Source organism: Rhinoraja longicauda, chromosome 8 (assembly GCF_053455715.1).
Source record: "Rhinoraja longicauda isolate Sanriku21f chromosome 8, sRhiLon1.1, whole genome shotgun sequence".
NCBI classification, from domain to species: Eukaryota; Metazoa; Chordata; class Chondrichthyes; order Rajiformes; family Arhynchobatidae; genus Rhinoraja; species Rhinoraja longicauda.
Window position 1 is genome coordinate 53,663,471 of NC_135960.1, and position 62,419 is coordinate 53,725,889.

General features: G+C 38.2%; 7 protein-coding genes across 11 annotated transcripts in view; all 7 read left to right on the forward strand.

The window, feature by feature from the left end:
• The window catches only part of hoxd10a (homeobox D10a), a 2,058-nt gene extending 35 nt beyond the window's left edge, over positions 1-2,023 (forward strand). The window contains exons 1-2 of the mRNA XM_078404547.1: positions 1-704; positions 1,752-2,023. The exon at positions 1-704 is cut by the window's left edge and continues 35 nt beyond it. Coding sequence (XP_078260673.1) covers positions 1-704; positions 1,752-2,023 — 976 coding nt within the window. The remainder of the gene's footprint in view (positions 705-1,751) is intronic.
• Positions 2,024-6,527: 4,504 nt separating this feature from the next.
• Positions 6,528-7,895, forward strand: hoxd9a (homeobox D9a). The gene is made up of 2 exons (XM_078404548.1): positions 6,528-7,104; positions 7,654-7,895. Exons 1-2 carry the CDS (start codon positions 6,528-6,530, stop codon positions 7,893-7,895), a joined length of 819 nt encoding a protein of 272 aa, XP_078260674.1.
• Positions 7,896-14,382: 6,487 nt separating this feature from the next.
• On the forward strand, positions 14,383-15,333 carry LOC144596305 (homeobox protein Hox-D8). 2 transcript variants are annotated; one of them, XM_078404549.1, is made up of 2 exons: positions 14,383-14,809; positions 15,038-15,333. In XM_078404549.1, exons 1-2 carry the CDS (start codon positions 14,383-14,385, stop codon positions 15,331-15,333), a joined length of 723 nt encoding a protein of 240 aa, XP_078260675.1. The 2 variants fall into 2 exon arrangements, with proteins under 2 accessions (XP_078260675.1, XP_078260676.1); XM_078404550.1 differs by having other exon boundaries at positions 15,041-15,333.
• Positions 15,334-24,804: 9,471 nt separating this feature from the next.
• Positions 24,805-25,926, forward strand: LOC144596306 (homeobox protein Hox-D5). Its single transcript, XM_078404551.1, has 2 exons — positions 24,805-25,312; positions 25,685-25,926. The coding sequence occupies exons 1-2, from the start codon at positions 24,805-24,807 to the stop codon at positions 25,924-25,926; spliced, it is 750 nt and encodes a 249-aa protein (XP_078260677.1).
• Positions 25,927-34,271: 8,345 nt separating this feature from the next.
• On the forward strand, positions 34,272-35,498 carry hoxd4a (homeobox D4a). Its single transcript, XM_078404552.1, has 2 exons — positions 34,272-34,737; positions 35,188-35,498. Exons 1-2 carry the CDS (start codon positions 34,326-34,328, stop codon positions 35,496-35,498), a joined length of 723 nt encoding a protein of 240 aa, XP_078260678.1. The 5' UTR covers positions 34,272-34,325.
• A 17,502-nt stretch (positions 35,499-53,000) lies between these two features.
• On the forward strand, positions 53,001-55,999 carry hoxd3a (homeobox D3a). 4 transcript variants are annotated; one of them, XM_078404553.1, is made up of 2 exons: positions 53,001-53,484; positions 55,251-55,999. In XM_078404553.1, exons 1-2 carry the CDS (start codon positions 53,001-53,003, stop codon positions 55,997-55,999), a joined length of 1,233 nt encoding a protein of 410 aa, XP_078260679.1. The 4 variants fall into 4 exon arrangements, with proteins under 4 accessions (XP_078260679.1, XP_078260680.1, XP_078260682.1 ...); XM_078404554.1 differs by having other exon boundaries at positions 53,049-53,484; positions 55,254-55,999; XM_078404556.1 differs by having other exon boundaries at positions 53,049-53,480; positions 55,265-55,999.
• A 3,046-nt stretch (positions 56,000-59,045) lies between these two features.
• On the forward strand, positions 59,046-60,474 carry LOC144596310 (homeobox protein Hox-A2-like). Its single transcript, XM_078404558.1, has 2 exons — positions 59,046-59,391; positions 59,744-60,474. The coding sequence occupies exons 1-2, from the start codon at positions 59,046-59,048 to the stop codon at positions 60,472-60,474; spliced, it is 1,077 nt and encodes a 358-aa protein (XP_078260684.1).
• Positions 60,475-62,419: the final 1,945 nt, after the last annotated feature.

The following is a 62,419-nucleotide window of genomic DNA, read 5'->3' on the forward strand; positions in this document are numbered from 1 at the left end:
GTTTTTAGTAGATTCCCTGATCAGTGCTTGCAGGGGTGACAGCTTCTATTCAAACAGCTCCCTGTACACGCCGTCGAGTATGGACATGGGAACTTACGGAATGCAGACCTGTGGACTGCTCCCGACCATGACTAAACGAGGAGATATCACGCATCAAAATATGAGCATGAGCGTTCATCCGTATTTATCTCAGGTAGATGGTTGGGCTGACCATTCCAGACCATGTCGACTTGAGCAACCTGTTACTCCACAGATGCCCACGTGTTCTTTTCCTACTAGCATAAAGGAAGAAAGCACTTGCTGCATGTATAATTCAGAAAAGCGGGTCAAAGTAAACCCTAACACAATTCCCACCTATTCCAGGCTGGTATCCGAAAGCTGTTCTATTGAGAACCCTGAGATTCCCATCCCGGGATATTTCAGACTCTGTCAGGCTTACCCACTAGAGAAAGGTCTGGCCTATAATCACAGCGGAGAGGTCAGTTCCAATGTAATGCCGCATTCAAACCCTGGGTTTATCAGTAAACTTCAGGTGTCCGATCCATCTCCAGCGGAAACGAAAGGAAACGAGAAACCAAACGCACCGGAATCCATAAAGGGGATATATGTGGAAAGTCCAGAGCCAAAGCCGAGTTTACTGGAGGCCAATTCAACCGCGAAAGACGGCGAGTCTGGCTCGGAACTGTCGGACAAAGAGGCGGAAGGTGAGCGATGGAAAGATTTAATGTGAACATGGCAGTATTGTGAAGCTGATACAAAACCTTACATTGCCATTATAATGCGGGATCTATGGTGCCGATACATTTGGCAAGTTGTATGTACTTTTGTCATTATTTCCCTTTTAATAAAGACAAGGATCACATTGGATATTAAGGTTGGTAATTTTGCTTAATAACGACCACGCAATTGGCAAAGGCACAATAAAGGCCACAACAGATGGGAGATACGGTATTGTACCAACCTTCCAGAACTAAAGACGATCTTTATGAAGAATAAATATTAATGCATTAATTCTATAGACGCTGCTTGCTGTCATGCAATGTAAGTCACTTGCAACATTTCTGACTTGAAAGGTTTGAAGGGGAAGTATTAATTGGCCTGAAATACTTTACATTAAATATGTAACATATTATTATAGCCTGTGAGGGGAAAAAAAGTTCTATTCAAATACTTTGAAATATTGCTAGCCGTTTATAATCATAAATTGGAATCGAGCCGCTTTCTAAGAGCCAGCCGTGATACGTTTAATGTGAAGATTTACCTCTGGAACCACTGTCAGCATATTTGTACTGTCGGTATTATAGAATCACTAAATTTAGTTATGAATTTGAAAAACGAGCTATTAGTGGGGGATAAAACCTGTGATCTGAAAGCAGTAGTTCACAGGTAATAACGCTACCTGCAAACCCATTGTGTTCGTGTGAGTTTGGTATATTTGGGTAGATTGACAAATCTTTGCCAAATTGTTCAAATTATGAAACAAAGTATTTTGTAGCATTATTTGCCAAACTGCAAATATATATTTTCAATAACGTTTTTGAACCGCCTTTCTTTTTCCAATTATGATAATTTGTATCGGATTTTTAAAAATCATTTGTCAATGAGTAACCTATTAAATTGTTGCCGTTGCGTATAACTAACGAGGTCGTATTTTTTTTGTATTTAATCTTAAGTGTTGAGCCTTAAATGCACTGCACTGTGTACGAGGCGTATTTACCAGAATCTCATTTCTTGTTTCTTACTTCTGATAGAAGAGACCAAAACTCCGATAAGCAACTGGCTAACAGCACATAGTGGAAGGAAAAAGAGATGTCCTTATACAAAACATCAAACTCTGGAATTAGAGAAGGAATTTTTATTTAATATGTATCTGACTCGTGAGCGCCGTCTAGAGATAAGTAAGGGCGTGAATCTGACCGACAGACAAGTGAAGATCTGGTTTCAAAATCGCAGAATGAAGCTGAAGAAAATGAGCAGAGAAAACCGAATTCGAGAACTGACCACTAACCTGCCCTTCTCCTGAGCATGAAAAACCGATTCGATAATGTAGTGTCTTATTGGGGATTGTGGAATAGGTTTTGTTTATCCTCTCTGGGATATTATGGTTAATTCCGATTTCAGTGTTTTAGCGTTAAGGTTGTCTGAAAGTACAATAGCACGTTTACCTTAGCAAGAATATGTCAATTTAAGAATGTTCTATTGAATATAAGGCCAATCACCTTACTTTGCTTAGCAGGTAATGTTTAAGTTAGTTAACATGAAACGGTTTTCGTGCAATTTAAGTAAAGTTTACCGTTCCTCACAACACGATTTGAATCACAGTGACACTTAAACCATGGTCCCATAAATACAATATTTAGGCCTGTAGACGAAATTATTTTGGCCATTTTCTAAAGAGTGCGGTGGAGTGGTAATGCACATTTTGTTTATTTATATGCATGTGTCTGTTGCACGATTTATAAATTTAGGACATATATATATATTTAGGATATATTTAGGACACACATATATATCCTGAATTATATTTCAATATCTTTAACTCTTTTACAAGAAGGGTAGTCATCACTAATATCCACCAAGTTACTCGTGGGCAAAATGTGATCAAAATGTTTTAACTACGACAAATACTGATCTGGGTGAATACATTATATGTAATCATGCGATTCTGAAATAAATTTCATTTAATTTCCTAATATATCATAAAAGAATGCGCATTTGTGGGTATCAAGTGGCCAGCATTATATCCGAGGGTAGTTTCCTCTATTTAAATTAATCCAAAGAGCAGAATTAGGCCGAAGAGTGAACGTGGTTTGATTACGGGCACATAATTTGTAAATTTGCGGATTAATTCATCGAAATATTATTTATACTTTTCTCCCGAGGCATAAATGAATTTGAATAAATACGGAATTCATAATATTTATTAGTATGAATCATCTCCCAGAATAGAAATTGGTAAATATCAATGTTTGGGACATGAAGTGCAAAAAAAAGCCATTTGTCACAGAAATATGTACCTATTGAAATAATAATCTGTTTTGTTAACGAAGGAAAAGTTCACGGTTAAGCATTGTTTATTTGAGTTTGACTTTAACTACGGCATGAAAACCATATTTCACTGAGTCCTTGGGATAACCAAGACGAGATATTCCGACGGTTTCCATGTAAATGGCAATTCCGCTGCTCACGTGTTAATATCCCGTCAGAAATAAAGCGAGTATATTTGGTGGCAGTCAGGATCAAATGTTATGAAATATTTTCGTTCTTCTGACGTGTCGAGGTTGCAACCTGTCAATATTCCCCGCTGCAACTAAAACAAAAGGATAGTTTTAGTGGCACGATTATACTTTTTGATATGTCTAATACTCTAATGCACAGTTTTAAGATGCAAATGCATTGGTGAAATAGAAGTTCTCACCAAATTAAAAAATAAATCAAACTGTGATTCAAAAATGAACAAAAAGGAATAAAGGATTAATTCGTTGCATCCCATTTGACAAAAATAGGTTGAATCTAATCAATAAAGGGCTTCCAGAGGCAGTGCCATGTATGTTTACAGATGTGCATCATTTTTAAATAGTAAAATTTCACCCTTAATGGCCGCATCGTTAAAAAAGGGAAATACTTATTTAAATTGAAATCGAAGTGAGAATAACTGTTCGACAAATGGTTAATACAACGAACTTTATAACATTGCTAAATTAAATTAAACAGCATGGCTGCACGTATTGTGTTATACTTGAAACATACCAAGGTTCAGAAACATTTAAAATTGCAGTGTGCACAAGGACACTTTGTAAGAAATTAAACCAGAACAAACGCACCAATCGGATTAATCGTGTCAAAAGGCAGAATAAAATATTGTTTTTACATAATGCGAACCAAAACCTGAACATTTGCAGTGTATGTTTAGTATAATATTTATTTCGACATAAATTCCGACTAATGCTAAAGAAATATTTTCACACAGTTTGTTCCAGATAAGGAACAAGCCTTTGTAATTTGTTATTAATCATTGTCGTCTATATTCAAATGAGAAAATAACTAAAATAGTGCTCTTTTGGTAAGTTTAAACTTATTAACATGCGCATTTAATTAATATTCCTCCATAATAATAAGAATTTCTGTGGTGTTATACCCAGTTGGGTTTTATCGAATCCCGGTCGGCGCTGAAAGATTATAAACTATTTAACAGGCCTGCTTCTCTTCTGTATAATACAACACAACACAAATGCATAATTGTTTATCTATAACATTGGAGTACTTAGGTAGTAAGGCATTGTGGTAACTACATTAACTCTTTAGTATATAGTAAATAATAGTAAATTACTTGGCGAACAACAAAATGGCAGCCAATGAAAAAATTATGCTCTTCGATTGAAGTAATTTTATGAATGACAGTAAATTTTACAAACATGAATGTGGTAAATAATTAATCCAACGTTTATTTTAAATAACTCTAAAGGCACACAAATGCAATCCTCGCTTCAGGCTCTTCTATCGCTGCATCTATCCATGTAAACACTTTATATATAATTCTTTAAGATCACGCGAGAAAGGAACATGTTGCATTTTTATTTTGCAAATGGCACGGGGCAGTAGCATTCAACGTATTAGTATTCACTCAACGCACCAAACAATTGACACTTTGAAAACAAACCATTCAATCAGTTAGCCACCACAATGTACATATCCATCTGTTGTCTCAATTCGGCAAGATGATTATTTGATAATATTAGCTGGCAGCCTGGAGTAGCAAACTAAAAAACAAAGATGGAGTTTCTAGAATGATCATAAATATACTAAAGGGTCTTCTGTGCAAAAGTTGCGCAATGTGAAGTAATGTAACAGAACGGTTCAAACTGGAGAAGATGCTGGTCTTTCGCAACGATCTATTCAACTTTTCTTTTGCTTATACTGAACAAATATTAAGCAATAGCGTTTGTGACTATAAACTCACGCGCACACACAATCATACATACACACACACACACACACACGATCACACACACACACACAATCACACACGCACATACACACCATGACACAATCACACGCACACACACATACACACACACATACGCGAACACACACATACACACACACACACGCGCGCGCGCGCACACACACACACACACACACACACACACACACACACGCACACATCTATTTTCATATTTGAAACCTCCTGAGACTGGCTGTGTTACTTGCTGCAAACGAATCATGGTGAATACCAAAATTGCTGAACGATTCTTGGCTATTCAAAATAAAACAAAGTTCAATGTGAAGCACCAATAACTAAACTGGAAATAGAACTTCTGAAATGTAATTCAAAAGATACTCCTTTTATCATCAACGAAGTTTCGTCAATTTTAATTTTGTCCTGGAGGACGGTGATCGAGTGGCTTTTCTGAAGAAACACGCACTCCCTGTACACCAGTTCAACGTCGGACATGTTTTAAAATTCCGAATTCAATCTTGCCGACCTCTGCTCATCGACTCATTCCGATGTCTCCATCCTATCACTGAGCGGGAGCGGTGAAACATGGTACTGGGGCTGGTGATGAGCGTTTATGTTTAAGTATATATTCCCCTCTGCTGTGTACGATGGTACACTGAACTGCGATTAACAGGCGATGGACCAGAAGCATATTTATAGGCAGGAATATTGTACCTTTGTGGGAATATTTGGGCGTCCACTGTTGATTAAACATACTTTACAATGCCAAAGGAGGCCTGTTTTATTAAGGACGCATTAATGCATAATCAAATACACCTCATAAATTTTTTATTGATGGACATAAAAACATTTATGGTGGCTTCTGAGTATAGACTCCAAGGCAGAGGAAGAGCCGTTTCCTTCAAATGTAGTGATATTTAAAACAAATGAAAGTCTCCGGTGTAGAAATGAAATGGGGGCAACTAAAACAAAGGCAACTAATTAATGTAGCCAAGTTTTTTTTTAAGGGATAGGTTTAAATCCTTCGTTTCACGACATGCATGTTACTTATTTTCTGCGAGACGCAACTCAATGATCTGTGAAAGCTCTCATCTAAACAGAGTATATGTACAACATAGAAACACCAACGTACCTCGAAGGTGTTTTCTTGCCGCTTTATTGCACTAACAAATATTTGCTCTTGACATAGATCATGGACTACGCGCTGCTGATTATGAAATGAGTGACAGACATTAATTAGGAAAATAGTCCCCTGTTTCTCTAGAAGCTGTTTTTTGGGGACAAAAAATGCACTGGAGAGTTAGTCCTTCTGACCCCCAGAAGAAGGTTTCCAACGTTCTTGATCAAGCGCATTTTTTGTTTGCTCCACTGACAATATAATATTTTATTCTCCTAAAGCTGGTCTAGGCCCGTATGTGGCCACACCGATGAGCGGATTGATTTACTCTCTGTATTGGTAAATACAGTCACGTGAATCGCGCAACCAATAGCTGCAGCTGCGGTCGGCAAAATACTATGATTGTTCAGAGTGAAGGTATCAGATACACTTCCCAGAGTAACCTTTTCTATGAAAGCGAGAGAGGCTAAAATGTCGACCGGTGGCACCATACACAATTATTATGTTGATTCTTTGATAGGGCAGGAGACAGAGGACTTGTACGCAGCGAGATATGCACCAGGAGCCCACGGCACAGCTTCAAGGCCATCAGGTGTAACGGACAGCTCAGATTTCTCCTCCTGCAGTTTTACCCCCAAGTCAACCGTGTTTTCCAATCCCTGGTCTGCCGTCCATCCACAATCCTCTGCCGCCGTTACAGGGATCTACCATCCTTTCATGCATCCGTCGCACCTTGGAGCTGCAGATTCCAGATACCCGCGATCATGGTTAGAACCCCTCTCCACTTCTGTCTCTTTCCCCGGATTTCTTCCAACCGGCCGACATTACGGAATGAAGCCAGAAACTCTAGCAGCCAAGAGAACTGAGTGCCCATCCTATGAGCTGCAGACTCTCAGCCTGCCCGAATTCACGTGCACTTCCTACCCAGAGGGCAGGGAGAAGCTTCCTAAGGAGATTGGCTGCACCAGCTCCGAGACTACGAGCAGCAGTGAACACAAGGAAGAGAAACCCCGGCAACTTGACCCAAGTAAGTGTACGAATTGCAGCTTGATTTACAACCCCGAACCTGCAGACCCGAGTGTGCAAAGCTGATGGTTTTACAAACCTATAAAAATGTCTAGACGCCTACCCAAGTCTGAAAAGCCACAGCTAGCAGTAAAAACTTTATATTGTTTACAGAGAATATTTGCACACAAATCTGCGCGAGACTATAAAACCTTATTTTAAAGTTGCTGCATTGCTTCCCACTGAATTTGACAGGAGTTTTCGGAAATTCGAACGTCCGCCCTCATCCAAGTTAAAGCAATTGTGCTTTTTCACCACTCCTACCATGGCGTTTGTGCTCAGTTTTGATAGTCAGCCATGTCTAGGTGTACTCAAATGTACGGAAAGCAATTGCTCACTCAATTTCTCAATATATCCGTTCTGAACTTAACAAATATTCACCGAGAAAAGAGTACTGTAGGTTTCAGTGATACTATTGAGTTCGTGGGAATCCTTGGGAAGGTCTGAAATCTTACGAAAAGCTATTGAGAAGTTAACCCCATTTTAATTCTTCTTTATTCCTTACTTCCAGATCATCCGGCACTCAACTGGATCCACGCTCGCTCTACCAGGAAGAAGCGTTGCCCCTACACCAAATACCAGACGCTTGAATTGGAAAAGGAGTTTTTATTTAATATGTATCTTACCAGAGACCGCCGCTATGAATTTGCTAGAATTTTAAATCTTACCGAGCGGCAAGTAAAAATTTGGTTTCAAAACAGAAGAATGAAAATGAAAAAGATGAACAAGGTGAAAAACAACGAAGAGTCTTGATTTGCCAACCTCTTCCGAGTGAAAGATCTGAAAACCTCTACAGACTGTGTAAAAAGTGTTTTGTTTAACTGGTGGTGCTTGGTCGATCGAAGCACGGTCTATGTTGTACTGTTTCAGAACAATCCTGTGTTTAAACGACTGCCTTGCATCGAGTGACTGTTCCTGATTTGCTGCTATGGGTTACATTAAACTAAATTTAAACTGATGTCAGCACGTTAGTTGTATTACGTTAGAACTTTGACGACATAATACTGATATACTTGTTTTATACAGACAAAACACTCACATTTGAACATCCCGTTTGGATGTATAACGTTTAAAATGTCGATTGTCTGCTGTATTGCTAGAAAAAAAATGTTTAGATATAAATTTAGAGGGAAACGATACAGTGTCATTTTATGCCATTTTTATGCCAGTTCGCCGTGGAATGTAATGCAAACGTTGTACACTATTGTTAATTTCCGATGGAATGAGACGATCACTGTGCTGATAAAGGCAATGTAATATTTATTTATAATATTTCAGGTTAAATTAGCAAAAGCATCACGGTCACTCTGGAAAGAGATCTAGTCCTTGAGTAACTTAAAAGTGTCATTGAGCAAGAGACATTTTGACTATCGAACACAAATAAATTGAAATTGTTTAAATTTTGTTAGCTTCCCAGTGACTGGGGGGCAGGGGCATCTTTTTTGTGCGTTTGGGACAATCTGAAACAAGTTTGGTTTAGCGACAAGAATCTGACCTGCTTTCATGGCGTCAATTTGAACACTCTTATAAAGAGCCAGTTTCTCGGGCCACTACATAAGTCTAATCCATTGTAATGAATTAAGTCTGAGGATGGAAGAAAATATAATTTTACCGTAGTTTCTGATTTACTCAAAATCCTCTACGGTATTTAATGGCTACGACAGATGTGACAATAAAAAATATACTGTCCTGCAAAAGTCGAAATGCTATAAATAAAAGCGGTATGTTCCACTTATGCACGCTCCTCTGTAACTCACTTTTGGTTAATAAGATTACAATAAAATGTTTATGAGCATTTTAGGTTTGGCTGCCAGGGCAAAAAGCCGTTTATAAGCCGATAAACACTCTTCCGATGCAAACAACGGAGCTTTGTAGGAGGACCTACATAGTCTGTTATTTTTACATAATACCTTGCCGCAGTTTTACATTGAAAACACCCAGTAATGTCGATTAGAGGGTGTTATTAAGATGGCACAAATACGGTTTCCTTCCGATTATCTGACTACCACTCATTTTAGCGTCCAAATGGAAATGGACTGTTTGCTGGATTAAATTATACAGGCTGTTCTGAAACCTTGGACATTTTGCACGTGGAATTTAGAAACCACCAACGAACCGCGAGCTGATGCACTATCTATAAATAGTAGATAAAGTTGCTCATCGTTTTTAACCAATTCACTTTATATATTCCTTCGGTATATGAGCTCGTGCCCGCTTTCATGTAGGTGATCGACTCTTGAGTAAACATTTATCTACTGTTGATAGGTGTTCTATAATTTCTCCCTTCATATTTGAGTGGACTATTTAAAATAAAAGCAAATATTAAGCACCTGCAAAACCATGTAGCAGGATGGGATAATTAAAAATAGAATCAGCCGCGAAGTATTATTGGAAAGACGCTGTACAGGGATGGAATAATCAACCACAAAGCACAAACAAATGTACAGCTATGTTTAATTTCACGTCGCTGTCGCAGTTCGATATCTCACTGGAAACAATTGCGTGAATTTCTTCAATTAGAACCGTTCTCTTTTTGCAGAAGTTCCCGGAAAACATGTAGTGTTCTGAAGGTATTGAATTGCAACGCCATCTATTGCCACGATTTTGCATACAGTACTTTAAAACAGGAAGGAACGGGATACGATAAACCCCACGGCTGGCTAGACGTCTTAATGTCTTTATGGTTTTCTTCGTGTAATTACGGTGTTCTTTGAAATCCACCAATTCAATGTTTTTGTCTGTCGGCCACAAATAAAATGCAGACACTATTTAAAGAGACGAAAACAATTAATTCCGCCTTGTCGCTAAATCTGGACAAATTTGTAACTATTCTCAACCATATATGCAAACAAAAATCAGTGCGGTGCATTCGCTGCAACAGAGATTTACATACAAAACGCTCGTCGGTAGTCCAATTAAATAAACATAACGAGGAATCAGCAAGCTTCATTAACGGTAGTGCTTGTGAGAGAAAGGCAGACAGAGATATGTATCTCTACTCGCAACACGTTTTGTTATGCAATATGCAAATACATTAGATTTGAATTTTGATAGCAAATTATTTAAACGGCGAATCAAAACAAAACTGAATAAAACTAAGTTCCATGAGTTTGTTCTAACCTTCCATGATTTTTTTCAAGTTGCAACACCAGTTAAACATTCCTGACTTCACAAACAAATGTTTACAGCAATTCACATATTCAGCGAAGACTCTGATAACAGCAAACGGAACACACCAGATGATACTCCATCTTAGCCTGCAAAATAACATATTTGGACATTTTCAGATTGTAATAGTTCCTAATAGGGCTCCCTTATGCCTCTCTGTTTATTTATTGTCTGTGCAAACATGTGCAGTCACACACGATCTATCTACACCCTCCTTCTTGGGCCTTCTTCGCCCCAACTTTCAATTCTTAGACCGATTTTTTTTTTAAAATCCTTAGAAAATAAGATATCTAGAAAATTGGCAGCGGTAACATATTTATTTTGGACCGCTGTATCAGTCAAATATACATAGCAGACGAAAACGTTCTGAGCAATAGCTACCGATTAAAGTTGCAAACAATCACTTAACTTTTTGAACTTCAATAGTTTCGTTGTTAATTCCTGAAAGTCGACGTTAAATTAGACAGCAGACGAAAACAGCAGTTTCAGTGTCAATTCGGCTTTATTTTACATGGAAGTAATGTAATATCCGTTGGGATTTATATGAACTGTTTTTTTTATGTTTCATTTCTTCGTCAACGTTTTAATTGATTCTTATGTGATTCGACTAAAAAATGAACAAAAGTAGCCCGCGTTCCGATTTAGTTGTGGGTCATACGATTGACCACCGGGGGGCGCCGTCGCTCCATTATACCAAATAGGAGACTTGGGTGACAACGGAAAAAATATATAAAAATAGGCAACTAGTCCATTTTTGCATGGAATTTTCTTTAATTTAGAAGACAGCAAAAGCCGAACCATGACTTTTGAGAGGGTTTTCAAAATTTAAAAAATCTCATCACAATTGTAAACTCTATAAAATAGTTGCGAATTAAACGCATGTAAACATGTGCTCGCTTGAACATTGAAAGGTCCAACTAATTTAATGGAAACGTATTATTAATTAATTACATTGTAGAAGCTTTCTATATAAAAATATTTGTAAGAACAAAATGGACACATTTTTCAGAACTAAGCACACCTGTTGTAAGCCGTAGTGATTTCATTTTTTTTAAACAAAAAAAAAGCACCATATTTGTGCCCGCTCTTGCCTTTGTTCGAATGATGTTCATTTACCGAAATTCTAAAATGTGATCTCTCACCAATGGGTCAAGGCTTATATTATAAACAAGGTCGGCGCGATAGATAAACCGGAGTGGGATTCGAGAGAAAGGATAGATCAGGCTTTTTGTTCTTTCGCATTTTTAATAAAAGACCTTAGCAATAAAGAAAATTGTAACGTTTAAACCAATGCTGCATTATTACAATAAAAATCACATCGTTCGAGCGACCTTGCTAACAATTATAAATAACAATGGTGTCGTTATTTTTACAGTTTTAACTGTTTATTTCAACCGTTAAAGAGTAAAACAAATTGAGCCAATTACACGATATTTGCTACAGGGGAAATTTTACAATCCTCCCAATAAAATACTTCTTTCAAGAAATGCAGTCTTTCCCTGATTTTTCTGAAACAGTTTCAAGCATTCGGAAGCAGATAGAAAATTTGAGAGTAAAATAGAATAAAACGCACCACACTCGCTGGTTGACTGTCGTCGGTTTTGCTGCGAGAATGATTCCCGGAATAAACCAATTTCCATTAAAATAATGCCGAGGCCGCAAAAACAGGGAATAAAATCTTCTGACGGATCTTAAATTACAATCTCCGTTTGGAAGTGACTTTTCAATTAAAAGTAAGTCCTTTTATAAGATTTTCAATAAGACGTTTGCGGTGAATTACCTTTTTAAAATATACTGGGTGCTTTATCTTAAAAATGTATCCAGCAAAATTGTATAATTACAAATAATTATATATATTTTCCCATTTGTTTTCCGCTGATCTTTGAGAGAATTATTCAGTAAATCAGATATGTATTCATTTCTATTTTTCGGATCTTTGACTTATCGTCCTTTGATAAAATGTGGGTTTGCAATTGTTTTCAGAAGGCAAAAAACAGGTATAACAGTTGAAATGAAACTTATTTTACACGTAGGCTTTCCAGTCTGATAGGCCTAGTTTTTAAAATGTTAAAGTGACTTGAATGGTTTGTTAAAAAAAAGAGAATAGAAAAAATAATTTAATTAAATTTACCTTTCCAAATAAATTTGCTTAAACAAACCAAAAATGCGGTCATATAAATATCTTGTCGAAAATCAGTTGCACGCACATATGTATGTGCGGAACAAAAATAATATGCTGAATATTTTTGTATTACAAATTAATGTAAATATTCAATATTCTGGGGTGTTTTCTTGGACACTTGGTCTGTGGCTCTGGCCGATGTCCGCCGTCTAGAAAACATTTAAAATTGGGCAAATGATCCCGTTTATGCCCATTTCAATCTCTAAACGTGGGAGTGTTGCATTAGGATTAGGAGAGACATCGTGTTTTAAATTGTGAATTGTTAGCTGTGTATTTATTTTATGCAAATAATTGGAAAAAAAGTTCAGAAGAATATAGTTGCTGTGATCCATTACATATTGGACTTTAAATTATAGGTTGTGCCCACTTTGAACGAACATACAGTGCATGCATCCAGGAAGAACTTGAATTCTTCTGGTTAGCAGTTACTGAAAACATTGCTGTTTTTATTTCCCCGCAGCAGTTTGTGGATTGAGACAAGCACCGGAGCGTGAGGAACAAAGTTCACTGGTGAATTCAAGTTTCACCAGATCAAGCACTCTTTTTCCATTAAACTTTAAACGCGGTCGCTTGCATTGGGGGAGAGGACGGAGGGGGGGGGGGGGGGGGGAGGAAGGGGGAAGAGAGCAAATTGGGATCCGGGTTTATTTCTGGGTAACTCGGGAACCTGGGAATGGACGCCTCTAACCTTGCCTTGTATTTCTCCCGGATTTTGCTGCTCTTGATGAAATTTCAACCATAGGCTGCAAACTTCGTGCTGCCCTGCAGAACCGAGCTGCTTTTCTCGCCAATGACGTCTGCCATGGGTGAAATGATGGAAATTGTATTCAGAAGCATGATTTTCATTAGCTAGTAATTAACCTCAAAGTTTCAGTCAAGCGAGCATAGTTTGTTAAAAATCTGAGTCAAGGATAACTCTTTCCCCCGTTCTTAGTAGACTATTGTTTCACAAAATATATTAATGCTATTAGGTTAAATAATTTATTTTAAACAGGCATCGGATTCTTGTGCATCTGCTTCCTATTTAGACCTAATAATAGGAATAATATTGCCAACTCACTTCAGTTTATACGTGAACGACAGGTATCCGTGCGCCAAAAGTACCTATATAAATATAATAAGACACACGTTTATATATTTATATATATTGATGGCTATTGATATATATATATATATATATATATAACATGTGTGTGTGTGTATGTGCATGTGCATGTGTGTGAAGCTAAAGAGACAGACAGAGTGACAGACGCAAACAGTTTTTTACAAGCTTTACAGAAACATCCAAAACCAAATAATCCCTAATGTTAATTTTAACTTTAGCCTTTTAGCCCTCGAGCCTCCCCCATCCTCCATTCCCCCTTTTTGACTGTGTCTTGACCTTGAGACCGGTCTCACCTTGTTGTGTTCTGAAATCTAATTGCTGTGCTGTAACCGGGCCAGTTTCATTTCTCTTCAGCTGAGTGGCGCACGTATTTCATGTTTTCTGTGATGCGGCCCGCCTAATTGTAATGAGAGGGTGCTGAATATATTAATCCGCATGTTATCTTTTTTTTCTCCCCCCGATCTGTGTGCCCTCTACTTTCCTAAAAAAATATCATTTCTCAGCACAGACGTGTTGTCCGCGAAGGCAGTAACTGTAAACGGCAGTCAAAAGATCTCTTCAGCCGGCTTACAACTGATCTGCGGTTTCAAAGTGAAGCAGTCACAGCAGTGAGGCAGTGGTGCACCTTCAGTATTAGCGAGTATGTTGCACGGGGCATCAGTGCACACTGGACCTGCATTGCCATCATGAACAGTGTGTAGACCGAGCAAGTCAATAATATCATTCCAGAACTGCTTAAGCATTTATTTTGTTTATATTCATTGGCCACTCTTGAGTCTGCACAGATGAGTTCATATTTTGTAAATCCATTCTACTCCAAGTACAAGCCAGGAGAAGCTCTAAGTCCCACTTACTACGACTGCCGGTTTCCACAGGACGTGAGCAGCAGACACGCTGTGGTATATGGTCCCAGCAGCGGAGCGAGCTTCCAGCACCCTGCTCAAGTTCAAGAATTTTACCATCATGGGACATCAGCGCTTCCTAACACTGGCTTTCAACAGAATCCTTGTGGAATTACGTGTCATGGTGACCCCTCTAAATTTTACGGATACGATAACTTACAAAGACAGCAAATTTTTACGACACAGCAAGAGGCCGATCTGGTACAATATCCTGACTGTAAATCGTCCAGCAGTAATATTGGCGAAGAACCAGAGCACTTAAATCAGGGCTCGTCTCCTACTCAAATGTTTCCCTGGATGAGACCTCAAGGTTGGATATATTAAAATTAGCTTCCATCTCACGTTTTACTGCTCAGTTCTGCCGCCAAGGTGTTTAATGCTATCTGTACTAGTCAGCTTTAATAGGAACATTTTCTTTATGTAGCATTACCGTGCAAAGCGAAAAACGCTGCCCTTTTTGGGCTAGTCTTGTCGTTATTTGACCGTGCGAATTTGACTCAATCTTTTATTGTCTTTTTGTGTTTCTCGTGTCGTTTAGCAGCGCCTGGTAGACGCCGAGGGAGACAGACTTACAGCCGATTCCAAACTCTGGAGCTGGAGAAGGAATTCCTGTTCAATCCGTATCTGACTCGAAAGCGAAGGATCGAGGTTTCTCATGCTCTGGGACTGACCGAGAGACAGGTGAAGATCTGGTTTCAAAACAGGAGAATGAAATGGAAAAAGGAAAACAACAAGGACAAATTCCCAACCTCTCGGAACGACGAGGACGGGGAAGAGGTCAAGAAGGAACAGGAAGAGCCCGAGCAGGACACATCAGAGAAAGAGACCAAGTAACTTTACCCCTTTGGCCTCCGAGAAGAACGTCATTCAGCTTGTGCCAATTCCACTGTTATACGTGTTGATCAGATTGAATCCTCCCGCACATTGATGGTTAGTTTGGTGTGAACAGTCCACCAGTTTTTTGAAGTTCTTTCGAGCCTTAATTCAACATTATTTCCAATGAGGTCTGTGTGCATCATTTTAACCTTTTCGAATACACCCTGACAGATATATATATAGTATCAACCGTCGTATAGAATTTTGCAACTCCCTTTAAAAGTGGAAGGTTGCAATATCCCAGAAGAAATAGCCATTTTGAATAAAGATTTTATTGCTTTTTAATAGGAGGAAATATAAAATGAAATCGTGATTAATTTAGTTTGTTGATTTTATTTAGCATTTGTGATTTCACCCAACAACATGAACTGCCTAATAGAATGGATTATTTGGAATGTATTGCGAACACACTTAATTAATGATAGGTAAAAACAGTGCACTTGCGATGTGTCTTAATTACTGTGCGTGTAAACTAAATGGTGGTGTATTGCGGCTGGAAATTCTCAAAATTTACCTATTCTCCGAAATGCAGTTAATAAACATAAGCAAAAAAAAAAAAAATACAAGGTATTCCGCAGCAATAGTCACTTTTTATGATGGTCGAATGTGATTAAATTAATAAATGTTGATTAAATTTAACTGCGTGTTTGTTTCATTTTACGACCAGTGTCCCAAAGAAAAATAAAAGTAACATGTGTTTTGATAGAGAATCATTATGGGTTGATTGAGAATGAAGTGGCTGCAATTATTATTTAGCCAGCGTTTTGTGGCTGTTTTAAGTTGCTTCTGCAAGATTAAATCGAATATACTTTATTTTTGTTTACCTGTGCAGTCACAGGATGCCCATCTGCCATACAGCACGGCAGATCTGACCGTTGGATGAAAAAGACTGGAGATGGTGTATTTTTACATGCAGTTATTAAAGTTAATGACAGAGTTGACGATTAGAATATTAGTTTATCTATGCCCTAAGTAAAATGGTCTTCGGGTGGCCATTGGCCAGTCAGATCACATGCCTGACTCATGTGTGGCTAAAACGACGCTGTTAAAGTTAGTGTTTTGTGTAAAGCTGCGGTCTACTGTACACGTATATCAGCAAATCTCGTAAAACCGACAATAAAATTCTAATACTACAAATCACTCGGCAAACTGAAGACTTCTAGGTTCCACTTTATTCTTTTCCGCTCTACAGGCTGGAGGCTAAAGCATAGTCTACAGTTGTCGAATAGCCTTCCATTTTGCCGTTAAACTTTACACAACCGGTGATTAAGCCACATTTAAACTTTAGCAGGACCGGCGCGCAAGCCCCATATAAATGCTCAACTCGGGAATAGACGATTTTTGATGTCCACTTCTATGCACAAATTACAATGTCATGGTAAGGTTGAACAAAACAAAACGATAAGAGCAAACAGGAAACGATTCTGAGGAGGGGGAGGAAAAACATGCCTCTACCAATGTTAAGCAAACAACTAAAAACACAATTGCTGGCAGCATAAAATTATTAGTAGCGGAGTCCAGACTCCACTCTGATAAGGCAATGTTGTTAAGATAACTTCAGAAACAGTTTTCAGATATGGAACCGAATTTAGTCATAGGTTGCACAATTAGACTTCATGCTCCTGCAATGTCCAGCTTCTGCCAGGTACAGTTGCCAAATTAAACACCAATTAACTATTTCAAGACGAGAAGGGACAAAATCGCAGACTCCAATTTTGTTGCTATGGTTAACACAGTATGTGCCATGTCCCCATTAAAAAAAAACTGGTTTCACGTTTTACGTTAAAGCAAACATATTTGATCGAATTTATACATTCTCAGAAAGGTCATATTCAACCTAACAGATAAACTTTCAGAAGGTGCGTCAATTTTACGTGAAGTAATATGAAGATTTCATTTTCGCAATTGTCTGCTCAATCTGGAAGAGTATTCTTTGGACGATTTTTTTGCCAGTTTTTTTCAAAACTTATTCTCACAATCTTATCACACCGCGCCAATAGGGTAGACAGTAGTGCTCCCTCCAAGCGTATTTGTAATCTGAGCCTTCTTACAGAAAAAAAAAGCTAACTAAAACAATTAACCATCTTTATAATCATTTTTTGAACCAAATAATCAAGCAGAGGGCTATGTCGCGATTGTTGTTTTTTATGTGTTGGTGGATCAATTATTGGTCTCCGTGGCGTTGGGGTGGACAATGGTACGAGATCTGGATCTGAGCTGTGAGCTTATTAGTAGGGTTTCACTGGCGGATTGAATGGTTCAAATATTTGAGAAGAATTAGCCTATAGAGGCGGGAGTTACCTTTCATAATTTCATTTTTTTATAACACAAATATATCCAAAAAACTCCAATCGTTTGATTCACGCATTAGAACCGCGTTTCGTGAATCCGTGCAACTGGATTATTTGGGTTCTTCAATCCCTTCGTTTCTTTAAAGAAAAACAGTATTTTACAGAAAACTCTCCTCTACATCATGCCTGCACTCGAACCTCTCCATCCCAATCCAGAAATAAATAATTTCCGAAATCAAAGTTAATAGAATTTCAGTTTGAATATTTTATTAACATTGCACCTCATTTTAATTTCCTGTCGCCAGTTAAAGGAAACATGGCGCATTGTATGGGTATTATGAGTTATGTTTGAGAAATCGGTGCTTAGCCATTTAATCTCAAGGGACGGTTTTGCATTTTCTCAGTAAAATACTTCGAGGCTTCAGACCAGAGCCGATTAGATGATCTACCTTCTACATATCTCAATCCGCGGGAAGCATGAGGCAATGGAAAAGGGCGATGCCAAATATCTGCCAGGCAGCTTCTTCTCTCCTGATGAAATTTTTTGAATAACATTGTGACATTAGGTGCCGAGCTCCCTTGCTGGCAACGAGAAGAACAATTACACATCAAATTGATTCAAGAATTTCTGCACTTTCATAAGCGTTAAATGTATTTACAAAAAATAAAGGATTTATTTTGTCCATTTAACCTAATTTCTTGTGGGATGTGGGATTGTGACTGGGATGTATTTCGTTTTATCTTCGCTTCTACATTGGAAGCAGCGGGGACATAATGAAATAATCATGGTAGTTAGAAATGGAGGCTCGATATGTTACCAGATAGCTCCACATACTGATAACCAGCTTCCTCTTTCTCACCTGTGTGGAATACACCACAGAACATTTATTGCGAGTTGTCACGCTTTCTGCATTACTGTTTTTGTTTGAATGCATGCAGCCGCCAAGGTGCAGTTTCTAACTGAGTGACCAAACGTGCTTTAGATTCCCCTGTTTCCTATTCTTAACCCGACCAAATTAAAAAGGGTTCAGGAAATCATGTCAAAGCTAATCCGGAAGCTGTCTGACTCATAATTGCCAACATTGGGAAATGTGCATCATACGTGCTTCAGAATTTGCAGCAGTTGCTTTGGGGGGGAAACAATCCTTATACTAGACGTATTGAGAACACGAACTAAAAGACTTTATATTACCAAATTGCAGGGGTCTGATTGCACTGGTGTGAAGTGCCCACTGTCGAGAGAGTTATTTCCCTTTATGTTTACGCTGTTACTGCACTTCCGCTTGTATAGTTGGTTAGAGTGTGGATTACAATGCATGTTATATAACAAATAGCTCTAGCAAAGAACTCGTTAAGGGAAACATGGCGCTTGCGAGCTGTACTTGCGAAATCCGCAAGGAATTGCTGCGAATTCCTTTTTGTTTGAAGAAAATTTACAACTTTGTAATGGACCTTTTACGAGGGAGCCGGCGCTGCCATTGGCTAGTTTTGGTCATGTGAAGCAAGTAACTGCGTTCATGGCCTTTTCATGATTTCCCTTGTGAATATTTCACTGCATTCCGCTGCTAACTCGTCTCAAACCGTCTTTTCTGTCAGTATCTCCCCTTGCCTGCTTTTGTCGTTGGTATTTGGCGCCAGCTGCTTGGGAAAAAAGGGAGACTTTCCGCTCTTTTCGCGGTGTTCAACCCTTTTCTGTATAACTATGAGGAAGTCATTCGACTCATGCTGGGATTTTAGCAATCTGATCTTTCTCTCAGACCTCTGACGTCTGCTAACAACCTCTAACTTACCCTCCAACTCGCTTTACCTATTTTAAAGTTATTTTGATAATCGAAACTGTACAAATGGAATACAAAATCCACCTGGTTCCCGATCGGGGGAAACGCCATGAAACCGGTAAGTGTTTTTGCTCTCGCTTGCTCGGCTGTTGCAGAAAGCAGTGTTGTAATGGGTGGCAACGCCGTTGCCTTCGCTGGTTCAGTTCTAGGCAGCTGTTCTACCAGATCTAGAAATGCTCGATAAATGAACAAACAGCACGATTGGTTTTCAAACGGCGCATTCTAACCAGGTCCAGGTGACCGATTGAGTATAAACGGTGGCTGTGCGGCAGATTAATTATATATTTATTTCCCGCAATGAAACAGAGAGTTGCAATTCAGTCCTATCATTGAGATGATAGTGTTGCTGCAAAACAATTGACATTTGTGTCTAGCATCGCTTGTGATGATTAGTCCGTTTGCCTAGATCAATTAAAATTATATATACAACATCTATATACAAATATATATATTTGCTGCTTTTATTGCCGGTGCTTCTCTGGTGCTTGTTGGTTTACGGGTGGGTCGCGGGTGAACCGCCTCAGTGATTGGCGGCTTGGGACTGCGGCTTTCCATGCTATTTTCCGTGTTGTGGCGGAGGGTATGAAGGTTGGACTCGTTCTCTCGTCAAATGAAAAGTTGCAGCAATGAGTGATGGATTTGTGTTAAAGATGCTAATAAGCCCGTACGGTAATCTCTGGCTTGGAAAACATCGAGTGCTTTGGGATTTTGGGAGGAAAAGCTCAGCTTAACATTTTAATGATATTTTATCACGTGACTGCAGTCTGCACAAATGAGCAATACTCTTCGCACAATCTTCCCGCGGTCAACATAAAGAGGTCTTTTCAATACCTTAATGATGGTTAGACGATCATACAGCTTTCTAGTATTTTTTCATTGTGCAAATATTTTCGGTTTGTGCATCTGATCAATTGCTTTCTCAATATGCTATGCCGAGCTGAGTTTGTTCATACAATTGGATTGTGTATAAGAACTCCAATGTCTCTATTCTGAGAAGTGTTACTGATTTGGTGAAAACTGTTCCAAATTCATGTTGGTAACTTCACAATGCGAAACACGAAATAAAAGCACCGCAATCTTTTATTCCATTCTAATTTCTCAATATTTATTTTATTTTATTGCAACAGCCTGATGGGGAAATATGTGCAAGGTTGAAACTTGAGATATTGGTAGTGGAAACGTAATGTGAATATTCCCATAATTGTTTCTTTATCTTAGCCAGTTGGCTATATTTTCGCTGGTTAAATATTCGAAAAGTTCATCACTTTGCATCAGAGCTGAAGGAAGAAGTTTCTGTTCGCATGCAGTTGAAAATCAATATAATTCGACTATAAACGAATTCATCTTTCAGACCCCATGTTAGAAATGAAATATAACTATAATATATCATCTTGACCCATGTAGCATATAATAATATCGATGTTAGTTCACCATTGGCAATTGGTGTCTCTTTGCAAATGATAAATAATTAAAAATCTTATTTCTACCTGAGTCCATTTGGATGGAGTGACAGGTACATTGTAGAAATGAAGCAATCACGACAAAAAAAACACAACGTTTTGGAACCAAATAAATGTTTAATGATATTGTGAGTGCACTTTTATTACAAAATACTTAAATTTTAATAAGCTACTTCTAGCATATCTGCTTAGTAGAAGCATTTAAATTTATATCTGATTAGCGACAGCGGACCGCACAATCTTTTGCTCCTTGGAGAAAGTAGTTTCATTTTCATCTCGGTTTGCCAGCAGTGATTGGCTTTAATTATTTTCTTCAGTTTGTTTTCATGTATGTTTCAGTACGTCTGTATCCGCTACAATTTGTGGTGAAGACTAGTATTCTTTCGGAGCAGTTATTCATTAAGATCTTTTATTTCAAATTTATTAAAGTGAAGATGTTAAATATTTGTTGATTTTTTCTCGTTAAAATAAATCGTGTTTGCATCAAGTAAACGCCATCCGTTTTTAGATTTGAGTGAAAGAATTTTTGATGTTTTTCGTGTTTGCTCCATGCTTTCTCCAGAATTGGACATAATCCGGCACAACCAAATCTCTGAGCAAAACAAAGATAAATTGTCATTATGAAAATAATTAGTAAGTGTATCTTTCCCAATCACGATGTCATCGACTACTTCAAAGTGGGATTATTTAATTTATTTTCAGATTATCCAACCAAAACTTCCTAAAACGTCTCGTGAACGTGGACATCGTTCTGTTGAGGTTTGGATGTTGTTTATTGAATACCCAGAGTTTTATTTGGAAGGTTATATCTAAAGGATATTGCTAGAATATTTATGCAGGATTTTTGCTCTATCATGGATCGACAACGCTTATATGTAAACTACCAATACAATTTCCATTCAACAATAACAACATTTCCTTTTTTAATGGAAACATTTTCAATTAAAATCTGTGATAAACATAATTCGATTCTTAACAATGTTGAGTACCTTTTAATTTGTAGCGTTTATTTTCAGGTTTAAGGTATATTTACCAACATAAACAACTTCTACTAAAAAATCCACATTTAATGTGGTGTATAACGGGAATCAATTTACTGCCATCCCAGAAATTTGCTCTTCTTCACCGAACCGATAAAATAATTTTCAGATCGTGAACTTCTCTCGAAATTATTACGGGGGCCAGAACGCTGCAAAAAGGAAAAATCAAAACCATTAGTATATGGTACGCGGACTGTTATATTTATTCCACAGTAGGGACACGTCCAGTGGAAAGTTAGTTACAGGCTTTCTGTGTCAAAAGTTTCGGGGACGTAAGGAGGGGTAATCTGGGTTTATTTTTACTTTAGGTGTGCTCAAAACTGGAAACCGTGCACTCCACTATTGTGTAAGAGCAACTGATTAATATGGGGCAAAGATAATTTCTTCCATCCACTGTCAAAGACGGCTGCTGCAAAATTAGATTTACGAGGGCTAGACGGTCAATTGGATTATAGCAATTAAGATCTTAGCTTAGAATTGTAAGACAAAACACAATCAAAATTCCCCAACTCTAAATGAAACCAGACCCCATGTTATGACAATTAATGTAAAATATACGTTAAAATGTTACATGCTCTTCTGCTTACACTTAATCCATCTCAAGTTCTAAATTGCTGGATCTATTTAACGTCATATTTAGGCATAGAACACTTCCAATCCAGGCCCCAGACCGGACTTCCGAAAAAACAATAATGCTGTAACATTCCCCAAATTCGGAGAGTCGTTCAGTTTCAGAGAACAATGGACGGTGGCCCAGTACCCGATTGCGTATATTCTTTACAACTAGTCATGAAATATTTCAATTCCAGACTCTCAAGTACCCGCTGGCAAGAGAGTACAAAGAGCTCGAACTGCCAACACTCCAAGACTGTAAAACAGTGAATATTTTTTTACCACGGTTAATACACTTTCAAACTAAAGGTCGTGCGTGTGTACGTGTGTGTGTGTGTGTGTGTGTGTGTGTGTGAGAGAGAGAGAGAGAGAGAGAGAGAGAGAGAGAGAGAGAGAGAGTGGTGCAGTATCAAATAATCTGCTGATCCTATTTCAATGCTTCATAATTCACTTACCCAAGAGGTTCGGAAACACCCCTTTAAAATCCCTAAAAAAACACCCAGCAACAGATAACTGCAGCCCACGTGCGTTATTTAGTATCGCCGCGACAATGGGCGGATCATTGCCAAATTCTTCAGACTCAGATTAATGCAGTCAGTGTTTTGACATCGTTTCGTTGCCTTCATTAGGTGTGCGGTTCCGGATCACAATCAAGCATTTATAATTCGCCTATTAATCAAAGAGGAAAAGGCAAACACTGCATCCAAATATTACATTTATTGCCGTCGCGGTTTTACTGCATTAGTAGCCAACTGGATTCGACTTGATGTGTCTCAAATAAAGTTCCACACCGTGAAACATCCCTCCGGAGCAAGGCAAACGAAAGTGCGGCCCCTGTAATCATATCCTTCGTTTTCGATATCTAATCGGCTTTGTAATTACCTCAGTATAAATATTGATCAGATCTTGCAACAGATCTAGTTGATATATTTTGACCAACTGCAGTTGGAAATATCGTCAAAGCTACGGTGCAGTTGAATCGCACAATGGAACAAAAAGAGCATTGCGCGTTTCTGCTCACATTTTCGGTTAGTGGTTGGCTCGTAACAGGCCTCAACTCAATCAGTCAGAAAATAATTTAACATATAAAATAATAAAGATTCTTAATCCTTTTTATTTCCTTAACCATTGCCTGATAAAAAATAGAAAGCAAATACTTATCTAGGATCCTATGCTCAAAAGACGAATCGCCTATTTGTAAACCAGAAAATTAAACTAAGTGCAAAGTTTGTGAAATAAAATTTCTGTAAAGATATTTCATTAGTGGCTAAACAGCCTTGATGATATGTGCATCGGCTGTAGATCTGAATGGCGTGTTTCGTGCTTGCTTAAGAAAATATTTTGCTTGGCGTCTTTTAACAACAGTAACAAAATCTAAAAAGTCCACCCCGTTGAAATACAGATTACAATATGAATTCTGAAGTCATAATATGCATTGGAAATGTTTAGGATTTTTTCCTTCGTCGTGAATCTTCGTCGTGAATATAATTATTTACTCATAGTGTGTATCGAATGTTGGGGTCGAATTCATAGTTAATACAAAGTTTAAAAAAAATCAATACACGTGAAAAGACGTGTGTTGAATTATTTGGGAATAATTTTAGGTATTAAAATCATCGCATGATTTTTTGAGGCTGGGATAATGGTGCAATATATCACAGCGTACGATTTTAAATGATTGTATACTCTTGTTTTCTATGTATACAAACGTTGTGAGTGCAATTTCCGAAACATGTCTCCGTTGAATAATTGGTAATTTCAGATAACAGAAAGAAGAGTTCATAGTTAAGGATTACCCTTAATCGTGAACCATTTTGTTGTGAAAAAAATGAAACCATTTCGGAACAAAAAAACATACAAACCCTTTTACACATCAAAGTCTCTTTCAATTTTGCTTTGGCGACCTGGGCCTGGTTTTCTCCGTAGACGTCAGAAGGAGGCGCTGTAGGACAAGGCTCGCTGAATCACAGTAAGCATTCTCACTGCATTAATTACCCCCAGGGTCAGGCACAAGAATTTACGACTGGTCAACAAAAGCACGTGATCTAAACTTGTGTCCCATATTTGGCTGCATACGTAGGAGGCAGAGAAATGACATGTGCCTTTTATTTCCATATTTCATTATATATCGCGCGTTCTGGTGGCGAATAAACGTCTAAGAACCACAAATCAATCCCCTAAAAGGCAGATGAGTTCCTACTTTCTAAACTCTTTCCCAGGTCGCTACCAAAATGGCCACGATTATCAGTTGCAGAGTTATGGGAATGCCTCGTCTGTGGAGGAGCATTTTAGGGAGTCGACGATGCTTTCGGCCAGGTATGGCTATGATTACACTGGGATAGACCTCAGCATGACTCGTTCTAACTCAAATCTTCGTGGCGACAGTGAAAGGTCTACTGACTACATGCAGACAGCCAGTAACACCTTTCACAGTTCTTCTAGTGTGAGAACTAAGTCTCCTGATCATGCCTTCAGCTCAGGACCTTTGATAAGCCCGTCAGATAGTACTATTAAAACTGGGGCCGCTATCACAGGGCCAAGTCATTCATACCGCGGTGGTCGGGATACATCACCGGTTACCGATGAGCATCTTGAGGGAACGAACAGCCCCAAACCAGAAAGTGGGCAACTAGACAAGGATTCAGCACTGCAGATGCAAATATATCCATGGATGAAAAAGCTTCACCTTAATCAAGGTACGCTCAATGCCGCCATTATATACTGTTGATATACCTTTTTAATTTTGGTCGAAGTATTTTTTTAGATTGGGAAACAGAGTAACTTAATCAAAATGAATAAAGCATGGTATTTGTTAAAGTATAACAGTTTGAATGAAATCAGAATATAAGCTGTTGCTTTGAACGGTTACAGCAATCGTGTCAGGAACTGCATTTTATGCATCTTGAAAACTGAATCATGTCTAAAAATACTTCAACTTATCTATCGGAGAACTTGTTTATTTTGTTCTGTTGGTGTTGTTAAACCATTAAACCATTATGTCTAAAACTATATAATTTAATATATTTACACCAATGCGCGTAGTAATTCATGTTTAACTTTTTATTAAGAAGGTTTAAGTGGACCAGAAGGAAAACGAACGAGGACAGCCTACACTCGCTATCAGACGCTCGAGCTGGAAAAAGAGTTCCATTATAACAGATACCTTACACGGCGCCGGCGGATAGAAATCGCTCACGCCCTGTGTCTGACTGAAAGACAAATTAAAATATGGTTTCAAAACAGAAGAATGAAATGGAAAAAGGATAATAAATTGAAAAGCATCAATACCAGCCCTCCAGGAGAGCCATAGCCGGTTACACCTAACTGGCTATAATATTATTGTCCTTTACGTTGCAATGGGGAAGATTGTTTGGCCACATAAAATGTTGTGTGAGATAGGTTGTTTGGTTCAACGCCTTGTCATCAGTAGATTTTATCACTTATCATCAACAGATGTTAACATCTTTTTTTCTTTCAATATATATATTTATAATATCTATGCCTGAATTTAGATCAGAAGGGAGAACAATAAAGAGATCAGCCGGCGTAATGTAGCCATGCAAACAGTTCACATCGGAGAGCAGAATGAACTTGTTCCCTGTGGCTGGTCGCTGAATATACCAAGCTTCTATCGGATGAATGCTTCGTTTAAACTATCATTTGATAATGTTTTGTAAAGTTAGATAAATATTTTTACTTTCATCTTTTTTTTTTACATCAACGGTAATTTTCCTTTGTTTGAATAATTCTGGGATTCGTTATGTCTTCCCAGCTATATCTTGTTATGTATATTCTGTACATACATAATGTTTAAATGTCTGACTTTGTGCTATATAAATGAAATGAGTGTTGATTTGTCTACAACCTTGAAATAAACCCAGTTTTACCAATAAATACTTCACTTAGTGTTTTTAGCTGCAGTGCATGTTCAGAAGTACTGGCAATTGGGCACTTGCGAAAGAAGCGAGGCGACTTTGTATTCGCATTTTGTTTCGATTCACTCGACACCAGAGTTTTTCTATTTTCGTAAAAGGTCCTAGAAATGGACTGGCTTTCAATATTTTCTGTCAGGTATTGTTCTTGGCAAGAACTCTTGGCCGAGCTAACACCTATTCGACATTTTATGTTAAAAGAGAATATGTCTTCTTTCAGGAAGTACAGCATCCAGCTTCCAGCTTCCAGACATGTTCATTTACATAGGACACTATGATAATCTGTTGTCTAATGATTGAACATATCAGTTGTTTTGTATAATTTGTGTCTATTGATATTGTACTATTAAAATGTACAAATCCAGTGGTGAGACTGACCTGCGCGAGCATTGGGAACCAGAGGGCTCTCTATTAGTTTCCATTGCAGGATAATTTAGAAGGGTAAAATCCAATGGGGATTTAAACTCTGCATTTAACTCTAAAACAGGATGAAATAATAGATGATTGAAGCAATTGAAATAGGAAAACAATGTCACAGGAAACTCTAAATGTTATAAAGGAATTCTTGCTTGAATTCCTAATCAACCCAGTTGTATATCACTGAAGCTATCGGTCACGGATACACACAGTGTATTTAAACTTACCAAGTGTAATAGATCGCCGTGGTTGCATAGGAAATGCCCAAATTGCGTTTTAAAGTAAAGAAAACTTATTCTCCAAGGTAAGCGTCCATCTGGGTACTCGGAGATTTAGCTTTATATTACTGAGAGAGCATTTCAATGAACAAGGCTGGCTTTGGTGAATAAAAGTTTTAAACTTTAAAGGTTATTTATATGGACGCCGCAGAGCCAGGTCCTGACTGGTTGTACAAGGGCACGTGACGCCATTAAACTTTGTTTTATGGTTAGGGGAGTTGACACGCCGAAATATAATTCACATCATATATTAGGTGAAGAGCAGACAAGTGCAGATGGTTAGTGTTTTCGAGAAGCCCTGTGGAAAGTGACACCAAGAAGCTAGCTGTCCTGATCCGCCGCAATGCATTGGAGATGTCCAAGTGCCTTCTACCTTTGCGCTGGGAAAGCTGCAAGTAAGTTCTTTCTAGTGGTTTACAGGGCTGGCAGACGCGTGACACCTGATGTCATTCCAGGCTCTTGGGCGCATGTACTGTTTCTTGACTAGCCCAAAATCTACTCCAGCGTGAGTTCATTTTCATCAGCCCTCTGTAGTGACGGTTGCACATAATGAATAAGTATGAAATTAATATCGCAATGGACTAGTCAAATGACTATCACGCACGTTATTCCACTTTAATTGTAATTATAAATCGATGAATTCAGTTTAAGCATACCGATAAAGGAAAATAGAAACAAAAAATCAACATGATCTTATCTTGTAAATAAGTTTGAGTATAATTATTTACTAAATTGAATGACGTGTATTTGAAATGGCATTAAAATTTAAAGATTACTCAGTGCTTCCTAAAAAATGGATCTTGGAAGGGTTATGGTGTTAACCGAAAACCAAACACCTCTTTTTAACCGATAGGCTGAATGAAAATATATTTAGAAATAGGAAATAATTTAAAAAGCAATTCTCAATGTTATGCAATCAAATGTTTGAATCCTTTATTGTGCCCCATATTAATTTGCTGAGATTGTATCACACTGTAAAATAATCCCCTCGGTTACAGATGCTAACGTTTTATTCACTGTCCCGAGGGTTTTGTAATCGATCACATTCGTTGCAATTTGCATAAGAAATACAGATCAATGACGAACAAGGTGTGCTTAATGTATAAAATAGTGAGTTTTCATTTCCTACAATTACCTTCTGAAAGAAAGCCTTCTGATCTTTAAAGGTGCTGTGAAAGTGTTTCCTTTACAACTGGCGAAATGTTACTCGGATTTCTCTTTACCAATCTTTAAAGTGCAATCGCCAATAAACAAACCCCATTGCCTCAATTTTACCACTACACTTTGACATTAATTGTAAAGGTAGATAACCATAAAGAGAAAGAGGGAAAAGGATGGAATCACAAACTATATGAACCCAGATTCTCCTTCATATTCCCAGCGACAACGAATGTAAAATTATCAAACATCAGACTAAAATTCAGAGCTGAAATGGAAATTGCTTACACAGAGCAACGCGCTGCAAATAATCACAATATATTTTGCGAAAAAACCCGTCTGGCTCGGTGATACTGTTTTAACCACCTTTAGTTTAATGGGAAAACTCTGAAGCTATATTTTAACAAAAGACAGAAATTATGATTTTGAAATTCTTCAAGGCCAATGAGCTGCATCATCAAAACAAGTGAAAGCTTTCTCTGCTGCAAATGTTCAACATCACTAGCACTGAACAAATAATGGTTAGAATACATCGAGAAATCATCGATAAACACGTCGAAAATACTTTTTAAGGGAGAATTATGGCGAAAGGATTGTGTTCCGTGTATTGTTATGAATCGTTGTTTTGTTTACATGTAACTTCCTTTTCGGGGAAAAAGGTTACGTGAATCGCCTCCTTAATTGAAGAGAGATTAGTAAAAATAACACCAGGCTGTTCTAATGACTACGATACTCTGAATGAATTGTTGAAATAACTCTATATGTGAAATATATACGACTTTATGCCTTCCCTATATTTAGCTAAAGGAGAAACTAGAATGGTCAGATCAATTAGCTGCTCAAAACATAAATGATCGAATTTCTGTTCTCAATCCTGCATTATAAAAACGCGGGCTGGCAATTCCAATTACATTGTAGATCACAATTATTGTTTCAAACTTGGAAAGTAAAATATCACCGTGCTCCGGAGTTAACAACATGTCCATTACTTTAATATTAATCTGGATTAGAAAATCCACCTGTGCTCTTATTTTGCATTGAATGCTATTAAACGCGATTCACTCAGCATAAATTGTTTTTTTTAATTGCAGAGCTGGCGGAATGGAGGAAGCTCGGCAGTAAGTAGCAATGAATTATTTCTTATTAACATGGCTGGAAACGGTCGGCTGTATGAAAGTGAAATTTGTGTGAGGTGAAGGTGTACTTGCATTGTGAGTCTAAGAGGACTGGTAAACTGGATACTGACATGATTCCAGTGAAAATTGGCGTGGACACTTTTTTGCATTCTTTGTGATCTTCTATTTTTTATACCGATATTTAACTCGTCATGTAATTACATTCTTCTTTTGTGAAACGGGTAGAATTGTTATAGGTACAGAGCACGATTAAAACATGGCCATGTTTAACTCTAATTACCTATGACATTACGGAGGATAAGCAGATTTTGCTGCCTTGTGACCATGAAGCGGGCAAGGCGGGCACAGCGCCTCCCAGTGCAAGACTGCATTTTTAAAAGGTCATTTGGAGGAAAGTTATTGTTCCGGTTTCAACATCTGCAAAAATGACTTGGCAAATGACGTGGTAATAATTATAGAAGATGTTTAAACTTTACTCGTAATGAGCTAATAGAAAGGTATAGGTGGAATCAAATGTGAAAGCTCCCCAGATATAAGCAGCAGGCCCAACGTTCAGCCTCGGGTCTGCTCTAATATTAGTAGAAGCGTTCGTTTGACTGGAGAATGGTACTTCTTTTCTTCAATTATCTCTTCGCTAGGCTTGCCTGAATAAAATGTCGCCGACATTTTGTACAATTTCACCAGGTCGACGGTGGAGTAATTATTGATGAAACAATTAGTGTTTATAATTCTTCTGCTTTTTAAAAATAGAGACTGGATCCTTCGGTTCTTGTCGTTTCTAAACCCAGTAACAGATTCACGGGAATAATTCGACACTATCATTTTAAAATCATACACATAAGAAAAAGTGTATCAGCTTTCGGAGAAATAAAAAAACAAAATATTACTTATATATTAGACAGACTCTGTCCTCATATTTCAAATGACCAGTATAATATTAATCTAGATTACTACTAGGCAACCACAAAACAATAATACAAATGTTCAAATTCTATCTTCTTTACACCAGGGACAGTAAATCTTTCTTTTCACCTTGGGTCTACCATTGCTCTTTCACTAAGATAATCAAAACCTCTGCAAGGATAACGTCCAACCTCTATAGAAGGCAACATGTCTCCACGCGATATTCGCCACAAACACTCTTCAAGTAACAGCATAGTTTTACCGCTAGATAAACGTTGAGCAGCGACTCACTTTAAATGGGTCCACATAAAGTTTAAGCAGTATTCGCAAAGCAATGGCCCAGCGCCATGGATCCATCGTTTCAGCACTAGTTTTACAATGTAAATCTTTAGGCGTTGATAAATAAGGAAGGACAATTGCTGCTGAAAAGCAAAACAGTCTTGGCATTTGCTGAAGCAGCTTCTGCAAGAAAATGGCTTTCTGGGTCAGTAGAAAGCTGAACTTTTGAAAAATTCAATTTTGTTTTTAAAATCAGTGTACTTATACGTAGGAAAGCTCTTGGCAGACTGTTGACAATAATAGCTTTCATTGAACCACAGAATCTATGAATAAATATAGGCCTCACTTCCCAAACACTTAGTTTGCATTGACATTCTCTAGGTCAAAATCTGTTAGATCAAAAGTCGAGGCACTTGTGTGGGCAGTTAAAAAAAGAGGTGAATTTTAATCGGGTTTGTTCATCAATAACTCTTTGGCATTGACCTGTCTGAACGAGTCGAGCAGTAAGGTGAAATGCAGGTCACAGCGTCTAACAAATATTAAAATGTGTAGCACCAATCAGCTTCACAATGTGCGTTAATTTGATCAGTAAAGAGATTTGGCTTTCAGATTATCGGATGATGTAATGATATCTGGTATTTTCTGTGCAAAAAGCCTTTTAAAAGCAGAATTCACTGTTGGTGCTTTCGTTGGCGCCATTGGTTGTCGGAAACTATTTAGCTCTTTTCTTTCCTAAAGCACTGGGCTAAATGGAAAAAAAATCGCAGGTAAATAAATCAGCGACGTGATTGGGATTTTTGTTACAAAAGGTTAAATAATTACAGTAACATATTGAGTTATTAAACAAAAACTGGAGCATTGGTGAAAGAGTAGTTTAGATTGCTCTGCCATAGATCGCAGCTGAACCGAAACCTTTGTTGTAGGCAGAAAGAACGGAGGATTAAACACGTGAAGGTACAGTTCACAGTTTAAAAGTTCAGCTTCAGTGCTACATTGTTAACCAATGCATCTCAGAACATTTAAACGCAGCGTTTGTACTGATGAACGCACTTATCCTTTTTCGTTAGCGTGGTTTTTACAATTGTTCTCAGTCTGTCTCTCGCGTGTAGAGCCTTTTAACTAGAAATGCAAGGACAGGATTGCCCTCAGCTTAGCTGAACAGTTAATTCGAAAAGACTCGCGCACTTTGAAAAGGTCATGCATTAGGCTGTAGCTAAAGCGAAAATAATAATGCAACTTTACGATGTGTTCGCAAATCATTTCAGTCTGACCTCGTGCCCTTCTGCCTTTAACACACAACGTGGTGGCACAACAGGCTCAGAGGGGCCGGCCAGGGAAGGAACCTGTAATGCACTAGAGTTAGAAAACACCTTAGATACATTCGAACCAAATGGAATCTAATGAACTGGCAGATCAAATTGTATATTTTACCCATGCATGCGGTTACCGAATTGACTGGAGTTGTAGCCAGATCTTGAAGCATGCTCTCGGCAGCATTTTTGATCCAGCTCCCAGGAAATGAGAAAGATTAAGAATTGGAACAAACAACCTTCATTTTCCTGGGATGCTCCCATTTTGTTAAAGTGTCAATGGGTGGAATACGCTTTGGAATAAACCAATATTTGTGCTATCATGTTTAAATTGTATTTGATTAGTTTTGGCGATTGTTTAAACCGGGCTATATTTGTTATCAAATCCTGCGGTTTGTTAGTGGTGAGCTCAAATTATTAGCATCTGGAGTAATTATTGATTCACGCTGAGACACTTAGTTATGTGAGCTGGAGCGCATCGGTACAAACTGTTTCCCATAAAATCTCTGTGATATACGAAGGATTCAAAAAACATAGCAACAAATAATAACTTCTGCCTGTAGACTGTATGTCGAAACAGGCTCCACACGCCGTTTGACGTTGCTGCCACTGACAAACAATGCAAATATAAATATTTCCTCACTCCTTTTACCAAATTTAAGGGATCAACTTGTAGAATTTTTCAATGGCTAAACAAATACGTAATTTAACAAGAGCTGTGTCTAATTTTAGTTTCTTATTTATTAATATTACACGTCATTAACTCCTTGGGGATCGCAATCCATTTTAGTCTTTTAAACTATTTTACCAATGTGTAATTGGTCAGCGAATTTGTTTGTAACCCGTCGTCTATATATACCCTGTAGAACCGAATTTGTGTGATGTTTCAGTCACAGATTCGTTTCTAGGGGAGTATATGGTCGATGCCAACACTACGAAAATCACCAATTTGCACGTCGTGGCTTTTACTACTTAGAATGATTTAGTTCTAAGTAATACTCAATGATTTGGAATGACCCTTTAAACAAAATTAAACCCACTCTTCAGTGTTGTTTTTAAATTTCGCCGCTCAGAATTAAATGGCTTATTTCGGCTACCCTATACAAAATAAAATTGATGCACAATGTGATGATTTAGTAAACATGATCCAGAAAGCAGTCGATTCTAACTTCTGTGTTTACTCTCTGGAAATGTATGATTATTGAAACTTAAGTATTTCTTTCCGAATACTATCCGTTTCCATGGCAATGGATATAACTTATCTGTAACGACGAGCTTTCGATTTTGTACTGCGTTACACCAATTTAAACCAGATCTGAACTGCATCGAACCAGATAACGTCTTTGGTTAAGCCTTACAAACCGAAATGTGCACATTGCAAACAAAATGCGTTGCTGCGTTAGTTTTAAATAAAGATAGTAGTTAGTAAAATGTGATGAGAAGAAGAAAACGAATTGTCAAGATATTTAAAGCAAAAACCCTTGCTCGTGAGGCAAAGTCATCAGATTCAAAGCTTGTTAAAACTTATCTTCCACTCTTCAAATCATTGAACTTTCAGAGCGAAGTGTTTTGACCTTACAATGTCTTTAAGCAACACGTGTAAAGTGCTCTACGTGATACTCAATGCCTTGTTCTGACTTTGTCGGGAGTAGACCATGTTTGACTTTGAACAACTTTGACCAGAAAAACCTTCGTGCATCTGTAATGGCTGTAATTATTCCCCTCAGCTCCGTTACTCCTCTTTTTTTGGCAAACTGGATGTATCCTTTGTCACCCTGCGTACGTTGGGTTGCCTGCCGTTTCTTCAAGTTCCCTCGCTATTGTCATGCTGCTCTCGGGCGAAAACAACAACAAGAAATGCGTGCACGCCGAATGCCTGGTCTATCCTTGGTTTATATGAAAAGCGACAAGGAATGGTCGAAAATTCTCTTTGAACAAAAGAGCAAATTACCTGAGCAATATTCGAGCGCTCAGTGAATGGTCATTATTCTCTCCAAATGGAAACCGCTATTCTATGCATTTTCCGGAAACTATCTCGAATGCTCAGTGGTTGCTGCAAAAACAATAAAGAGGGTGCGGAATTTATTTTATTTTTCAAATCAAGATTTTGTGGACGAAGTTTGTAAAATTTGTCATTAGCTGTTTCCTTATCCGGGAATCGGGCCCAGCCCCGTCATTGGCTCGTATAGTCACATGGGTGACTAACTTTATTCAGTTGACAGCAAGTAGGAGGGCTTTATGGAACGGGAAAAAAGACAACTCGAGAAAAATTAGTATTTTCCACCTTCAGAAATTAATGACCATGAGTTCGTATTTGATGAAGTCTAAATATGTGGATCCCAAATTTCCTCCTTGCGAGGAATACTCGCAAAATAACTACATACCTGACCACTGTTCAGAGTATTACAGCCAGCCGCAGGACATTGATTTTCAGCACCAAGGAGTCTATCCACGGTCAAACTACAGCGGCCAGTCGTACAGCTGCAGCAACGCTCGGGGCTCTCCGGTGCAGCAGAGGGGTCATGTGCAGGCACAGCCCGCTTCTCAGAACCACCTCTCAGCCCAGGGGGAGCCCGTTGCACCGCTCCAAGTGTCCATAGCCCGGCCTTGCAACCAGCAGCAACACAATACAAAGAATCAAAACGGCACAGCAGCCAAACAGCCAGCGGTGGTTTATCCTTGGATGAAGAAAGTCCACGTTAACACGGGTAAGGTCCACTTTTTAGTCACCCCCACCCCCCCCCCATCCCCACCCTCCTCACCACCCCCACCCCCTCCGCCATCGCCACCCCTAGCAAATATTTGTGACCCATTGGTATCGATCTACCGTAAATAACTCCTTCAAAGGAGGATTTATGAGCGGTTTTTAAAAAGACCGGCAATTACACCCATCATAAATTTTTATTGCTGAGGAAATAGGCCGCTGGCCATGTGGTTGGGTCCATGTGAAAACTCGAGCCTGGGAGTAACAGGGACATGTTATATCTCCGTTTCGTCAACAACTTTAAAGTGATCCTTGACAATAATAGATATTTGGACTTTTTAACCGGGCCAGAGCGGGAGGGGTGCAATGTGTGCGAGGACTGTGGAATGGAGGCGGCTGACAAAGTTTATTTGCAAATTTGAATGCTTTTTAAAAAAATTGTCTTGTTTTTCAGTGAATCCTAATTACACTGGAGGGGAACCCAAACGTTCACGAACTGCCTACACAAGGCAGCAGGTCTTAGAACTGGAGAAGGAATTCCATTTTAACAGGTATCTGACAAGACGACGTCGTATTGAAATAGCCCACACGTTGTGTCTTTCCGAACGCCAGATCAAAATTTGGTTTCAGAACCGAAGGATGAAGTGGAAAAAGGATCACAAATTGCCGAACACTAAGACCAGATCGTCCAGTTCTTCTTCTGCTTCCAGTCAACAGTCACAAACTGTTTCCAAGGACCAACAAACAGACCTCACAAGTTTATAGAACAACACCTCATAAGTGGTTCTCTGTGTATATAATGAGACATTTCCAGGCAGAAATTGCATGTACCGATAACATGGCTTGTAGGTGCTTTCTTGGTGCTTTTTTTCGGGCATTGAAGCGACCTTATCATATACAGTCACCTTGTTCTTAAACATAAGAATTGAGACAAAAGGGGTAAAGTTATCTTAGCTCCAATAGAAACGATTGCGACTCTAGTAAGTAGCTGTTCTTGCCATACAACACATCTTAGTAACTTCAGTAAGTGCAAAGTACTAGGTCATGGAGACATGGTGATGTATACAGTCCAGGAAGGTACATGTATAGTCTGCTAGCATGAAATTGAAAGGCTGCGACGCTTGTTCGTGGTCTTTTTTATTTTATAATGAAGGCACAGCGATTTGATGTGGTAATTTCTTATTTCCACGGCTATTTTGCTCGTAATGTGTATTTTTGCGACCCCATCTCTTTGTGTATATTGTGTTGATATTCGAGATTTATAGTGATCAGGAATTAGACAGTGTTTTGTGGTTTCTTTATTTAAAATAAGAGAATGGTATTTGTATTGTGCTGCTGAATGGATTATTGTTACAATGCAAGATAGCATACATTTTTATGTTCAAGAATGATACCAAAATTCGTACGTACTACTAAAGTTCGAAAATAAATTAGTAGTAACAAGCTGAATCGCGTGAGTAGTTTTCCTTTTTGGTATCTGTTTGTGTTCTTCACATCACTACAGCTGGCGTCGCGACGCTGTCGTGAACAAATGCCACGAAAAGAGGCACTGCACACCCTTTCTCAGTAAGAAAGCAAAGTGCCAAAATAACTGTGATCAATATCAAATACCCACAGCAGCAACCAATGTTGCCCCGTACGAGGTTTCTGAGGGATAAAAGTGCTAAGTGGAATATTGCAGCAGTACTTTGTGTTCAAGGTGCTTGTTAAACTCTGTTTCTCGGTTTGTTGGTTGATAAATGAGTAAGCTGGTTACACCAATCTGTGAACGTTTAGTATTACAAGTGGGAATGTGTTTCCTTTCGATTTTTTTCCAGGACGGATGAGCGAACAACAATACGACAAGGTACACAGTTTAGAACCAGCAAACGGCTGCACAGAGGATATTTTGTTTTGTAAAGAGCCTGTTCGTTTTCTCAATCTATTAATCTGCAGAGGCACATGGGTGGTTGATTTAGAGGGGCAAATACAATAGCCGAGAACCTCCTCAATTGGGGAATTTACACCTAAACACAAATGGCTGGAGATTCTTGTTTCTGCTTGTTAGACGGAAGCGAATGTTATGAAGCGAGTTTTAACTTCCTGAAATATAAGATTCCCTGTCCCGTGCCAACATTCTCACGATATCAATCAGTGGCACGCTGGGATGTAATCGAGATTTCGCACTTAGTTCCTTTATGTAATGCCTTAAAACAGCCATTCATAGCATGATATCCAGATGTTTTAAACAGAATAAAGTCTCCGCTGCTTTACGCAGGAAATGCTCTCTAGATGTTTTGATGTTCCTACTTGCTGCTTCGATTACGCTGTAACTCTTGAACTAAAAGAGTGTATCAATTAAACCTAGGGTTTCTAGGAATATTTAATGTATGTTTTTGAGGAAACATGCAATCGTTGGATAACCATTCCCACATAAAAGGGTAGTTATTTGTGATTTGCGATAGGCTTGAAAGTAAAGATAGGGGACGATGGTGTATCCAGATCTGTGAGTACAATTGAAGGATATTTCCTCATACTTTGCTTTAAATTGCGGTCAAAATAGGCGAATTAAATTTAGGTTATTTCATGTATTTTACCTGAAACGTTGGGATTATATTAAAATATGTCGAGTTTCCGCTATATTGCCTCTCATTTCTGAAGCTACTGGCAGAAATGTATACAAAGGGATAGAGTCCGATGGGGTTCGCGTTATTGTGCTATCTCCTCTTCCAAAAGGAGACACAACTCAAAAGAGCGCTCAGCAAACTATCCTTCGCTATCACACCGCAATTTTAATAAGTAACCAAATATCCGCCGATGCAAAAGCAAGAAAAATCATTTGCTCAGAATTTCTTCTTCAATCAGATTTTGTTGCATTCAACAACAAAAGAAAGTTGGCGATGCCACTGTTTTCATGTCCCTTTCCTGCCCTGCAAGCTTGCAGCTGGCTTAGCTGGACATGGTCGGTTTGAAAAGGCGAATTCCTTGATTCTTTTGTTCTTTATAGGGGAAGCCGTGTAGTTCTCAGACTTGCACATGACATTACTATAATATATCCACGTCTTGATATTATAAATGAGTGATATTCTCTATTCCATTTAAATCATTGTTTCCATTACAAAACCCTACGGTTCACGCTTAGCAAAGATGTCCTTTTCTGACGCCTTCATGTTGAGAAGCTGAAAAGGTATTTTACTGAAGTTCGGCTAAACTGTAGAAACAGGTTCAGCAAGAGGACAAATTTTCTATTCGATTAGCTGTATTTCAGCCTGGAGGACTGACCTCTAAACCCTTGACCTTTTGGACTCAATCCCACCCTTTGCCTTTTCTATCTGTTTTAACACAGACACTATCTAGTCAAAGCAAAGTGAAATAAGTTCTCATGTATGAACTATTCCAATTTCTGCAACTGGTAAATTGTGCATCCATTCAATGGAAGTGCGGGTTGCCCTCTCTGCCCGGTGCCACCAAACTCCACTTTTCTTTGGTCTTCAGACCTTTACAAAACTGACATTTTAGCTTTTGATTCCACATTATCTCTGATGAGGATTTTAGAAGCAGCTGATTCATTTAGTTTCGATATTCGCTTAATTCGCGTCTTGCGCTTTTTCTTTGCTTGAAGAATAAACCGTGTTCAGAAGCGCATCCATATATTTACCATATATTGCATCCGAGATCAGCACAACATCCTTTCCGTGCAGAATGGCAAGAAAAAAAGGCCATCTCAGCGCATTCATTTGCTTGCATAAAATACTCGGAATCGTGATATAACATTTGCATCGAACATAGTTTTATCAATTCAGTCTATTAAACTACCTAAAACCTGTGACAAAACACATAAGAGAAAAAAAAATGCAGAATGAAACGAGAGTCACGCATTGCAAATAATTCTATTCTCAACCACAATCGCATCCCCATAATGGATAAAAGTCCGCATAATTTCGTCATTATTCAATTTTTAATTACAGAAGACACGTTTTTGACACGGAGTGGACACACATCCTATTGTGTTGGTGCTTCGGACTGATCCGTGTTAATGCTAATATATATCACATAATCAACCCGCTCCAAAAACCTTAACTTATTCCCCTCCCCCCGCCCCCCCTAAAAAAAAGCATCTCCCTCCATGAAAATTGAACACAATAGGTCCAGCCAGGTAAAATGAAATTTAAAGTATTTTCGTAAAGCTTGATCACTGACACTGAGATCCAATGAATGCGAGCAACCAAAATGAGCAGTAATTAATCAACTGTGTATATTGTATTTTCCTTGATACAATCTATAATGCTTAAGTATATATGTTAAAAGTAGCCCTAAGCAGCATATCCTTACACTTTAGTGCAACACCTATCTCCTTGAAAAGTAGCTCACTTTTAACTGGAGTCAGCACCAAGGTCAATTGATAATGTCTCACCTTCATTTAAGTATGTAATTTGTCGATATTTAACCCATCCAACCACACATATTAGTGCATGCACTGGCTACAATTTATAATTCAAAAGAGTTAAATTCAAAGGCTTAATTATTTCAGCTTCTTTCTCTATAGGATTTGTCAGATAAATACCTGGTACTCAAATGTAAGACGTCTAGAACATAAAAGTCAACAACATTATGATTTCTGAACTGTTGTATCATTCAAAATTCATAACGTCAGATGTGATATCAATCACAATCAATCAAATAATATATTTATATCAATGACTGCACAGCACAGCTCCCATAACCACATATTAACCTATATAAAGGCTTGTGTTTGTATACATGTATTTTTCTGTGCAGGAAAATATTTTTGTATGCAGTCATACAAGTACATATGTGTGTACACGTGAACAAGTATAGATATTTTAGTGCAAGCACTGGCATATATAGTCTTCCAGACATACAGATATATATGTGTGTGTGTGTATATATATATATATATACACACACTCTCACACACACACACACACACACACACACACACACACACACACACACACACACACACACACACACACACACACACACACACACACACACACACACACACACACACACACACACACATATCTGTATGTCTGGAAGACTATATATGCGTGGCTATGTGATGATCTGTAATGGATTAATGCATTCATATATATTTATGTTTATGTGCATCAAAGAGCTAAATGCATGGATAAACTCCACCACCTTTGATTAGTTTACTTCCCCAAATAGGCAAACATCTTAAAATGTAGTTTAATTGGACAAACCTTTAACAAACCAAAAACAAGGAATGTCCAATGTCTATATTTGTTATAAGTACTCCGCCGGTTGCTTCGATTCTAGTCTGGAACAAGAAACAGCTGAAAGGAAGGCAAAGAGTCAATGCGACCATGCCATAGGCTGGTCATTCAAAGTGGGACAAAGCTGATGCAGCCCATCGCTTCTAAACAGCCATATTTGTTGGTCTTTCCTTTTAGAATTATAAAATAGGTTTCCTAATCTGATGTTGCTCAGATGTTAAAGACTTTTGCATTTTGTGCCTATGTCCGTGAGAGGTGGTAAGATTTTATGTATCCTTTTATATTTGATTCGGCCACGTGATTTACTAAATAATTAATGCAGTACGTCCCGAAAGAAACACGGCGTCGTCATTAATCGGCCAAGCAAAGGACTCTATCACACTTGAAAAGTGAACAGATCCCAAGAATATTATATACAAATGGTCCGCTATCAGACTTTGCTGTTGTAGTTCGTTTCCAGAAACTGAAAAATGGAAGCTTGGTAGGTAAATAATTTTAGTTTTGTTTCTGGTAAGATAGCAAATGAATGTAACTGTCATATATATTTGATGAATAGCGCCCTTTGCTTCTTACTATGTGCTACCAGGCGAGAGTCATAAGTTGCAGTAGGCTGATATACTGACCTTCTATTCGGATTAGCTTTAACATTTTGGAGCAACTATGATAAACTTCAGGTGCAAAAAATTGTATCTGCTATATCTTGGAAGTGGGAGGTAAACATTAGTAAGACTGCTGTGGGATTATTATTAAGGCGTAGTTTTGTGTCATGAAATGGCGTAGATTTTACGGTTTAGTTGTGCTTTATTGCAAACAATGCCGGCTGTCATGGCATCTGCTGCCTATTTGTACACAGCGAAGTCGAGGCCTGAACTGATATTGAATACCACGAGTCATATATTTTGTGTTCTTTGAGACGTAATGGAAAGACTGTAAATGAGATTCAGCGAGAACAATTGCAGGTACTTACGTCAACAGAAAATATATTCATGGCCATTTCGTGCCTTATATTTTAGTCGATGCGTTGCTTTAAAAGATGAAACAAATGTTTCCTTTGAACCTACTGATTTGCTTTTACAGTTAATTAGTATTTATTTCTGACACTAGTGGACTAAAGGAGTATCCACAAACCTATAATTGTGCGCTAGACTCATTTAAAGAATAAATGGGAGTGATTGATATCCTGAACAATCATGGGTGCATTTTTCAGGTAATAAATGGACACAATTCTGATTTTCTGAATCTATGTGGGTGCTATGAACTGCATTAAAGTATGCTTTACATATATTATGAATAATGCGATGCAGTAAAGTACAAGTCTGATCTGGCTCTTTATTGTACGCTTTCTTTTTCCACACATTGACATGCAATGGTTTTACAACCACGGTGCAGATTAAAAGTGTATTATCAGTAAACATTTGCTGTTACAACACCGAGCAAAAATGTAAAACTTGCTGTGAAGTAGAGGGAAAGGAACCTGCAAACCGCAACATCATAATCAGCAGATAATGTTATCGTATATCACACCAATAAATATTATTCAATAACTGTAAATTACACTATAGGGTTTAGTGGCATGTTTTGACAGCTCCGTTCCTCCACCTCTCTCTAAAGGTGTAATTAAACTGTATAAATTGCCGTGGCAAATATAGATGTCTTTGAAAAAGGATTTTATTAAATTGATTGGAGATATTTTACAATATGAACCGCCGCATTTATTGCTTCCGTTGCTTTTGTCATAGCGCACTTCTGGAAATTGAATTTGTGCTGTAGTCACGTGTGAAAAGTCGACGTTCGTTTCCTTTTTAAATAAATTATGCATTAAAACAATAACCTATTAATTCAGTTATTCGCCGATGACAAATGCAACGCTGTTTTACTGATGACAAATCTGCGGTTGTGAAGCCAAGTTGTTTTTTAAACTCACTACAACTCAGTATTCCCTGCCCTTAAATTCTGATCCAGCAAAGAATCAGGCAGACAAGAATCAATGAAAACGGTTTAATTACAACTTTTTCATTAAATCGAAATAAAGTATTATGGTGTGGAGGGTCAACAACTTCCAACCCCGTTATAAATCACCAGTCGTAATTCCTGAAAGGGGGCAAGGCTGCCGAGGCCAGGCGAAGATTGTAAATCTCTCCCTTTTATTGCTCTATGAACATATGCTGTGATCGAAGACGTCTTCGAACCTCCGTTTGATTATATTCCTCGTAAAGCCCGGTTCTCACAGTGGCAGGCATTAGCACTTAGTTGGGTTTTTTCTCTTAAGTTTCCTCATAAAATTACCAGCGAAAGCATAAAATGGTCTATTTACATTTGTGGGGTCGAACATAATATAATACGAGCTATTTCAAAGTCCCAAGTATTGTTAATGGTGCAAAGGTTTAATTCTCTTTACAAATTCACATAGCATAGTCTTCATTTTATGAACGGTGGTCAGAAGATAAAGAATGGAACTTGCTCAGCACAGCTTTGGTGGAGGAAAGTGATTCTTTAGCTAAACAGTGAGATGTAACCGTTTTATTTCCTTTTAAATAATTTATAATGCAGTAATTGCAAAGCAATATTTCTATAACGACCTTATAGAGCCACAGAGGGTAAAGTAATTTAGATAAATGTTGCGTTAAGCCAGCACTAGGTGCAATAAGGTCATGCATTACTGTCAATAGAAATGTTTTTTATTGCGATTAAATTACAGACAAATGTTTTAGAGGTTAAAATAGTTTCTCGTAACATTTAAGAGAAATATTAAGCAGTTCGATAAAATACAACTGAAAATTAATATTCCAGAACTAAAAACATTATAATTCAACAAAGCAATTGCAGGAGGGAAAGTACAAAATAAGATCAGAAGCTGAATGAATCATTTCCAGCGCTCAGTTCCCACCGGCTCCTGTGGTTTAAAATGCCTCGCCTGAAAGAGAAAGGGGAAAATCCCGCATTAGTTCCTGCTCTACCGACATCAATTTCACCATATGAATCTCCAGTTCAGAACGATGATTAATTTGTCCTCCCCGGAAAGAAAGTGGCTGAGAATGAACTTCGAGGAAATCTTATCTATTCGGAGCTTTATAATTTTAAGCCTCTTCTTAACTGCTTCATTGCCTATCCCGGATAAATAGGAAATCCCTATTCCTTTCCCGGACTGTTGTGAACACTTCACAATACGTGTCCAAACATTAGCTTATTTTGCCGCCATTGCTGAATTTATCATTCCATGCTCATGTCTTGAGATCAATTTATAAATCATGCTTAAAAAAATTCTAAAATATTTCACACTGAGACAAGTAATTTATGTCAATGCTTTGCCTCGGTTACATTTATTTACGAAATTTGATCCGACAAAAGCAAAAATCCTTATTTTAAATGTTGAAGAAAGCAATGCAATAATTAGTTAAACGCACCGGGAAAAAATAATGGTGTACAATAAAATAGCCCCCAAGACGGCGAAATAGCAATAACATACAAATCTATTGTTCATTTTGGTAAACGTGCTACCGCTCGGAAAAACGATGCCAGTGAAGTCTAACTTTACTATCCTTTTTCAAGTAGGGGGTCAGAATATTATCTTTTTCATTTAACTCCCCATTAGTGTTCATGGAAGAAGTGACTCAAAGCTCCAAACCACCCATATTAAAGAGATGCTAGTGAGGTAACGCTGGCTTAAGTTACTGGCTCAATCAGAACAATCTGGTAACACAGATCACGTGAACAAATATGCCTGTATTTTAAGGCAGCGCCTATGTTTTCTGATTATAAAAGGTATCCGTTGTACTATAAAATTCATAAATGGCAACATTTTAAAAGGAATACATACCGGTTTGTAAACACCACTTTCTCGTTGATTGCTCGGTTATGAAATCTAGATTTAGATTTAAAGCAAAAACACCTCTGTACGCCGTTTTTATTGGTAGTTGTTTCTGAGACTGAAGCCATTTCTATCGGGAATACCGTCTGCTTTTCGTATCGAAATGTCTGTAAAGCTGCAAGATCTAGTTTAAGACAGCATTGGCTGCAGACAAACAGCCGAGAATATTATTCGCAGCTGCAGGCTGAGAGATTATGTTTGGGAAGCACAGATATGTGATAAATTGACACACAGGTAAGCAATCGTTTGATAAAATGCAACCTTTAGCAGTGAGTTTGCATAATCCCGGCATCAGAAGGGCATATTGTTCTTTCCAAATTGTATGAAATTCGAATACAAACGTGCATTGTTTCCATTTTAGTCGTAGATAAGAAAAATGATTTTGTAGCAAGGAAAGTCGATTTTAAGGAACATATTTGCTGTTTCACGAAAGTGAACCATTTGAGAAAGGTCAGATCGGGCAAACCAGAGCAGTCTCAGATTTGTCTTGTGGCTGTATTTTAGCTGATTCGGCAGTTTTATGTAAAATGAAAACGAAATAAAAAAGGCACAGAAACCCAGGGAACTTTCAAACTGTCACAAGCAAACTTAGATCGTAAATCACATTAATTTGTTGTCTCTAGCTTATCGTCAGGCTGCAGTCTTCCGTGATTTATGCGTTTCAGAAATATATTGCGGGCTAAAGTTATTGCAGCAGCCTGTATAAATTATTTCTCAATTAAGGTTATTGTCGTTCAAGGAAAACAATTTGTGAATTTCGAAGAACTTGGTATAACGGTATTTCAAATTTTATTAAGTACAAGATATCGAGTATTATTTTAACTTATAGCGGTCATGCCAGAGGACAGTCCCTGTAATTGATTAAATTCAATATTTTTGTAATTAAACACTTTAATTTTGGCCACTTCTTGTAAAAGATGAAACCGTCCTGTTTAGACCCCATTTGGAGCTGATTAGGCGACCATTCCATTGGAATGTAAACGTTAAATGTTAACGCAGTTTTCCCTTCCAGTTCTAGAAACGCATTCACTTACTGTTGTTAAATATGATGTATAATTCAACTGTATTGCTTTCTAGTCTTAAAATATAGAGTGCATTGTACTTTCCACTTTTAGACATGATACCGTAATGTAACGCAAGATGTTTTTTTTAATATGGATGTAACGTACGGTCAAAGGTGTTTGAATTTGCCATCTAAAAACACGCATTAAAATTGTAAACTGTTGTATTCATCGTTGTTGTTATGAAGGGAGGTCCATTATTTTCTTACGTCAATGTGTTTATGTGTATCTATTTGTGTGCATCTGGGGCATTTTCTCAGAATATCCACAGGTATTGTGTTTGATTCGTTGTGTATGTGTGTGAATTTGCGTGGTTGCGTGTGTGTGTGTGGGTGGGTGGATGTGTGTGTGTGTTTATGTGTGTGTGGGTTGGTGTCTGTGTGTGCGTGTATGGGTGGGTGGGTGTATGTGTATGTGTGTGTGTGTGTGAGAGAGAGAGAGAGAGAGAGAGAGAGAGGAGAGAGAGAGAAGAGAGAGAGAGAGAGAGAGGAGAGAGAGAGAGAGAGAGAGAGAGAGAGAGAGAGAGAGAGAGAGAGAGAGAGAGAGAGAGAGAGAGAAGAGAGAGAGAGAGAGAGAGAGAGAGAGAGAGAGAGAGAGAGGAGAGAGAGGAGAGAGAGAGAGAGAGGAGAGAGAGAGAGAGGGAGGGAGAGAGAGAGAGAGAGGAGAGAGAGAGAGAGAGAGAGAGAGGAGAGAGAGAGAGAGAGAGAGAGAGAGAGAGAGAGAGAGAGAGAGAGAGAGAGAGAGAGAGAGAGAGAGAGAGAGAGAGAGAGAGAGAGAGAGAACGCCCTCCGCTTCGGCCGGTTAAAAAACTTTTGACTGGAACATTTTTCATTGCTGCAAGCCTGGAAGCTGCCGGACTGCCATGTTAGTCAGCTAAATCCAATTACTGTGAGTAGCATTTCATTTTGCTCGATGGGACCAACTCACTTATAACTTCACCTAAAATTTCAATAAACCTCTCCTCAGCTCTTGCCATGGTAAATATCAACGTCTGTCTGATAGTCTACCCTTCAACTTTTCATCTCTGAACAAAGTCGAAAACTTTTTCAGGCCCCAGTACAGTAGCTGCCTTGGACAGAACTACACTCGGCTACATTATGTTCTGGTAGGCAGTACAACTAATAAGCACATCACTATTCTCGACTCCCCCCCCTCCCCCCCACACCCCCCACCCCCCCACCCCCTGCAAACCTAGTCTAGCAATTTTGTAAAGTGAGAGAAAGTTTTCAAACTTTTCCGTGTATTCTTTCCACTTTACATGATTAGATTGCCTGTAAGGTTCTCGGGCCGTAATAGTAGAGCTCGCTCGCACTTGTGCGAAATTAGTAAGCAAGATGATAAAAAACTTACCGCTTAGACCTCGCTCGGGCACATTTATCAAAACCACCTGAAAGTAACCAATAGTTTAAAGTTTGAGCAGCTTACTGGTTCCTTGGAAAGTGGGCGAGTTTACTCTGCAAATACTTACTTCCAGTGATTACAGAGAAATAAAAGCTTATAAATTGACGTGTGGCCACGTGAATACATTACACATATTAGGGTGGGAGGCATTGGATCCAGGACCTAATGCCTTGGCGACTGTGATTTGGATCCTCTTCTAACTTCAAATTATATCGACACAAGTTGGTGAGGCTAGTTTGTAAGGTGCTGCGTCTTACTAGGATTAAGGAGGGAGAGGGAAACCATGGTGAAGTTGTGTGATGGGCTGTATTGTGAGCTAGTGGAGGCGCTTCCGTTGGTTGTTCATTAAGTGGTGAGTTATTGCTGTACATGCCAAAGGTCATTTCAAAGGCTTATGACTCTTACATTTTGTCAGCTAATGACTGGGATTTCTTTATGCATTTGATCTGCCACAGTTGCTGCTTTTTTCCTTAAATTTAGTTCTAAATTGAAGCATGCATTTTAAATTGATATAAAATTTAGTGGTACAATTTCTGCATGTCTTCAGCTTCGGCGTATGTTCTATCTGCCTCTTTCACTGGAATTTGGAGTCTATTTGGAGGCTCCAGCAGTGCACTGTTAATGCATTTTAGTGACTTTTTGTATAACTAAGCTGTTTCTTGGCTTTATGAATATGCCCAATCGATATAAAATAATACGTACGTGATGTTTGGTATCCCAATGACAAAGCATAACCGTCTGTCAATATGATACATTATTCATGAGTTTTATATATGGCGCCAGGCTCCTTCTTGCAATCCTCCATATTTGTATTGTTTTGTGCATTTATGTTAAAATGTTCGACAACAGCGGCAGTATTCCCTCCTCAGTAAATACACGTAGATAAACATGAGCGGAATAGAAATAAATATCTAACTGAAGCATGCTGATATCGTCAGGTCGGTGTAGGTTAGACGAAGCTGAAAGACCACACGATACAAATTCGAGATTTTTATTCAGTACGTTGTTCAGGCCCAGCTTCTATTAAAGGGCCACCACAGATATATTTGTTCTCGTAAAGTGTACACATTCACCCTTCAGGCACAAAGCTCATTCTCTAATTGACAGTTTGGATCTGAAATGCTCAATGCTATCCCTAGATTTATCATTCTGCAATAACAATTTGAATTAGGAACACAGCTTGACTTAAATTATAGGTTATGGTATTCAAATCTTTATGAAGCAGTATATGTCAAATATCACCGCTCTAAAACAAAAATCTAATTCTGATCTTTACCGTCACCAAATCCCGTTAAACTCATTCTTTGACTTTCCAAAACAAAATAATCGAAAACGTGACTCCCGGTCAATTATCACACAACATTACAACCAATAACACTTTTGTTTATAATTTCTGAAGGGAAAAAAAATGATGCTTAGTTTATTTCTGGTTTCGTTTAAAAGCTAATCAAACGCATTCGTTATTTTATAAAAGCCCACAAAAAAACATTGTTTTATGTCTTCTTAATATCTTCTTAATAAAACATTCATTTAAAAAAAAATCTTCGCGGCCTGCTGCTTGTTGTTTTCTTTGATAGTATCCGGGGAGGTGGCCTGAAATATATGTGATATACAAAAATATTATTAATGCATTTGAAAAAAAACCCTGTAATTACATTCTCTTTCAGAACAAAGCCAGCGGCCTCTGGTCAATCAGGACAAATTCCAAATTCAATCCAAAGAAAAACAGACAGAAACATTGACTGTGGTGAGTTGTACGATTTTTGCTTTTTTACGCTTTGAACAATATTGCATTCGGTCTTGCTTTGGATTCTGTGGGTAACTGAGATTTGCCAATGGAGAAGTAGTTCGTGATTCGTAATGTTGTGCCATGGCCAGTAAAAAAACCATAAAACAGCAAAGAAACATGTTGTTTGAACAGGCAGGGACGCGATCTTTGAATTCACTTTGCAGATCACCAGCAGTTGCCGGCTATGAATCTATTTCTACTTTGTACAGGAAACATAAAGCTTAATTCTAAAAGTTGGGTTGCATCTATTGATACTTTACAAATGTAGATCATATAGGCCCACACTCGAGCTAATGGATTGAGAATAAGAGCAAAATGAACATTTGTTTAAGCTCACCACCTCACTGCTATTCTTAATACACAGAATGAGCGATGTTTGTAGTCAGTCTTTAAATCTGAGCCCGTTCCGTTAAGCCTGCCTGCAATAGCTATCTAGGAGAGAGATTTATGAAGTCTTGGAAAGTGATTCGTTCGAACTGTAATGTTGCTCCCCCACGCTCCCGCCCCCGTTACTATAGGTCCCATTCTATTGCTACATCGTTGCTTAAGCTTTCTCGTTAAAATTAAAATTGCAGCGTTGCTTTCATCAGTTTTTGTGCTTTTACATCTCTTATCATTCTTGGTTAACCAAAATACCTAGTTTATAATTCAATGAAATTACACGATGGGCTCATAAAATCAGATCATGAAGTAATTTTGATATGGGCCACATGATTCATGTAATCTTGGCAGTCTCCAGTACATGTATTTACCTACAGCAACGTAGGAAATAAAACGTTATAAAGATAAATTAAAGGGCGAATCGGGATTTATGTCTGTTTAATGGAATCTTTCTGACTGTCTATGTTGCTCTACCAGTGTCCTGGGTAGACTAACCAAATAATTTCAATTTAAATCCAAGTTTTTAAGTGTTGACGCTTCAGGGACCAGCCGCGGATTTGGTGTGGATTGCGTGATTCAACTTGAAATATGGGCCGAATTCCTTGTCAGAAATGATCCGCAGAATGTAAACACAATCAATGTCGTTACATTCCAAAAATAATCATCTTCCAGCGAGTAATCGCTGAGGGCAATACATATTTTCGTAGGAATTTTAACAAAACATATCCCAACGATTAAGCAATTTGTAGAAAAGCTACGGTTAAACTCACCACACAGTTTACACTGAATTCGCCCGCCAGTCACTAAGTATTACAAAACAAAAACATATTGGTTTTAAATTTCCCCCTTTTTTTCTGTCTTCATACCTGAAATCAAGTATTTGATTTCAAATGTGCTCCCGCTTGCATTTACCAAAGGCAAGTTTCAGATCCTCCACCTCCAGCCACGCGATTCTGCTACATGTGAAAAGTTTGTCACCAACAACGTAGTTAAAATTCTTGGAGGACTTCCAATGCCTTATATAAAATCCTGCAAGAACTGGCGAAACGCCTCGTAGGTAAGAAACTTGCGGAGTATGGACATTCTTTTTCTGTTCTTTCCTCCTACGCTCCATCTACTTTACACTTCTGAAGATACCAACTCTTTGGAAAGTGCCCCCCCCCCCTCCCCTTCCGTAGTGAAGAGTTTACGGTTATGGAACACGCTCCCATAAACATTGCGTAGCACATAATGACAGGTGCTTTGATATGCACTGTGAGGACTCTGCCTCTTAATAACATTAAATTGCTCACCCTTATGACATAGCTTTTAAATTCTTAGGGTACACTGTACTCTATTGATACGCGACTGAAAGTTAAAATAGACAGGAAATTAGTATTTCCTTGTTGTTTGGTTGATAAAACTGCTGGTCAGATGCCCGACCTTAAGCACATAAAACAGCATCAGAACGATTAAATAGTTGGTTAGAGCACATCGGCTACAGATTGGAAAAAACGTGACACATGGCGTGATTTTGATGTTTTCTTGCGGATCGAGTCATGTCACAAAAGTTTAATAAGACACCGCCCTCCACATGGGACTTGAGATTTTCGACAATGGGGAATGGAAATTTAGCTCATTGGCCTCCATCCGTTTCTGGAACAACACTGTTCCCTCCTTCGGTTTTCCAGTTTTCTTGAACTAACATTTTACACTTATGTCAACAAAAGACAGATCTAATAAGTTGCTGCTTTACATTTTCTGCCACGGGTTCCACGATTGTAGACCATGTATCTATGAATGCACCGAAAAAAGGTGATCGTCCATACCAAGGTGTTACTTATCAAAGCTCTGTATTAGGTGATGCAACCCTTGCATTTAGAAAACATGTAAGGTAAGAAAGATCTGAAAGATGAACGCAGAAACAGTTGACCATTGTCCAAATGATTTATGGCCCAAGGCTGCGATTTAGGTTCAAGCAGAGTTCACAAGCAGTTGGTATATCTGAGCCAGATTTCCTGCTTCACCACCGCCCCCCCCCCCCCACCCGCCCCACATTGCCCTTATATTAATGCTAATTTTGATTTTCTGAAGATAGTACTTCCAAATGCAATACAAACGTTAAGGCTGGTTGTGGCGGCGAAGGTTCAGAGCCCATGGCAGTAAACAGTTTGAGGTTACCTTCTTATCTCACACACATAACGCTGATTAGATGGGGAGACGGGGTGGGGCAAATAGAAATGTAATTTGATTTCAGATTTTAAAAAAGTCAAACAAAGACCAGAAATCTAATGCCAAATTTATTAAACTAAAATGGCGAGCATGGATACCACGGGAGAGCTGAGTAACAGAATACAATAAAGTATATGGAAATGCGTGAAAACGGGCAACGTAGAGCAGGAAAGAGGGGAAAAATGAATTGCTTTTTAAAAAAGAACAGCATAGATGTGTGCACGTGTGCCGAGTTTCTACATTGGAGGCCGCGGATCATAAACCTCATATTTCATTATAATGTCAGGTCGTGTATGGCTGAAGGCTTTTTTTCCAAATGAATAGAAAATCTATTTGTGACGTGATATAATAGCCAGATAAGTCATACGTCCAATATTTGTGACGGTTTATACAACAATGTTTTATTTAAATAGTTTTATAGACTAAGTATTATATTCAAAACTTAAATCCCAGGTCACTCATAATCGTGTTATGTTTCAACTTTATGCATTTTACAGCGATTTGTTTTAATGTGGTTTGTGACCATTTATTTCTGATCACACCTATAACCTTTAGTTTAATATATAACTTACGGCGGTCTAACCGGGAACTAGGCTCATCGCCTCAATCAAAGGGACTTGGTTTTATTGCTGACCATAACAACCAACCGCCCAACACTCCACCATCACCTCTCCGCACGCCCCCCACGCCTCTCACCGCCCAGTTCACTCAGACACCGGCCTTTTGGGAGGTTTTCTTACTACGTTAGGTTAATTCCGTTAAAAAAGGTTTTTGCCAAGAGTTTGCGATAAATTAAATATAATTAGCTTACTGATGCCGTTGCAAATGACTAAAGAATGTTTGTTTCATTGGCACTACGTTCGAGAGAAAGTACATGTATAAATATATATTTAAAATTTACATTATAAATTAAGATCTTTCAGTCTCTTTATCTGTAATATTGTTTATTTAGCCAGTTTCAAAAGTCTAACCTTCTTTGTCCGCAATCAGGTCCAGTATCAGAAACCGTCCGTTGACTTTAAAGTTGATACTTAATGCTATAAAATGCACTAATTCGCTGATTTTTGTTTCAGTTTTGCGCGCTTATCCGTTTATCTATTTTTCTATATGTTAGTATAAGTTATCCAATAGTATATTATTTCATAGACAGATGCTGGAAACAGCAGAGTGCAAATGTGAAATGCTGACTTAGTTATTTCTCTGTTTTAATTAGAACAAAGAGTTTGAATAGATGCTAGTTATACTTTAACTACAATGCCTATCCCTGTCAAAAAGCAAAACGTGTAACAGAAAGAAAAAAAATCGCTTAAAACAAACCTTTCTTACGTTGAAGAAAAAGAAGGCAACAATGGTGAGGGTACACTTCGCTGGTTTTTCAGGTTTTGGAACTGGTCCGATCCATCATGTCGTGTGTTACAGCGTCCGGGCCACAGAATAAAACGGTCTGTACCCACAGCAAATGCTGCAGGCAAATAAGTCGCCTGTGACTGTGGTTTTTTCGCTCTTTTTAAGAGGGGCCTTTTTGGTTCTCACCATTATAAAAATGGCCTCAATCAGTGAAGTCAACTGGAATAGCACTGTGTGTCCTACCGAAATCCACTCATATCAAGCATGGCAGGGGCATATCCAGCCTTCTGCAATTTCCATTCACTATAGGGATATTCAATAGGAAAATAGCAGAGCGTTTGTTTTTTTGGTTGGTTTCGACATGATGGGATGCATTTCAGATGGCAGAGCTCATCAGTTTTCTTAACATTCCTTTATAATATTATTTGGTAAATGAATGAAAATAGAGTCGTTATGAAAGGGTAGTTTGTCTGTGGTGGATCGTAGTAATTGGATAATGCCGTGTAATTCAAATAATAACAATTGAGAGCCGAAGAAGTGGAATGCAATTGTAATAATTTATATATAATTTGAATTATAAGCATTTTATATGGCTGGTGTAAATTATCACTAAGAGCTGGGTATACAAATTGAAACTAACTGCTTCCAACTCAGAAAAGCACCAACTCTTTCATCCATTAGACAATTATAATGATTTCCCTGAAATTGTCAAATAAAGTACTTTGGATTTCACCAACTTACTACTTGTCCCATGAAATAATAATTTTTAAAGTTGTAGGAGAGGAAATGAACAAATCTGTTAATGGCAGCAATGCCAAATGTTATTCATGAGATATTTTATTTTAGTTTATGCACTGAATTAATTATGATTCTGATGTTTCATTTTTATTTTGTTTTGTTTCACACCATCCAGGAACTTTGCATTCTGTCGATTGTGGTAAACACGCCGTGTGATCAAAGGTGTCAATGCTATTCGATAAGGGTGTCAAGACCCTGTCATTTCAAAATAGCGAGATGCAAAAAACAACTTATTATGACAACTCTGGAATATTTAGTGGTTACTCCTACCAAAAATCCAATACATACAACTACAGCTCTGGTCATCAACCCTACCCACCACCATTGGTTGATAATGATTATCCGAACTCAACGTGCCCAGTTCAGACATCCAGTGCCAGAGCCCAAACCCATAAGTCCACTGATATCAATGGCAGTTGTATGAGAACAAGCAGCAATCAAGGCACTGCCCAACTTCCAAGCATCAGTGAGCCACAACAACCACCTCCTTTGCCACCCTCGCCCAATGGAAGCAACACAGCGACTCAGAAAAGAACCAAGTCCATTCCAAATTCTTCCAGCAGTCCGGCTGCTACCCTGACCAAGCAAATCTTCCCGTGGATGAAAGAATCTCGTCAAAATATCAAGCAGAAAAACAACTGCACAGGTGCAGGTATCTTTCAGCAGTTTGTGCTTTTCTCAACTCTAATCTGCATGAAGCTTCTTAAAAATGGGGAGGTTTATCAAAGAATGTCACACGTGGGTGGGAGTAGCTTGCCAAAAATGTCACATGGAGGTGAGAGCACTTTCCTTCCATGTTGCAACCAATTGTTGAAAAGGGTAAAAGATTCATCCAGAGTTTTTAACAACATTGTATATATTTTTTGTATTTAGTAATCTATTTCATTCAGTAATGATGGACTCAAACTAAGATCCAGTTGAATAAATAGCATTTGCTGATATAATTAACTGAGAATGTAGATTGGCAGGAACTTACAAGAACATGTAAATGTTTCTGTTTTGTTGTCAAACATTGCATGGTGACATTCTACTTTGTGCAATGATTGGAAATTGCTCAAATAATTCCTCTAACAAAATATATAAATGGAAGGATTCAACTTTTATTTGTTTTATATCTCCATCAATTTGAACAAATGTTAACATTTTACACTTACACTGATTCAGAATGCCTGAAAATTCAGACGGTTGAAAGCATTTGACCCAGTCAGAGTTAAATATATGTTTGCACTGGAAAACATACTTCTTATCCAAATAAGATTTTAATGACAACTCTAATTTGGTATCACTGTGCTTTAAATGGCAATAATTATATATGGTTTGATATATAGAACAAAATAAAATACATATCTAGGCTACTGGTCATTGCATCATTGCATCATACTTGGCAATGCACCTAACTTTTACTAACCAAACTATCCATAAAAAGGACCTTTCGTTTCCCTACAAATTATTTTCTTTAGAGTGGGTTAATTAGTTAACCCCAGTTTTCTGAAGAAGGGTCTCGACCCATTCCTTCTCCCCAGAGCTGCTACATGTCCCACTGAGTTTCTCCAGCTTTTTGTGTCTATTTTCAGACAGTTACCTTCACCAGACAGAATAATTGCAAGCTGGAACAACATGGCAGTCTTGTTCAGCAATATTCATGGTATTTTCTAAAGTGGCTATTCTCATTAAGATTAATTTTTTTGAAAGTCATATTTTGAGATTTCAATGGCATCATTGGCAGAATCTCCCAAAATTGCATTTGGAATTTCATGCAAATATTAGTGGTTAAACAATTTGCACTTACCGCACACACTCTCTGCAATGGGCCCAAGATAGTCCAAAGTTATTAACACATAGAATACTCTGGGACTGTTGCAAATTACTATATTTACTATGTGAGGTCATTATTATACTTCTAGATGGTCTGCTCTGGCAAAATGAAGAAGTTTAGAGGATTAAAGATGAGTTTTGTTCTGAATATATTAGTTTCAAGTTGGAGTAACTATATTACAGAGTTTATAGTCTAATTTACTTTAGTTTAGTTTAGTTTATTATTGCTACCTGTACTGAGGTACAAAACCTGTTTTTTTCCCCTGACTATATTAGTTTCAAGTTAGAGCAACGATATTGCAGAGTTCTTAGTTTAGTTTAGTTTAGTTTACTTTATTTTGCTTTAGTTTAGTTTAGTCCAGTTTATTTAGTTCAGTTTCGTTTATTATTGCCATGTGTACTGAGGTACAGTGGAAAGCTTTTTAGTTGTATACTATCCAGTCAATGAAAACCTCTATGTGATTATAATCGAGCCATCCACAGTGAACAGAGACAGGATGAAGGATATATCATGTCGTGCAAGATAAATTCCAATAAAGTTCTCTATGGAAAATGCATCTATGTATATTTATGTATAGGTATTAATATATTTTCATTCTGTAGGAGACAATTGTGAGGATAAAAGCCCACCAGGTCCAGCTTCCAAGAGAGTCCGTACTGCCTACACCAGTGCACAATTGGTTGAACTGGAAAAGGAGTTTCATTTTAATCGTTACTTGTGTCGTCCTCGCCGAGTTGAAATGGCAAATTTATTAAATCTAACTGAACGTCAGATAAAGATTTGGTTCCAGAACCGAAGAATGAAGTACAAAAAAGATCAAAAGGCCAAAGGGATCATGCACTCACCCGTTGGACAGTCTCCAGACAGAAGTCCTCTTTTAAATGCTCCAAATAATATTGGATTCTCAAACCAGCTCCCCACTGTCAACAGTTTAAATTATGAAACTCATTCTCCGACATCATTCGCCAAATCTCAGCAAAATATGTATGGCTTGGCTGCTTACACAGCACCTCTCAATAGCTGCTTACCCCAGCAGAAAAGGTACCCAGGCACAGAGTATGACCATCATACTATACAGGGCAATGGTAGCTTTGCCAACCATAATTTGCAAGGCAGCCCTGTGTTTGTAGGAGGAAACTTTGTTGATTCAATGCCAGCTTCTGGTCCAATGTTCAACCTTAGCCATCTTCCTCATCCTTCATCAGCCACTGTGGACTATAGCTGCGCTGCTCAAATAGCAGGCAATCACCACCATGGACCATGTGATCCTCATCCCACGTACACAGATCTGACTACTCATCACACAGCTCAGGGAAGAATTCAAGAAGCACCCAAATTAACGCATCTGTAACGGACTAGTATGGTCTGCCAAGCGATGCTACTTCGCTTTTTTATTACCTCATTTGTATCAGATATTCTCCTGCTATGAGACTGCCACAGTGTTTGTCAATCATTCATTTTCTATCCACCACCTTGCTTTTCTGTGTTTATTTAAGGGTCTACACATCAGCCATCCCTTTCAATAAGATCTTAGCATAATACAGAATGCAAATAGAGGAACACACAATTGCTTGAAATAGGTGCTTATGAAGGTAAGACATACAAAGTCAGTCTTCAGCAAACCCTTCTTAATGTGAATTTTAAAGACTATTATTCTAAACAGTCCACTTTGGTGGTATTTTGTCTGTAACTGTTCTTATTGCCCTGAACATCAGCTATGTGCTTTTCAGTAATGAACAAACTACATTCAACGTCATCGATATGTATTTATTATTTAAAGTCAATATAAAAAAAAGATTTTTCTATCACTTATTTATCCTTGTCTTAATGTATTTATGTGAAATTTATAGAGCTTATACAATCTGACTTTGACCTGTTTGATCCATGTCTGTTACAATCATATTTCTCCTCTTTAGTAAACCTGGGTTTAAACTAGATGAGAGGATAGTTTCTTGAGCAGTTGTATCAGTGGCTGGTGTTTGTAGATTATGTAAGGATTATCTCTGAAAGCAAATTGTAAGTTATGACTGTAGTAAATCAGAGAAAATGTGACACCACAGGATAGACAACACATTTCTATAAGAATACTTTATTTCAACTGTCTGGTGCTATTTCAACAGATATTTAGAATAAAACGGTGTTCTTTGAACAAACATGTAGCCCTCATTTATGGTTGCACTACACTACCTTTGTGCCTCGCCATCTTGTCTCCGTACTTCCCATTCACACACTACAAGCTGACTACAGTCAAAGGTTGGGATCTGAGCTGTTTGTGCCGAGCTGCTTTCCCTGTGCTTTTAGGAATTTAAAAAAGAGACTATAATGTTCAAATGCGACATCATGGGGCAAATATGACTTTTTGTTTCACCCAGAAATGTAATGTTGCTGCATTCAAAAGAAACGTTAAGAGACGGACACAGAAAATAACAACGTGGAAATAGAAATAATGGAAGAAAGGAGGATAAAAATGTGACAAAACAACAGTAGAATGTAACTAGAGCGAAAAATAATGTCTATAATGATATCTTGATGAAAACTATCCCTTGTTTTACTTTTCCTAAAAATCAAGCATTTGTGCCACATTAAATATTTCCATTGTATAGATTTGAAGATAAAGTTAATTTCACTGCAATTCAAGTATAACCCTCATTTTCACATAATTAATGTACAGAATGTGACTGTGTTAGGGAGGCGGCGGTGGTTGTCTGCTACATCCAATGCTGCCCGGGTCAGTTGGCCCAGTGCTGAGCTGGGCAGCGAGTGCCGGCGGGAGCCGTGTGAGCTCCCGGCCGTTGGCTGCCGTCTCTGTCCACACCAGTCACCCGCAACCCCGACCCACGCACCGCCATCTTGTTCACAGCTCAGCGGGGCCGTTGTAATCCCCCCCAGCAACAAAGATATCCCCCAGGCAGTGAAAAGGTGCATATCCCTATAAGGTGCAAATAAACGGTTTACCTTCCAAGTTTGAAATCGCCAGCACTTTGAGGAATGACAGCAAACCAACAATCTAGTGTAGAATATTGCAATAAAGCCAGTATAGGACTTTAAATCCTCTCTTAATTTAATTAAACTCGTTTAATTTCTTTCATTATAAAACGTCTAATGCCAAAGCTAATGCTGGATGTGGGTACAATGCAGATTGTAATGCACAACAAACAGCTCCTCGGCGGCTTTTGGTCGTCATTAACGCCAACGCTGAAAAGGGATCCTTCAGCCTTGTTTTCTTATTAAGCCACCCACACGTTAAAAAATTCCAAATGTTGTCTTTCTAGCAGAAAGGAGTAAGTCACCCACTCACTCACTCACTCCACCTATTCCCGAAAGCCAATGCGAATTCACTGGAATAACACACATAAATGTAATGTTGCATTTCGACTGTTTTTTGGAGCTGGAAACGTTCTGTGAATGTGTGTGGGGGAAAAAATAACAAATATTGTGCTTACTAATTTGCCAATAATGTATTGCAGAATGCGCAGCCTGGGGGTTGAAGTGGCAAATAATTTACAAATATTGTTACAAAATGTGGAAAGTTAGTAAATCGCGACAGCTGTATTCAGAGAGAGTCTCCGAGATGTTACTTCAGGAAGATTTAAAGAAATGGCTTGTGGGTGTTTATGAATGCAACAAATAACATATGAACGGGAGTTGTTTGCAAACAGAGTGTGCTGCTCCAGATGGGTAAGTTGGATGGTGCTTGTTGAGACTGCAGACACCGAATAAATTGCACGATTAAAACAATTTCTAATGGCCCAAAGGGGAAAATGAAAGTAAAGCTACAACTGTTTACCATGCTAGTTTATATTCATGGTAAAATCCAGAGTGTGTCTGAAAGTAATTCTCCTGTTTGCCTTTGCCAACTCCAGCTGTCCAGGGTCCTGCTTCACCACAGCTTGTGTCCATTATTCTATAAGGAAGAGTCTTGCGATCTTTGTCAGAGCTCGGAAGATTAATTGATTTGTCGTTTATTACTCGACTCCATACATTTGCTGGCAGGACTCGACTCAAATGTTCCTTTTCTGCTCCATGAAACAGCCACACACCAAGAGAAGAATATTTTGTCATCCCTGCATTTCTTACTTGACAAACCCGCTTCTTCACTGCCCAACCCGACATGATATGACCTGCAAAAGGCAGAGGAAATGTTACCTACACATTCGTGTATTTTATTTCAGAAGCGTTGAGAAAGCCGGTCTTATTTTCCACTCTTGCCATTGGTTCAGGCGATCATGTGACGATAAAATCAGCCTCATCTCAACGTCGGGACCGGCTATTCAATAGACATAGTTTAATAATAGCACAGTCCCTTAGCGTTTGCAATCAGTATATTTTATAAATATACTTTTTTTTCAAAATAATTGTCAAATAAGCAATTTTCCACCGATTCTCCCCGAGCAGAAATGAACAGCGAATTTGAGCGAGAGGTTGGTTTTATCAATAGTGAGCCATCGCTTGCCGAGTGCCTGCCATCCTTGCCTCCTGTAAGCGAGACATTTCAAAGTTCATCAATCAAGAACTCGACGCTTTCACATTCGACACTGATTCCTCCTCCTTTTGAGCACAGCTTCTGCAGCTTGGACCCTGGTAACACACACCAAAATGGGAAAACCCACACTTCAAAAGGCATTGGTCGGTCCACGTTAAGGGACAAACCTCTGGAATACCCGTGGATGAGAGAGAAGAAAAACCACAAGAAAAAAACTATCCCCGCGCCAGGATCAGTTTCGTCTTGTTCTTCCAATGAAGGTCGGGTCAATAATATTTACTTGTATTTTAGTTTTATTTTGGAGTTCAGTGGTAGTGGTTATTTTCAAATTAAAGGTAAATTCTGAACCAGAAACTAAGGTTTAATTGTCTGAAAGGTGTCATGCCTATAAAATGCTCATCCCTTCTCTTAACAGCATTCAGAAAGTCAAGCTCTTCTGATCGTGTGTGCTTACCAATAGCTGGACTATACTACAATATGTATTATCTCTCTATTGCTTTGCTTGGCCATTAATGGAAACATTCGGTGGCACGGAGACGGCCATTTTATGTTGCTGGATTATTTGGTTTAAAATTATGATGATTTATCGAAACTTTTCTTTGTTTGTTACAGAAAATGAAGAGCTTAATGAGCCGGATAACGGGAGTCCTTATGACAGCTCCAGGAGACTACGAACCACTTACACTAACACTCAACTGTTGGAGCTTGAGAAGGAATTTCATTACAACAAATACCTTTGTAGACCACGGAGGGTAGAAATCGCAGCTCTCCTCGATTTAACAGAAAGGCAAGTCAAAGTCTGGTTTCAGAACAGACGCATGAAACACAAGAGACAAACTCGATTCAAACAAAGCCAAAATGCCGAATCAAAGCGCCATATTGCCAACAATGTTAATCAGAGTGGATTTTCCATGAGAAGTTTTGAGGCACCTATAAATAAATTTTTGAGTTCATTAGACAGTGAAAGTACGACAAAGCATGATGCCTGTGGTCTTACACATAAAGATACATTGAGCGATATCAGCAGAGATCTGCTCAGTGTTGTCCCCACTGAGGGATCGGAGAGCCATCCTTTCCCTCAGAGTTCAGATGAAACCGACTGCCTGCTGCCTATGCTGAAGAACTGCTCAGCTGGAACAAGCCCCAGTAGTCCGGAGAGCTTCAGTATCCCATCTCTGGAGGACTTAGACAAAATTACAATCGAACCCCGTCTAGATCTGCTGGAAGATTTACCTCATTTGTCTTTGTTGGAAAACGAAGACACGCTGGCTATTCCATCCAATGTTTTTGACTTTTTAAGTGACAATTTTAGTTCCACTGATTTGCAGCAATTGCATTTTTAGTTCGAATTTCAGCTTATTCATACACACTCTGCTGAGATACTCTAATGTGTGCTATCTCCAGCAACTACGAATTAATTGGAAAGTCGTGTCATTTAGTACGATCCTCTTGGTCCGAGGCATAATCAACTATGGACCTCAGTTCACACCAGCATTATGCCATGAATTTAAAAAAAGAGTTCAGAGAAAATTTAATGAAGTGCAAGAAATAAAATTATTTTCAATATTTTATTTTGAATAATATAAATACGTCGAATATTGCAGATATTCCAAAACTAATTACATGTTCTTAATAACAGATTATATATTAACTTTGTGTAAAAAAATCAACATAAAAATATGCAAGCAAGAATAAAATATAACATTTGACTATGTCCATCCTGACTGCCGATCACATCCAGCCCCATAGATGATCTGCGTCAGTCCAAAATCGAAATCAGCCACATTCCTAGAAAATAAAAGAAAAAAAATCAACCAGCAAGCAGACAAAATTAGCAATAATTGTGTTCTGGATGAATCGAAACTCACTATTTATGATAAAACAACTGCTCCCTGTAACAGAAAGATTGGTTGTTATAGAAACTACATTAATTATAAATCGTGGGAGCTCTTTTCCAGGCTTATGAATCTCAACATTTTTTTTTAAAATCAAGTTTTATACGTAACTAAAGGATCGATTTTTCAAGCTGCATTGTGGATCTTTATTCATAATTAAACATCAAATATGTTTCTTATGATTTTAATACCTAAAAGGCCAGAGAGATCCTCTTCATTCGCATGAAGATTTTTCAATTATAAAAATACCCGGTTATTACATTGTTGTTCCTGAAGAAAACTCTAAGCAATCCCAAGCAAACGATAACCAGGGAAAGGCGCCATTTTGTTAGACTAAGAATTTAGCAGCTGAATAGTCATATATGAGTACCCATTGACAAGGGGTGGTAGAACAAAAGGTTCACATATAACTCAATTTCCAGCTTCCAACCAGGGTACCTCTGAAGAAATACGTGACATTTGGAAATATAAATCAAATATGAATACATTTCCAGCGCTGAATAACAAGTCAAATGTATTACATAGTGTATTACAAATGAATTACATAGCAAATCAAAATTGTATTTCAAGTGGATATAATTTATTTGTCTTCCACAATGTGAGGCTCGATTAGCCTATTACGTGTGATATTTATATTTCTAAATCTTGTGCATTACTTCGAGGAAAAAAATCTTCGCGCCATATCTAGAGTCTAAAGTTTAAAAAAAAAGAATGGTAAAGATCTGATTGTAACAAGTTTTTAAAAAACTCCATGTTAAAGTAATGTTGAAATGGCCGGCCCTGCAGATTTATTGCTAAAACCTTGATTTCAAACATCTTGTATTCTCGAAAAATATTTACCCCAGCCATTTATCAATTGAGTTCACGACTTCATGAAATTTATTGCGCTTAATGGTGGCTGAAAATAGTGTAAAAGGAAATAAAATGCATCACCGTCTATGCCAGAAATTCACCAGTTATTTCGAAGTAAAGATGCAAATCGTTTTCCTGTTTCTGAAGGTGAACACGTGTGCTGTATAAAAAAAGTCCACCTTAGGCGTTCAGCAGACAAAGAATAACATTTTATTTAGGGGGAGAAATGCAGTTTTAAAACCTTTAACACACCCACACACATTTTTATTGGTAACCACTGCTGACTGTGCCAGAATTGCGCGTTGGAACGCCCACGATGCATTTTTGTAATGTCCAATAAATATTTATTTTTCAAAAATCCTTTTATGTCTTTTTTAATTAGAGATATCGCCGGCCTGTGAGCAGCCAAATCATAGGAATCTGTGTTATATATTAGGCAGAATCACGCTTTGTGTTACCAAACGCTCGAGGAATCGTCCTTAAGTCCTTTCCATTTAACGATTAACTGCCAAAAAGTGGCAAATATTGTTTTGCATTTAAT

What these genes read in the sequence shown, in the direction of transcription:
- hoxd9a (XM_078404548.1), top strand. Translation starts at nt 6,528, where the DNA reads ATGAAAGCGAGAGAGGCTAAAATGTCGACCGGTGGCACCATACACAAT. An exon ending in ACCCCGGCAACTTGACCCAA is followed by an intron (nt 7,105 to 7,653) that starts GTAAGTGTACGA and finishes CCTTACTTCCAG; the next exon opens with ATCATCCGGCACTCAACTGG.
- LOC144596305 (XM_078404549.1), top strand. Translation starts at nt 14,383, where the DNA reads ATGAGTTCATATTTTGTAAATCCATTCTACTCCAAGTACAAGCCAGGA. An exon ending in TCCCTGGATGAGACCTCAAG is followed by an intron (nt 14,810 to 15,037) that starts GTTGGATATATT and finishes CGTGTCGTTTAG; the next exon opens with CAGCGCCTGGTAGACGCCGA.
- LOC144596306 (XM_078404551.1), top strand. Translation starts at nt 24,805, where the DNA reads ATGAGTTCCTACTTTCTAAACTCTTTCCCAGGTCGCTACCAAAATGGC. An exon ending in AAAGCTTCACCTTAATCAAG is followed by an intron (nt 25,313 to 25,684) that starts GTACGCTCAATG and finishes CTTTTTATTAAG; the next exon opens with AAGGTTTAAGTGGACCAGAA.
- hoxd4a (XM_078404552.1), top strand. Translation starts at nt 34,326, where the DNA reads ATGACCATGAGTTCGTATTTGATGAAGTCTAAATATGTGGATCCCAAA. An exon ending in GAAAGTCCACGTTAACACGG is followed by an intron (nt 34,738 to 35,187) that starts GTAAGGTCCACT and finishes CTTGTTTTTCAG; the next exon opens with TGAATCCTAATTACACTGGA.
- hoxd3a (XM_078404553.1), top strand. Translation starts at nt 53,001, where the DNA reads ATGCTATTCGATAAGGGTGTCAAGACCCTGTCATTTCAAAATAGCGAG. An exon ending in AAACAACTGCACAGGTGCAG is followed by an intron (nt 53,485 to 55,250) that starts GTATCTTTCAGC and finishes TTCATTCTGTAG; the next exon opens with GAGACAATTGTGAGGATAAA.
- LOC144596310 (XM_078404558.1), top strand. Translation starts at nt 59,046, where the DNA reads ATGAACAGCGAATTTGAGCGAGAGGTTGGTTTTATCAATAGTGAGCCA. An exon ending in GTCTTGTTCTTCCAATGAAG is followed by an intron (nt 59,392 to 59,743) that starts GTCGGGTCAATA and finishes TGTTTGTTACAG; the next exon opens with AAAATGAAGAGCTTAATGAG.